Source organism: Cupressus sempervirens, chromosome 11, assembly GCF_028749045.1.
Source record: "Cupressus sempervirens isolate cs-2001-9-10 chromosome 11, ASM2874904v1, whole genome shotgun sequence".
Classification (NCBI taxonomy): Eukaryota; Viridiplantae; Streptophyta; class Pinopsida; order Cupressales; family Cupressaceae; genus Cupressus; species Cupressus sempervirens.
The window spans coordinates 735,876,500-735,948,588 of record NC_143128.1 but is presented as its reverse complement, the minus strand read 5'-3'; the positions used below and the strand labels follow the sequence as shown (position 1 = coordinate 735,948,588).

General features: G+C 37.1%; 1 protein-coding gene across 2 annotated transcripts; it reads right to left on the bottom strand.

Annotated features, from left to right (window-relative positions):
• Nucleotides 1–14,860: 14,860 nt before the first annotated feature.
• LOC149531729 (ubiquitin-ribosomal protein eL40 fusion protein-like) lies at nucleotides 14,861–57,280 on the bottom strand. Of its 2 annotated transcripts, none has more exons than XM_089811640.1 (6): nucleotides 57,120–57,280; nucleotides 49,675–49,810; nucleotides 49,424–49,510; nucleotides 49,182–49,284; nucleotides 15,397–15,463; nucleotides 14,861–15,263 (listed from the first exon to the last, which is right to left on the bottom strand). In XM_089811640.1, exons 2-6 carry the CDS (start codon nucleotides 49,775–49,777, stop codon nucleotides 15,237–15,239), a joined length of 387 nt encoding a protein of 128 aa, XP_089667766.1. In that variant the 5' UTR covers nucleotides 49,778–49,810; nucleotides 57,120–57,280; the 3' UTR covers nucleotides 14,861–15,236. The 2 variants fall into 2 exon arrangements, with proteins under 2 accessions (XP_089667766.1, XP_089667765.1); XM_089811639.1 differs by having other exon boundaries at nucleotides 49,675–49,802.
• Between the last annotated feature and the right edge of the window lie 14,809 nt (nucleotides 57,281–72,089).

The following is a 72,089-nucleotide window of genomic DNA, read 5'->3' as shown; positions in this document are numbered from 1 at the left end:
TTTCATTTATTAAATTAGCTTTATTCCTTTCTTAAGATTTCACTTTATACACTTTGCATTTCCATTTAATAATTAATTAATAATTATTAAATGTCATTTACCTCTTAAGATTTCCTGTTTAGGTTTTCAATCTCCTTCTATAAGGATTTATCTTTTGTAATTATTCATTATCTTTTTCATTTCTAAGAATACAATATGATTAGGGGCATCTAATGACTCATATAGTTTTACACTTTAGTGTTGATGACAAAAGAGAATTTGATAGATCTATGCAAAAGACAACACATTATGCTTACAACAAACATTTGGATAGAAGGACTTGTTAATGGTGCCCTTGGTGATACTGGTGATATCATTTACATAACAACTTATATCTAGAGTGAAATAAGTGGGTGAGTTTTGTATTTGACCCACTTTCACCTTTGACAAACACTCCAAAATGCAAAGTACTCCATATGCAGTTATAACAAAAAAAAGGAAGCTCGCCTAAATCTTATTGCACCTAAAATAAAATATATTGATTCTAACAACACAAATCAGTAATAATGGAAATATTCTATCAAATATGTTACAGGAACTACAAAACTTAACTATAGCTAGAAACATGGTACTGACTTCTCTAGAACATGATCAAAAGTATACAAGACTATCAACTTAACCCTTGCACCCTTCAAGGTGCAAGTGCTAGTATTTATTTTTTCCTCATTGTATAGCATGGTAGACTTGTCTTCTTTTACAACTTGTTATTTTAATTAGTTTGTTTTTCAAATTCTTTTTTTTGTAACTTTTGATGTGTTAATTTTTCCAATGGTCAAGTACTTCTTGGGCTACTCAGGTCAATCTTGAAAGCGATTTACAAATAGTAAATATGTGAATTGTTTCAAAAATAAAACTCATTAATGAGCTTGAAAATAGGATAATATTTCTATGGAAAATGAAATATAAAATAAATAGGAATGAATTTTTAGCCTTCAATTTGAGGGACCGAAATAGGGTGGAGTTGGAAATAGCCCCACCAGCTTAGGGATTTTTTTAGCCACAATCAGTTTATTATTTCTAAAAATGTATTATGAAAGAAATAAATCAATGACACCATAAACTTTAAATTCTCAAGTTTTTTCACTATAAACTTTATGGGACCATTAGCTTCCTTAAATTTAGGAGCTAAAATTTTAATGCTGAAATAAATAGTACATATTGTTGATATTCCTAATGTCAACAATTTTCTTGTATCATTCCAATTGCCATAGTTTTCTCTGCATATTATCAGTGAGTTTATAGACATTCTTGACAACGATCCATTTGACAACTACAAAAGCATGGATCCCAAAAAAACTAGAAGTAAAATATTTAACAAATCAGACCATATTGAAATTCTTATCAAGAATGATGCTTGCATTTACTTTTATTGGCTCACAACATACACATCGACAAGATTTAGAGCAATACTTTCTAGAATAGAAAATGTATTCCTTTGCAACACTAAGGGCCCATTTGGCTATTGGAATTTTTGCAATCCCAACATTGGTCTCACATCCAAAATTTGTCAGATCCTAGATTTGTAATTTGGAATTGAATTTTGAGAAAATAATTGGACTCGTTTGACTCAACCAAAATTTGATAGGGAAGATGTTTTTTCTCTATTTGATTCTACAAAGTTAAATTTAGAATTTCAATTAGAATTGGAACATCTTGAAGACATCAAGATTAGATTAAATTTGTATGAAACTTTGAAGATCTAGCATGGACAACTTCGAGAGATTTGTGATCAGATCAACACTTGGGAACAACTCAATGTGTGAATGGATTTGCGTGGATTGAGTCAGATTCGGTGTAGTGCCTCTCCCATTTGATTTTTGTAAGTCATCCTGATGGGTACAAACCTATTGATCCTTCTTTTTGAAGTGATCGTGAGTGAGACCATGACTCGTCTACACCCTTGAGGTGATTGGATTTATATTATTGTGTCAATTGCTTTGATTATGTTTATGGTTGATTTATGAGATTATGATGTGTTAGATGGTTTCACTAAGGTTTGTGTCAGTGGTTACCAAGATTGATGTGGTATCATGATGATGTTTCCTGATTACCATGATATGTGTGCATATATTGCATTGTGTATTATTATCCAGCTATATTTGACTAGGTTCTTGCAGTAGTGATGAGTCGTGTATTTGACCATGTTCACTTATGTGTTTTAAGTGTCTTCTTATGTTGTTTAAAAAACCATTATTAAATGTTTAAATAATTAGAAATGAATTTTCCTTATTGGATTCATTAGTTATGTGCTACGGCTATTTACCTTGTTCATTTCAATAATTTATGCAAAATGGGTTATTTAAATGGATGATTTTAATGTGATTTAATGCATTTATCGCTTTGGCTGTAATATTATATGCAATTGCACTTGATCATGTTGTTCAATATGTAGGATTTATGTCCTTCGTAGTGGCACATGGAGTTAGTGATTCAGTTGTTCATATTTAGCCAATGTCATCCCTGTATGGTCAATGTATCCCGATTAATTGTTTAAATTAAACCCTTTGGTGATTTAATAAATGTGGACTCATTTGTATTATGTGATTAGACCCATGAGCGTGTCTGTGCATTTTAGAGGTTCGCAATTGTCACGAAAGTTATTAAGGAATTCTATGATTTTTGGTTTAAGGAAATTTTGGACTTTATCTTATTTTATTTAATTCTCGACAGCTTTGTCATAGTTGAATTTCAATTACTTTGAATAGCTTATTTTCGTTTGGGTTGTTTTAGGGTTTAACTAGGTGACCTAGTTAATTACCCTAGTCCTTTATTCACTCGAATAGTGAATATATATCCAAAATGAAATTTCATTCCTCACTTCTCACTTTTTGAAATAGAAATTTGAGAGCAAATTCCAAATCCTCTTCAAGAGGAAATATTGTTATGTTCATTGAGGGAGCTACGGGTGTGGGATCATCGCAAGGTTGGTCTCGTTGGATCCAGCTCAAGAAGATCTTGATTGCCGTGATTTTAGGTAGTTTCTATGGGGTTTTTCTTTTACTACTCAGGTTCTCGTATTTTCCCTTTTGATTGTCAAGTAGGGCTGTCCTGTTTTACTATTTTAGCTTCATTTTTGCTTCTATTTTTGTTAGTAATTTGTTAGGAGGTTGAGAACTAGTGTTCCCCTCCATTTCTGAGTCTTGGCTCTACCCGGTTGGGCAAGTATGAGCATTTCTCTTTTTTTTGGGATGGGGATTTGAGGTTTTGCATCGCTATGCTGGTTGTTTTTGCAGACGGTGTTCAAACGTTATTTTTATTAGATTTCTATGGCTCGTTCATCCAATGATAGAATGGGTTTTATTTTTGTTGATTTTCATCAACATTGGATTTTGAGATTTTTACCTTGATTTGTGTGTCGCCCAATTTTCTTGGGTTTTCTTGGTTGGTTTTGGTCATGGATTTAGATTATCTATAGGATTTCAATCCAACCACTGATGCATCTTTATGTTTGCATTGGGATTCATGTCAAATCTGAACTCTCGACTATGTGTTCAATTGAGTGATTTTGTACCTGGTGTTATTGTTTTTTATCGAACCCTTGTTATTTCACGGATGCATGGATTCATGTAGAACCCATACTCTTGGATTTAGGTCAGTTGAGTGAGTTCATGATGTTAGGTTTGGTTGCATCATTAGGATTCGTGTAGAACCCATACTCCCAGATTTAGGCCAGTGGAGTGAGTCATGATGTTTGGATTTATTGTTCATTGGGATTCGTGTAGGATCTGAGCTCCTGGATATAGGTCAATTAAGTGATTTTGTTATACTTGGTATTTTTGTGTTCTCATCCAACCCTTGTTATTTATGATCTTCATGTTGTTGGGGTGCCCACACACGAGCACATGTTTGTGCATTTGTCGAGTGCTTACGAGGCTCGATCTCTCATTTGTCATCAATGGAGTTATGTTATTGGGGTTGGTTTGAGAATATGCATTGCCTATGGGCACTCATCGTGTGATGAGCATGGGTATGTAGTGTAGACCATGGAGGGGCTTCTTTCATAACCTTGGTGACTATTTCTCAAAGGGTTGACATGAAGAAGTTTCTAAATAAGTGATAACTAAATAAATTACTAAATAATAAATCTAAGATAATTAAAAATGTAAGCACCCGGAGTTGATCCAAGGACACTTAAAAATTAGAGCACCCAAAATTGATACGAGGACACGATGTGATGGCCTCCCTAGGGAATCCCTAGGGAGTTTGATTCCACGCAATATTTAGCTTGGGCTTCTTGATGCCAAGTGACTTACCCTCCATCAAGGCCCTACATAGTTGACCCATAAAGTGTCTAACTAGGACCTGTTGTATTTGTATTGTCTCATGATCTTCATTTCAATCTTCTTTACTGTCTAGCGTGAGTGTTAGCCAGGGACGTATGATTTATGTGTGTTTGTGGTTGGATCATTATCTCCATCAGCATGGTAGGAGTGGGCCTACGAGTTCCATGTGGTTGGGAGGCATAGCTACCTATACCATTGCTGGGGACCGATGTACAAAGATGATTTATTTCCAGTTGAGACCAATGTTTGATGTTTCACTTGGTATCTGTGAATTTATGGAGTAGGTTTCCTTGTGATTTATACTTTAATTGGAATGCTTGGATGTCATGTTTAGATGATGTTAGTTTCATTTGATGCATTCCTTATTATGATGTTTTAGCATATGGTTAGATGATGTGATTCACTGCTAGTTGGAGTATCTATGCTTTGATGGATTAGCATGTTAGATCTTCTTGTTCTTATGATATTATTTATGGTATAGTAGTAACACCCTCATAAGATAGCTATGACTATCTAGTTGGTAGTTTCGGATGTTACGCTCGAGGGATGGCTGGAGCCTTTGAGGTCTCATGATGCTATTATAGTTGGGAGGAACCAAGTATGAGTTTAGTTATGTTGGTGCTTAGATGCTTATTTTTCCTTCATATAATGTTTGGTTTATGAACCATGTATATACATTGTGACGTTACCTTCCGCATGTTCTTTCATATGTTGTTATGGATTGGATAGATAGATGTTTCTCTTTCTCGTTGCATGGTATCTTGTTTTTCATGTGTTCGAGTGTCCAAGCCTCGATTATTGTGGATCTGGTACTCACCGGTGTGGAGGTTCTAACTTTTTTTCCCTTATGTTTGTTTGTTGGGTTATTTCATTTTGATCATTTATTTCTTCATTCTTGCAATCTATTCCATCCTAATTTATTTTTTCAAGTTCTATTATCTCTAGGCATCCTTTATGTTTCTTGTATCCTTTGGTAAGACTTCTTTTTCCCACCTTGTTTAGTTCAGCCTCTATCTTTTGGTAAGTCACTCTTAACAACTTTCTTTGATTTTTCCTCCAAACCCTCTCCTCTGCAGAACCAGAAGTGAAACAAATTTATCAAAAGCGGAACCAATGACAAGGTTTCTAACAGGAGGAGTTGAGCACTTTTTGCCGAGTGTTGTCTTAAGCCGCAATTTCCTTGGCGTGAAGTATAATCTAACCGTCTGAGATGTCCAATATTATCTCGTGACCCCGTGCAGAGGTGACATCCTGACCCCATGCAGAGGCGACATCCTGTGCCGTAACTAGACAAGTTCCATCCCGATTGACTGTTGATGCCCTAATGTTTGAGGCCCTTGACTATAGATGCCCCGCCATGAAGTTATCCATGAAGAAATCATCCCCCTACAGTGAACGTGCAAATAAAGTATGGAGAAGTCGTAATTAGTCCGTACCTACACCACAAGACAGATTATGATCCACAAGACAGTCCGTACATGATTTGTTTGACAGAATGTCTAGTACCGTTTCTAGTTTGTTTTATTCAAATACAACTTAGTATTGGTTATTCATATATTGTTTAGTATTGTTTTGAGTCATGGACCCCCCACCCAATCCAGCAACATTACTGCAGATAATTGACCGCTTGGCATTATTAGAGAAGGATAATGCAGCTCTGAAAGTCACAACTCTTTCTCTCTCAGTAGTTTCCAAGGTCTCTTAGTGCAACTTGAGAAGTTCGAATTAGTGAATCAAACTCTCTAGGATACTATTCACTCCCTATCTCAATCATTAAATGACTTGAACCAACAGGTTGTAGCTAATTCTTCACGCATCCAGGACCTTTCTAAAACTTTTACCACACAAACGAAAGGCATTACAAAAGATATCAGCTCCATTATTGAAGACTTCGGAGACATTGGAAACCTCAAGGATAAGTAGACCGAGCTTGTTAAAAAACAATCATCTCTTTTGACTGAAACAGAGCAGTAAATTAAACTTGGGCCTCTACTTGCAAAAACTCCAGCACTACGCCTCTGCTAGTGGTTGAAAAAATTGTCCAAGAGAAGTAGGCAGAAGATCAAGTTAGGTGCTTCAGGGAACTCAACCTTCGAGTTAGAGGTCTTCCTTCGTCCTCCATTGATCCTCTCCCCACAGGCTACTCATTTCTCAATGAGCAACTGGGTATTTCAGATATTACATTAGACAGAGCATGGTTTGGACACGATGGCACATTTTTTCTTAGGTTTCTCTCACTGGATGATCGACTACAAGCTCTCAGGGCAAAGAAGAAGCTATTCCTTCTTCCCACAAAAATATTTCTTGATGAGGACCTCACAAAATCATAGGTAGCTGAACTAAAGCACTCTAGGAGTCTTGTGGTAGAAGCAAGGAGTAACGGAAAATGGTTAGTAATAAGGAATCTAAAGGCAGTTATTCGTGACTCACCTCCCAAGGGTTGGGATGAGAGACATACCCAAGCCAAATGACACTCTGAGCACCAATAGTTTGGCAAGTCTAAGCCCTTCATTGGCTCTTTGCTTGTCAACTGTTGGAATGGCAATGGTTCCCTATGGTCTTTGCCAAGCTTACTTCATGATGTAGTTGGGGATGCTGATTTGTTAGCTGTTATCGAGACTCATGAGAGTCCTGCTCGACCCCTTCCAGGTTACATAGGGTATCAGTGGCTTTCAGTTTGCAGAGAGGAGGTCCGAGCTTCGGGTGGTGTGCGTTGTTCCGGTGGAGTTGCTTGTTTGATTAGAGATGATCTGTTCAATACTACCGCATTGGTTCTTTCTGACACTTATGCCAAATTTATGTGGATCCGAGTTGGAGGTACCAGTCACCGTCAAAAAGATATCTTCATTGTTGTTTGTTACTTCTCGCCGACTACCTCACCTTACGCAATTCATAGTGTTGAGGATGGGAACCCTTTTTCAGACCTATTTGAGAGAATCTCCAAGTTCGGGGCTATGGGCGACATCATCATCTTAGGAGATTTTAATGCACGAACTAAAGATCTCCAGACCCCCCAATATGACCGTGGGTCCAATTTGATTTGTACTACTAAGAGGGATCTTACTAGTATGGGGCTTCAGTGTTTATCCAAGGATCACAGTGGACCTCTAACTTGTTATGGTCGTCACCTTCTCCAGCTCTGTGAGTCCTCCAACTTGGTGATTCTGAATGGCCTCTCTTGTTTCTCAGGTTCTGAGCTTTTTACGTGTTGGCCTCATTGTGGGGGTGCGAGCATGGTAGATTACATCCTCGTTGTTGCTTCCTTCCTCCCCTCCATCAAAAATTTTACTATCTCTCGTCTTCCCTTGGCTGATCATGCCCTTCTTAGCCTTTCGGTCTGTGTTTCTTCCCACCCTTTACCACCCATCTCTACTCACCCTGCCCGGTTCTGCCCCCACACTCATTTCTGTTTTGAGGATAGTGATCAAGACCTCTTCATTTTCCATCTGAGAAGATTCCTCTGCCTAGCTAGCTTCACGGATCATAGTTAGGTGTCCACCATGTTTCACTCACTAGCCACCGCGATTTGGGAGTTGGCTCTCCTCTCTATCCCTCACTGCTCCATTTCTAGCACTCACAGATCGGCTCAACGAAATACTTGTCCCATGAATCAGTGATTTGATGATGACTGTAAAACTTTCCACCACTCCTTGTGCTTGGCTTTTGATACTCATTCCCCCGCTTTCACCAATTTACGGCTCTCTTACAAACGCTTTCTTTGTCATAAGAAGCAATTATTTATTGCTTCACAAGGCAGATCCCTCCGAGACACGCTTATTCAATATCCCAAGTTGTTTTGGCGCATCATGTTCCCCAGTATCCACCCCCGACCTTCATCTCCTTGCTTCCCATATCTCCACGTTGTATGACATCCCACGTCAGCTCACCCCCCTTCCCAGCCTGCTCCCCCATTGTCACTTATTCTCCACCTACAGCATTTACGAGGCCATTAAACTTATAAGATGCGGTAGGGCAGCTGATGAGGAGGGTTTTCAGGCAGAGCTCTTCAAACTCAGTACCACGATCTTGGACCCTTATCTCTCTACGCTCTTTAATAGAGTGGTTTGTTTTGGTTTTTCGGACTCTTAGTCGAGACACATTATTCACCCGATCCATAAGTCTAGGCTAACCTCTGATCTCGAAAACTATAGGACCATCATGATTGGGCATACATTTGCCAAACTTTATGCTACAACTTTGAATACTATTTTATCCAGTGAGCTTGATAGGAGGAATTGCAGGGCTAAGGGTCAAGTAGGATTCAGGACAGACTACCAGACCATAGATCATATCTTTACACTACGAGCTATTATCGAGGAGGCTCGACATCACTTGAAGAAAGTCTACTATTGTTTTGTGGATTTTCGTCAAGCTTTTGATTCCATCCCCAAAGCAGCCCTTTTTCAAAGACTGAGAGATATTGGTATTTCTGAGATCTTATTGACAGCTATTATGAGGTTATATGAGACTGTGATTGGTAGACTCAAGATCACATAGGGCCTCTCTGATCCTATCCAGAGCACCATTAGGGTGAAGCAGGGTTGCCCTCTCTCGCCCACCTTGTTCAGGATCTGCATTGATGAACTCGAGGCTTTTCTTAGTGACTCCTCGCTTCCAGGTGATGGTTGTCATCTACACTAGGTATTGATCTCCATCCTTCTCTTTGTTGATGATGTGGTTCTTCTTGCTTCCTCTCCTGAGGGTCTTCAGAGGCTTTTAGATAGACTTTCATCTTTTTGTGATATGAGACAGTTGGTTGTGAACCTTGAGAAGACTCGGGTTATGCTCTTCAATGGTCTGAAGACTTCACATCTCCATTTTCACTTCCAAGGTCGAGAAGTTGAGATTACATCATCTTACACATACCTTAGGGTTAAGTTTTTTGGATCTCGTTTCAACTTGAGATCAGCTATTCAGCCTTGGATCAGTAAAGGGTTGGGTTCCCTTTCCATGCTCAAGAGACAGTGCTTCAGACACCACTTTCAGAATACATCGTCTAAGCTATCCCTCCTGGATTCCTTAGTAAGACCAACAGTGCTCTATGGTTCGGTGGTTTGGGGTCCTTCTCTTTTAGACTCGGATTGGGCCAAGATCGAGAGTACCCAGATTATGCTCCTCCATCAGATTATCAGATGTCACTATTCTACCCCCCACAGTATTATTTTGGCCGAGTTTAGTGCTCACCCATTCAGACTTGCAGCCATTTTTTACTTGATCTGGTTTCTCCACTATTTTCGTGGCTTTGCTGACTCGGAGGAAGGCCAACACAGATACCCTAATTTAGCTTACTACTCTTCAGTTGCTATTGCTAACTTTGATCCTACCACTAGAGCCCGCGATTGGTATGCTCAGGCTACTATCCTACTGAGTTCAGTGGGGATCGACATTGATCATCTTCCTCCCTCCCAATTCTCATTGGATGCCCCTGATCATCTACTCCCTTCTCGACAGGAGTTGAATGGGCATGTTAGACCCGACATTTACAGGAAGTATATCACACGGACCTAGGTGGATCCTCTAGGGGGACTACATCCAAGGATGGCTTTCTACGCTAAGCACTTCTTAGTTATCCGAGATGGGATTATTGTACACCCTGAGTACTTACATAGATACTGGACTCACGCCCTGCATATCTCCCTTGGCTCCTTTAGGGTGGGCTCGCACAAACTCCAGGTTCTGGTCGATCACCATATTGCTAGAGAGGATCGGGTGTGTACACTTTGTACCTTAGTAGAGGCAGAATTTGAGATTCATTTTCTTTTCAGATGCCCTATATACTACGAGATTAGAAGGAGATTTTATTGTTTGTTTAGAGATTGCAAATCCCTCTCGAATTTTTTCAAGTACACCGATCAACGATGCATTGCACTCTATCTCCGTGAGTCCTTACAGCTTCGTGACCATACTTTACAGCTTTCATTTCCCAGGAGTCAGACCCAGGCATAGCCTATTACGACCTTCTTCTCGCCCTTAACTCCAGCTCGGGGTGTGAAGCGACCATACAGTTTCCCTAGCACAGGTTGTTCCAGATCAGTGAGACCCCGTAGGGGACCTTTTTGCCAGCGACACTCCTCTTGTAGCACTCAGCTTCATCACAGGGCTTCTGGTAGCCGCATAGATTAGTCATTGTTGAACTTTTTCCCTGTGAAGACAAATACCTAATCTTTTTCGTGATGTTTCCTGGTTTCTTCTTCTTTTGTTGTGCTTGTTCTTTTTTGGACACCGTTTGGTGCTTCGTTTGTCTGCTTTTTCCTTGTTGTAAGCTTCCAATCCCATAGACCCACATTGTGGTCTTTTGTTGGACATTAATAAATTTATCTTATCTTATCTTATCTTACAATCCTAGGTGACAGTGGTTTAGCTTTGGGCAATACTAGAAAAGGATCGCACACCTTAAGGAGAAATATCATATGATATTGGAAAGTATCGCACGTCAATTATAAGTTGTATTGTGTGAGACCGGTAAATTATTGCACAGCAATAGTTAACTTTATTGTGCGGTCCCTAAAAGTGTCACCTAGTAGTAGTAATAAGTATCGCACGATACTAGAAAGGTATCACCCGAAAGACTGTGAAATGTCGCACGACATTGGAAAAGTGTCACCTGATCTCTTGCAAAAACCTGCTCAAGCAAAGAGTAGGTATCTCCAAACTTCTCGATTGAGAGTTGAAGGGTGTTTTGGGTACTCTTTAGGGTTGCACACCTTCCTAGTTGAAGGGTGTTTTGGGTACCCTTTAGGGTTGCACACCTTCCTAGTTGAAATCGGATTTTCTTTGGGGTTTTAAGTATAAGTTGACATGTATTTAATTCTTTATACTAAAGATATATTTTAATAAATGCGACGATTCATTTGAGATAAGTTCTAGACCTCTCTGAGTTAAGATAAAGATTCAAGGAATTTTTGGGCATCAGGATTTCAGACTTAGCCAAATTTCAAGGGTTAGCATTTATCTTTTAACATGGTGTCTAGTAGATGAGCAGTAGTAACTTTGAGCCCTTGTTTTCTACATGATTGTGGTTGGTCTCTACTTGTGATTCTTGATTATGATATGATTAGTGGAAATGGACTTGTATGTCTAACCATGCTACGAGCTTTTACTTTGAGATTGAACGAGAACACCCCATTAGTAAATTCTCATGATTCGTGTGATCTGTGGTTCGTGAGTTGCAATTTTGAGCTTGGAGATCTTTGGAAGTAGTTGTAAGACTTCCGCTAGTGTGGGTAAACATGTGAGTCTTGCCATGTTCCCTATCCTTAACGCTTTTTCAGATGTTTCATTCTTGCACTTGGTTTCTATATGTTGTTGTTGTTAAGGAACTTTATAAATAAATAAATAAAAATCAATGCATATTTTATCCTTGTTCCAAGGATCTTCGGGTGGGGCATTAATTCAGACTATCAATAGATCACTTCTCTATCTACTGCAGTTCATATGTCTTTGTAGATCTGTTGTGTGGGTTGCAAATTAGATCAAAGTCGTCGTTCTTGGATCCATGGTGGCACTCTCAAATTGTGTGCCTCGGGTTTGTAGTCCAGGATCAAATTGAAGCAGAATGCTCTATATCTATTGGAATGGGAGAAATTCAAATTTTAAATTTTAAAAAAAAAATCTAATATTATACACCAGAAGACATGGAGCCTATAAGGATGTCTTGTTTTGAAGATAAAGATATAATAAAGATTTGAATCACACTTGTTATTCCAATGAACTTCAAGTTGCTCGTCTACATGGAAGAAACATGTCTACTCAATTTGGTTTCGACATTGAGCTCTTTAATGTCTGTATTTATGTTCATGTCATGGCTTTTGAAAAAGGTTGCTGACTTTTGTAGAGAGATCAAATCGCTAGGTGCGCTTGCAATTGTATTATCCATTTTGAGCTACCTAGCAATTATGGGCACCAAATTGTGGTTGATTTTGAGGGCTAGTATTTTTTATTGTTCTTATCAATGCTCATAGATGTCATGTCCAACAGTAATGTTTGTCTAGCCTCCAAAAGTATCCATCATCATGTATTATTCAACAAAAATACCATTGCTATGTCTACGACGTGGACCAATTTGAATGAGGAATTCCTTCAGCGGACTCGAAAACTTTATGAATATGAAAATAGGAAATGGAAATTAAAATTACCAATTCCAATTTCACCTCCTGAGATGAAATCAACAAATTCTTATTTTGAGCCAAAATGGGAATACAAAACTCAATTCTCAATTCTCAATTCCAGTTTGTCGCATCCAAACTACGGATTAGAAATTTTAGGAATCAAACAAACAAGACCTAATAGTTGTAATTAAGAATATATAACACTCAATTATATACCTTTCCCTTTATCAGTGGATAGGCTCTTGTATTTTGAAAGAGAAAAATGGGCAACTCACACTTCATTCAACTCCATTGGATGTGGAAAGTCCAAATAGAAATCTTTCCGTCCACAATATAAGGACAAGAATTAAAAAACCAATAGTAGAGAAAAAAGAATAAGTACCTTGCAATTTGGTGATTATGGTTTGAGAATAGTAGTTTCCTATGAACCAACTTTGAGCCCCTTGTACTATTTTAGAGAAAATAATTTAGAAGCTTTAATTTTTAATTCCTATTTGTAAGGAAAGTTATTTTTTCAACTAAGGAATATTTCGAATTTTTTAATTTTATTCTATTTTTCTTCCATTTTCTTACTTTGAGTAAACCTATTTATATATAAATTAATAAGAAAGAGTTTGTTGTCCTTGTTCTTGTTCTTATTCTAATTTTAATTTTTATTGCATGTTTGTTCTTTCTTTACAAATTAGATCTAATAATTGACCAGAACATAAAAATTTATTTTACGTGTAGAAATTAACAATCAGCTTGTATCTATTATTAACAATATTTTTGTAATAAACCATGAGATTGATGAGAATATCAGCCAGCCTCTTGTGTTTCAACAAATTTTATGCCAGTTTTTACGGAGAGGTTTGGAAGACATAGGAAGCCTCAAGTTACAATTTTTGTTTGTTTAAAAAAATTCATTCAGAATTTTGTATTATAAAATGAAGAGAGGAGCTCAAAAAAGTTGTCTAGAGGTTTTGTTAATTAGCTGCATTTTATCAAACATTTTCATGTAGTCTCCACACCCTCTCTTGGTTTGCCAACTTGGCACACTCATCATAGTCCTTCGGCAATCATTAATCAAATTAGATTTTATGATTTAAAACTCACCCCTCAAGAAATTGGATTTTCTGATTCAACTCTCATCCATCAAGAAATCATCTTCGAGTGTGTATATAATCTTCAAAGTCACTAGATCCCAAGAGGACATCTATGTTGTGACTCAAATCTCCAAGAGGTCATCTTTGCAGAATTGTAAGTTGTCACTCAATCTTCCATTAGTTGTATTTGTCTCATTGTAAAACGTAGATTCTAGGTTGTGACTCATGGATTTCTAATTTTTATTTCTAGAGTGATTGCTCATAATAAGGAACTCGAATAAGCTTGTAACAGTAAACTGTTAAAGATATGATTTAATGTTTAATGGTGACTTTGTATGCAATGTCTGTTTTTTATTGATTTAAGAGGGGTCAGAAAATGAGAAATAAAGCCCAAGTTACAAAAGAGTTCATGCAAATAATGATTATGTATATTATAACAGTGTATATTTACTTTTTCATGTGTGCAAATAAGGCTTAGGCACACATTCTAAGTATATATTTATATTCTATTGAAATTTGAATGGCCTTAAAAAATGAAACACAAGTTGTCTACAACTTTAAAATACATTTTACTATTGCATAACCATTGCACCTCCTTTTGATACAAGCTCTAGTTATATTTTCACAGCTCTTTAATACATATCATATGATACAACTCTAGTTATATGTTCACATCTCTTTAATACATTTGAAAACTAAGAGAGGTTGCCCGGCTTTAAAATCCTTCAACATTATTTAACTATTGACTTTAACCTTTATTAGCCTTGAAGTCCAGCCAAACCAATAGATAATATAGCTTATGACTAACTAATAATAACAAAACAAATCATATTTATAAATAAAAGCCTACTCTGTAATTCATGAAAATATGTTATGGAGGCACTTTTGTGGACCGAACTACACCAAACTGAATTGATTAATAAAAGACAGAATTTAGAAAGAAATATTAATTCTAAATGGGATTTCCACATACAACATGAAGCTCAAGACCACAGATTTACATAAATAAGATCACTCATATATGTATACCTTAGATTTATAATAGAGACCGGATATTTATAGCACTACTCAGAAAAGAACGAAAAGTTGCATTATTTGATGTAAGATTTAAACATTTCAAGCCCAAAAAGATATCTCATCACACTAATGAAATTAGACACATTGAATACTAACGATTTTATGTTTGGATTTCAACATCATTCGGATAGAAAATTGGAAGTATTAAGTTTCCAATAGTGGTAGAATCAACCTTCCATTTTCCTGTAATCATCATAAATGCAAACAAAGTTCTAGAGTGGAGTCTCAGAAATCATCTGTATCTCCATTAAAACCATAATCAGAGAGCTTAACTTCAAAGAGCAAAATTCAATTATAAATATAATTAATCAAATATTTAGGTCAACACAAGTTTGATTTGTCTTTAACAATACACCTTTTCCAAAGTGGTAGAATTGGCCTTCCAATTTCCTACAATCATCATAAATGCATACTAAGGTCTAGAGTGGAATCTCAGAAATCATCTGTATCTCCATTAAAACTCCATAATCAGAGGAGCTTAACTTCAAAGAGCAAAATTCAATTATAAATATAATTTATCAAAGACTTAGATCAACACAAGTTTGATTTGTCTTTAACAACACACCCAGCTTCAACTCTAACAGTAAATGCAAACAATATTCTGGACTGGAAATATGATAATGACAATACTCCCCGCTTCGAATCTACTTAATTTTCTTCTTTGGTCGCAGCTGTGCAAACAAGAAGAATTTAAGCAAGCATCACAATATGTAAAATGTTTGAATCCACATAAATATACAAGGCTTCCATGCAACAGAGAGAAATATAAGTTTTCTGATCATAGAGTGGCTTGCTCAATCTCACCTGGTTACTGTGGCCACACTTCTTTTTCCTGCAGTTTATAGCTCTTGGGTGTAGCCGAGCATAGCACCTAAACATAAAATTAAATAGTTACATCAAAGATCAGAACACAAATTCATAAAAAACTTAGAATCTTAAACTAACCAGGAATCCTCCGACAATGTGAGGTTTCAGATACATGCCCCACAAGTACAGGTTACCAAACAATAGTACAGCATATTGCTGGTCAGTCTCAAGTAGAAAACCTTCCAATACAGAAACTGCAGAGGTGAATTTTATATAACAGGCCCCAAAATTCAGATGGATCAATTTGGTAAGATAAAGATTACTAAGGCCACATATTGATGCAGAGCATGCATGCCTAAGAATTAGAAACACATGCAACTAGAATAATCTCTGATTCTATTGCCTACTCAGATTGCAAGGGTAACTTCAGATCTGCTCAGTTCAAGAACTATAACATGACACTGAGACCACAGCCCCCTACCAATGTCAAAGATCCGAGTGCCAAAATTTTTGAAAATTTCCAATTTTGAATGCCTAATATAACAAGCATTGGCTTGTATTTAAAAAGCCCACCTTCTTTGTCTAGCCTATAACATTGGATCATATTATTAACAGCCAAGATAAAACTGATACTTCTTTGGATTATCATCCAATTGGGTGTATAAATGCTAATCTCCACAACAGCATTTCAACAAAGAACAAACATAAACTTTTACCAGCCAATTGAATTTAAACAAAGGTTGTGAACAGGTGGACTCCATGGGAGAAATGGAAAGGTGGGAAGTATCACTTGTCTAATTTCATAGTCTTTGGAATGTTTGCTTATGCACATGTTCTTGATGAGAACAAGAAACTTAATAAGAATACTGATGGACAGTGGAGTGCTACCCAATCACGAAGCATGTTATAGAAGGAAAACAGTAGGATGCAAATATCCTCTAGCAGTTACCCCAAAAAATGAAAAAACACCCAAATGGGTTAGGAAAACCCATTCTGATGATTTAAGGTAGATGTCAGATACAAGGGGAATTTTAGTTTGCGAATAATTCTTTGATGGCTAAGGTACAACACTGAAATATCCCTAGCAGACCAATTCACTGATCTGCTGTAATTTTATTTAAATAAATAGAATTCTCCTGCAATTTTTAAGTGTTCTTACAGAGTAGACAGAAGTGCAGAAGTTTGGTGTTTGATTTTTGATATTTTCTCTTCACAATAGATGTGTTACAATATCTACTAGTAACAGCAATATTTAAACAGCATAGTAATAATCCAAAACCACAGCACTTGAAAGCTGGGAATACCCAAACGAACCCAATAATAACTGTTACAAAAATAAAAGCAACCCAGTACCTTAGCTACAGTCAACGCCAGATATGGATAGGCGACCAGCTACAGGTCTGCAGCAGATCTGTTCTTATTCCAACGCCCGGGTGTGCAGAAAAGGCGGCCCAATGCTGAAGATCAGATCTGAGATGGCGGCTGCTGCTGAAGATCAGATAAGAAGGGTTGTCATTGCTGAAACTGCTTGCTTTCTGCCTGAAAATAGTACTGAAGACTTGCTGAATCACAGCTGCTTGAGGGTTATGTCCCAAACAGTTTACTCTCTCAACCTAGGGCTGGCGTCCTAGTTGGAGGAATGCTCTACCAGAGCCAAGCGCCCAAAATGATGGATGAATAATGTAAAAAATAATCTTTCCTTCCTTTGCTTCTCCTTATAACTCCCTACTAGGCATTCGAACCCTAAAAATGACCTAATATGACTTAAGTGGAAACTTTGGGTTATAATGCTTATTTTCATTATTGGCATCCAACATAGAGAAAAAAACATTATTTCAATCATGGTAAAAGTATCAAGCGTCACCGAAGCTCTTGTAGCTGAAAATCAAATAGTAGAGGTCTGGCACTTTCCAACGGACTATCACACCCCAACACAACAAACCAACTAGAGCCAAAAATCTCCTTATTTCAACCTAGTGGCTAATAAATTAGCCTTATTTAAATATTTAATTACTTAGGGAAATATTTAAATATATTTAAATATTTCCCCAAGAGCCAACTAATAGCTAGATCACCGTCAAAAGGTGAAACTAAACTTGCCACCCCCTGTGACTGATGCCGGATATCAAGAAATAATCGACAGTCTCATCCCTCAAATCTAGGGATAACCCTAAAAAGTAGGAAGACCTCCGAATCTCCCGAAATTGAAACCAAGGGACGATCTTCTATAACCTCAATGCTGGATGATACCTCCACCTCCTAGAAAGTGGGGGTCTCCTCCTATAATTAAGGAACTCCTCTGAATCATGCCCTCACTATCAGAAACTTCAAATTCGAACACTATAACCCTGATTGAGCATCTAAACACTCTTGCCAGCCTACGAGACTCCTTTATAGGCTAACTCGCATATCACTACCAGAAGGAGCTAAAGAGGGGACAAGACAGTCCTCCCCTCTCGAAGATGCTTGCCCACAAGCAACTGCAAACCTGGATGCTGTAAAGTGGACCACTTTCCCATGTGGCATCCTCAATAGGGAGGCCTTTCCAACGGATCAAGTACTCTCGGATCACCCTTCTCTTCAGCTGGCGTTCCCTTTCCTGCAAGATTTGCTCAAGAATCAGAATCAGTTTTCCTTCCTCATCCAAAGGGGGTAGATCAAGGGATGCTACAACTTGCTGCCCTAGTGCCTTTTTCAGGTGAGATACATGGAATACATTATGAACTCTGCTATCTGAAGGTAATTCAAGCTCATATGCAACCTCCCCAACATGCCTGAGGATCCTGTAGGGTCCATAGAAACGCGGCTTGAGCTTTTCAACTCCAACCCTTTTAAGGGTGCTCTGTCGGTAGGGCTGCAATCGTAGAAAGACCAAATCATCCACTTTGAACACCCTCTCCACTCGGTGCCAATCAGCATAATCTTTTGCTGATTCTGTGACTGTTGCAAGTTCTCCCTTAGGGATTTCATAATGTTTTGGTTCTCTTCAACCCAGTCCTGTGCTAGAGGAACTCTACTGTCCTCAATGGCCAAGTCTACGAATGATAAGGCATCATAACCATAAAGGGCTCTAAATGGTGTCATAGAAATAGACATATGATGGGTAGGTATTGCAACAAAACTCGCCCAAGTGTAACCAACGCAACCATGCTCTCTGCTGTCCTGAGACATAGTTGCGTAAATATCCCTCCACCCATTTGTTTACAATCCCAGTCTGTCTGTCTATTTGTGGATGGTAGCTGGTACTAGGTGTCAACTCTGTACCAGTGAGCCTGAAAATTTCTTGCCAGAATGAACTCATGAACCTACTATCTCTATCACTCATTATGGTCTTGGGAAGGCCATGGAGTCTAAACACCTCTCTGAAGAACAACCATGCTATTTGAGATGCGGTGAAGTCAACTATGATAGGAAAGAAATGGGCATATTTGGTCAATCTGTCAACTAGCACATATATACAATCTTTCCCCTGTACTCAAGGAAGACTTGTAATGAAGTCCATGGAGATCCTTGTCCACTTCTATTCCGGTATGGGTAATGGCTGCAATAATCCAGCAGGGAAGGTATGTTCGGACTTATTCTGCTGACATGTCAAACATTCTCAAACATGACATAAAACATCATCCTTGAGTCCTTTCCAAGAGAATCTCTCTCGTAATGCCCTGTAAGTGTTACTGTACCCTGGATGCCCTGCTATAGGGGTGTCGTGGTATGCCTCCAAAATTCGCTCCTTCAATTGAGAACTCGGAATAAGGAACACTTTGCTCTTGTAATAGATGATCTCATCTACTACACTATACCTATCATCTGAAATCAGCCCATCCATGATTTCACAAGCCTGCCGATCTTTGGAGTACTCAACTAAAAGTTGAGCCTTCCAATCTGCTGAAATCTCGCTCAATGAACATATGGCAGCGTTAGATGGTTTTTTGGAAAGTGCATCAACAACCGCATTATTCTTCCCCTTAATGAACTCTATGTCAAAGTTATAGGCTTGGACTTTGCTTACCCATTTCTGCTGTCTACCATTGAGTTCTATCTAATCAAGGAAGTATTTCAGACTGTTGCGGTCCGTCCTCACCACAAATTTGCTGCCAACAATGTACTGCCTGAACTTGGCTAATGCATGCATGATAGCCAACATTCCCTTGTCATTTGTAGAATATAGTCTCTCATTATCCCTCAATTTCCTACTCTCATAGGCAATGGGATGTTTATTCTACATCAATACTACTCCTATGCCCACACCTGAGGCATCACATTCCAGCACAAAAGGCTGTGAAAAATCGAGAAGTGCTAATACTGGACAGGTACTCATAACCTCCTTGAGTCTATCAAAGACTCCCTGTGCCTGCTCTGTCCATTTGAAAGCTCCTTTCTTTGTGAGATCAGTCAATGGTGCTGCTAACTGAGAAAAACCCCTCACAAACCGCCTGTAATAAGCACACAGACCAAGAAACCCACGTAACTCAAAAATGCTCTAGGGGTAGGGCCAATCACGAATAGCCTAAATCTTTTCCTCATGTACTTTAACTCCGTCAGCACTGATCACATGGCCCAAGTACAAAACCTCTCTTAAGTCCAAATTCACATTTGGACAACTTAGCAAATAGAGATTAGTTCTCCATGATGCTAAGTACCTCCTCAACATGCCTAATGTGGTCATCCCAAGTCTAGCTGTAGATCAAGATATCGTCAAAGAACACTAGAACCGATTTCCTCGACTACTTGTTGAAGATGTGGTTCATGCATGACTGGAAAGTAGCCGGTGCATTGGTAAGGCCAAAAGGCATCACCAAGAACTCATAATGTCCATAATGGCAGCAGAAAGTCGTCTTGTGTACATCCTCTGATCGTACACGGATCTAATGATAACCTGAATGAAGATCAATCTTAGAGAAGTAGATAGCTCCATGAAGCTCATCTAGCAACTCATCAATGCGTGGAATAGGGTATCTGTTTTTTATTGTCTTTTTGTTCAGTGTCATGTAATCTATACACATCTGCAAGGTCCCATCCTTCTTCTTGACAAGTACCACAGAAGAAGCAAAGGGGCTAGAGCTGGGGCGTATGAAGCCCATGTCCAACAACTCATGAATAGTCTTCTCAATCTCATCCTTGTATGCCCTAGGGTGACGATATGGAGTGGTGATCACTGGTTTAGCTCCATCTTCCATTTCTATCTCGTGCTCAAACCCTCTATCTGGAGGTACACCAGGAGGCATGTCACCAAAAACTCTCCCATGTCAGTCCATTACTGACTGAATATCAACATGAAATGTTCTGCCATCCCGAGGAGTAGGTATCTTGGACTTCACAAAACAACGTGTTGCCCAAATCATATCATCATGTCTAATAATAGACTCCATCTTGCAAAACGTCACCTCCTTAGGTCCATCGTCTAAAGCTGCTCTCAAGATCACCTTCTTCCCCCCAGACAAAAACTCTAACTGCATGCGGTGGTGATCAATAATATACCCTCTGATTCCTTGTAGCCACTACATACCCAAAATAACATCATAATCCTCCAAGGGTAGAATATAGAAGTCATCTGTCAAAGTGAAATCCCCTATCTAAATACTAAGCTGTGAGATCCTCCTAGTGCAGCCCAAAATTGCACCATCTGCAACCTTTACTCCAAAACCCTCAAATATCTCAAATTGTAACCCACGTTTCTCAACCAATGTTTGATCAATAAAGTTATGTGTAGCTCCTGTATCGACCAAGCTCATGATTCTCTGGCCCTGTAATGTGCCTTTCAGCCGAAAGGCGTGGAATCTGGGATAACCAGATAAGGTAGCCATAGTCACTTTGGCTGCCACCAATGACTCTGGCATGTCCAATTCCAACTGAGATTGCTCCTGATGAGTCTCCTCGGGACTATCCTTAGTGTCAATGTCAGGTATCTCCTCATCAGCAAACTCAAAGGTCACCTCAATCAAATGAACCTTGCCCTTACCCATACAATGGTGCTCGGGCTCCCAAGATTCTTTGCATGAAAAGCAAAGCTTTTTCCTCCTCAAATTATTCCATGTCTCTGGGTCCATCGTAGGGGGTCTAACTAACTGTTCATCCCTATTCTGTGAGGTGTTGGCCTTCTGTGGAGGTCTTGCATCCTTGAATGGTCTCTTATTAGATTGATAAGTAGGAATAATGTCTAGTCTTAGAGTTACATCTATGGCGTCCTTAAGGGTGGCTGGCTGGAATGCTCGAACCAATCCCTTAAGTCTATCCTGCAACCCCTCAATGAATAACATCACACTCCGCTTATGGGGCATATCAGGTACCATCACAGCAATGCGCTGGAATTCATTAATGTAAGTTTCAGCCTGTCCTGTCTGTCTAAGATGAGCCAATTCTCTGTAGTAGAGCTCTGTGTTAAATATCCAATTTGTGCACCCAAGCTCGTGCACTAGTACTACCTGTACCATCATAAGTGACCAGTGAGACTTTCCCAATAGCTCTATTGAGATCATTATTTTGCTGTGGTCTAAAACCCCTGTCACCTCTGAACCTAGTAGTATCCCTATGCTGAGAACAGTACCGGGGAAGAGGAAAAACATCACGGAACTCAGGAGGTAAGGCCCTCCATTCAGCTGCAGCTTCCTTAAACAGATTCCTGAAATTCCACCTCCGATGGATCTGCCTGTGCTCTACGCTCTCCTGGTAAGAATTGTGGATGCAAGGGTCTGTCTCCAGTAGGTGTATGGGGGCGTTCACGCCTATGGGAATGAAGGGAGCTCCTTACAGAAGCATGAGATCTGTGGTTGTGCTGACTCCCTACTACTGACACAGATCTACTGCGTCCTTGTCTACCCCTGTGCCTATCCAACTCCATTCTTTCCAAATTATCCTGTAATCTCTCAAGGGCTTGGACTATCAAGGGCTGTGTTGTGATGAGTGTTTGCATCATTGCTCTTTCCTGTTCTTCTACTTGGTTCTGCCTGGCATTTCTCTATTCATCGGCTATAGTGTTTCAATCCTAGATTGCAATCAACTCACAGGCTGGCAAGATCAAGCTCTGATACCACTGAAATATCCCTAGCAGACCGATTCACTGATCTGCTGTAATTTTATTTAAATAAATAAAATTCTCCTGCAATTTTTAAGTGCTCTTACAGAGTAGACAAAAGTGCAGAAATTTGGTGTTTGATTTTTGATATTTTCTCTTCAAAATAGATGTGTTACAATATCTACTAGTAACAGCAATATTTAAACAGCATAGTAATAATCCAAAACCACAGCACTTGAAAGCTGGGAATACCCAAACGAACCCAATAGTAACTGTTACAAAAATAAAAGCAACCCAGTACCTTAGCTACAGTCAATGCCAGATATGGATAGGCGGCCAGCTATAGGTGTGCAGAAAAGGCGGCCCAATGCTGAAGATCAAATCTGAGATGGCGGCTGCTGCTGAAGATCAAATAAGAAGGGTTGCCATTGCTGAAACTGCTTGCTTTCTGCCTGAAAATAGTACTGAAGATTTGCTGAATCACAGCTGCTTGAGAGTTATGTCCCAAACAGTTTACTCTCTCAACCTAGGGTTGGAGTCCTAGTTGGAGGAATGCTCTACCAGAGCCAAGCGCCCAAAATGATGGATGAATAATGTAAACAATAATCTTTCCTTCCTTTGCTTCTCCTTATAACTCCCTACTAGGCATTCGAACCCTAAAAATGACCTAATATGACTTAAGTGGAAACTTTGGGTTATAATGTTTATTTTCATTATTGACGTCCAACATAGAGGAAAAAACATTATTTCAATCATGATAAAAGTATCAAGGGTCACCAAGGCTCCTGTAGCTGAAAATCAAATAGTAGAGGTCTGGCACTTTCCAACGAACTATCACACCCCAACACAACTGACCAATTGGAGCCAAAAATCTCCTTATTTCAACCTAGTGGCTACTAAATTAGCCTTATTTAAATATTTAATTACTAACTTAGGGAAATATTTAAATATATTTAAATATTTCCCCAAGGGCCAACTAATAGCCAGATCACCATCAGAAGGTGAAACTGAACTTGCCCCTGTGACTGATGCTGGATATCAAGAAATAATCGACAGCCTCATCCCTCAAATCTAGGGATAACCCTAAAAAGTAGGAAGACCTCCGAATCTCCCGAAATTGAAACCAGGGGACAGTCTCCTATAACCTCAATGCTAGATGATACCTCCACCTCCTAGAAAGTAGGGGTCTCCTCCTATAATTAAGGAACTCCTCTAAATCGTGCCCTCACTGTCAGAAACTTCAAATCCGAACACTATAACCCTAATTGAGCCTCTAAACACTCTTGCCCGCCTACGAGACTCCTTGATAGGCTAACTCACATATCACTGCCAGAAGAAGCTAAAGAGGGGACATGACAGTTGTATGATCCAAAATCATACAAGGAAGCCAAGAGTAATCTGCATTGGGAAAAATCAAGGCACTAGGACTCTCATGAAAAATTATACTTGGGAGCTATGTCAAATACCAGGACTCTCATAAAAAATTCTTTGATGGCTAAGGTACAAGAGTTGTATGATCCAAAATCATACAAGGAAGCCAAGAGTAATCTGCATTGGGAAACATCAAGGCACCAGGACTCTCATGAAAAATTAGACTTGGGAGCTGTGTCAAATACTGGAGGAGAAAAAGCTCATTGGATGCAAGTAGATCTAAAATAAGTTTACATCAAAAGAGGCAGCTAAGAAATACAAAGCTAGAGAAGGTATATTTGTTGACCCAAGTTGCCAGTGCAGGTTCAGGTTCAAATATGATTTCAAAGAACTGGTTTGTCGGTACCGCAAAAGTTTGAAATAGGATTGGTGTTTGTCCGTACAAAACATACATGTGTGTGATATGTACATACACACATGTACATATATGTGGGATAATATTTGGATTATTTCTTTTATTATAAAATATTAATTATATGTCAAAAATTTATTACAATTATATTATATCATTATTATGATTATAATATAAAAATCATTTATAAATAAAATAATCATATTATTTTTGACAAATCCCCTTTGATGCCCTTTCTCAACCTACGAACTTTCAAAAAACCCTAGCTGCATTGCCCAGCATTTTTTCCAATGCTTTTAACCCTAATTTTTCTAAAACACAGCACTTAAGACAGTAAATATGTAAGTCAACAATTTACATGGTATACCGTGAAAAAATAATGGCAATCTTAAAGAATTTTTATTTTTAGAAGTAATCAGGATTTTTTTGCAGTTTCTGCTTTTTGACAGAATGGCAGCTAGTATAAATTTGTGAAACCACAAACCACAAACTGAACCGAGACCGGAACCGGACCGGGTACACACCTGACCAGACAAACCGGATAAACTAGGCAAAACCCAATAACATAGTCGTAGACTCAAGGCATTGAGCCATTGACTATAATGAGACCTTTCCTCCAATCCCAAGGTTCACTTCAATAATGGTGGTTGTTGCAATTACAGCAAAATACAATTTGTCAAAGAATCACTTGGATATTAAAAGTGATTTATTTAATAATGACGATTCTTGAAATTGCAGCAAAATATGGGTGCTAAATGCTTTCCTTGGATGTAAAGTGTGTTTTTTATGGTGATTTGAGGGAAGAGTGTTTTTTATGGTGATTTGAGGGAAGAGATCTCCATGCAGGAACCTACTAGACTCATTTAAAGAAAGAGAAAAATATTTCACTTGCAGATTGAAAAATCCATTAAATGTCTTGAAACAGGCACCTTGTGAATGACATCACAAGACTGGCGAATAATCACAATGATTAGCTTACCAAAAGAAAAAAGTTGCTAACCTTACAACTTAGGATGACATATATAAAGTTACTTCATTCTTTAATGTTGACGATATAGCTTCGGGAGATATTTTTCTTCCATATCTGAGATAGTTGTCAATGTAATTTGGTTGCTGTTACTCTTTTCAACATGAAGTGTTTTTCTATTCATACTCTGCTGTTGTCAGTTCATATAAGTAATTATCTATATTTTTATCTGAAGACATTTTACTGTCAGCAATTATCCTTTCATGTGCTCTGTCGGTTCAAGACATTGATGCAGTTTTATTTCTTCATTTACACAATTTCTTTAAGTCAACAAAGAAATGTGTTCAGCACCACTTCTCTTTTAAGTGGAGACCCTTTCATTGTCTGTCTCTTCATGTGCACCCTGACGTTCTTTCTTATTCCTGGCATTCCCCATTTCCAAGCAGGTTAGGTGTATTATGATTACCTCGCACAATTGTATCTACACGGGACTTCTTGTTTTGTAGAGATCATATATGCCATGTTTAATTGTCTCAGAGCATGGTCATGGACTGTGTACAGTGAATTGTTATTGCACTTCATTTGAAGACAGTTCTGCTGATTTATCACTAAAAGGACATTTTTGTGTCTGGATTTTCCCAGGATAGTTTGTTGTGGCTTTTGTTTATTTATTTTGTTTGCTGTTCAGCTTCATTTCTGGTATGAAACTCCAACATGGTATCAGAGTCAGTCTGATTGTGGTGCAGGGGGGCAAAGTAATTATCAGGCAGATTAAATAATTTAAAACTTTTAAGTTTAAATTTGTGTCTCTAAGCTTTCAATAAAAAGTCCATTTTCTATGTGGTGTCAATGCCATGGTGGCATCCCATATAATCCAACCAGACATTAGCCATTTTAGACTTAGGATTTGGCTTTTTACTATGTTTTGAGTGTTTTAATTTTAGTTTTATTTTCCCAAAGTGTGTGTGTGAAAAATTTGAAAGTTTCCAAATAATTATTAGGTAGCGAAAAGATGCCAAAATAACATTAGCAATCTTTGGAAACAGCCAGTATTCAAATGTAACTGCAGGAAGGAATTTGATGGCTTCTTGGAAGTTATGGAACTATGATTCTTCAAAAAGAAGAAGGGATTCATCTTGTAAACAGATGGATAAGAGTTTTCTTGGTTTTTCCTGCAACTTCTTGAGTTTTCAACATTTATACGGTATTTCTTGGTTGTCTTTGTGTAGGGTTTTGCATGCATGTTTTCTATTATGTTTTGAATTCATTTGAGACTTAATGAGTTCCCAATCTCTGTAGCTTAGAGTCATTTTCATTTCCTCTTTAGCGGAAAAAAGCTCTGTGTTATTGTGAGAGTGGTCTTCACGTGGAGGGTTTCTAAAGATTCTCCAATGGTCTCTGTCGGCCGGAGGATCATTAATAATTTTATGTTTTCTTCTAGTGTTGTTTTATTAATTTTGTTGCAAGACAACCAAATGGACATGCAGAATTAATCACGTGACATCTCTATGTGTCTACCCATTTTCATTTAACATTTTTTTGCATTTCATGATATGTTAATCCATTAATATTAATTTGGAATGGAATGGTTATGGTATGTGTGAGAAATTTGATGCCCTTGTCGGTTCAATTGTGAATTTTCTGAGTGTTTTTCGAAATTTTCTGATATATGTTCTTGTAAACCTAATTCTCTAGACTTCCACTGGAGGGATTTTGAAAATATGGTCAGGAACAACGAAAGTTACAGGTGTCTGATTCAAGTACTGTCCAAACTGCCAGAACAGCCATGAGTTGATTTTGCATGTTTTAAGAGTGACTGCAATTGTGGGTTTATTCTACAGATTTATTGATGTTTCTTGGAATATTGAAGGAATGAATTCATTGTTACTAAAGAAGAAAATCAGATCTCAGATCCACAGATGGGGTTGTTAAAGGAAAAATTTTGTTTCGCCAAGGTTCTTGAAGAGTTTGAGGATTGTGCACTTTTGGTTTTGTAGATTTTAAGTATGACCTTTGTTTTGCTGGTTGCATGATAAGTGTTTGTCTTAATTCCTGCTGCTGTGAAGGTAAACCAAGAAGAGTGTTTAATGTTTAATGCTCCTATAGCCAAGTATGTTCTTGTAGCAGAGAGTGTAGTATGGAAAGATAACTGCAAAGAGCCCCAAATTGATGAATGTAAGCCCTTTGATAAGGCCTTTTTGTGTTGAATTTATCCACAAAAGGCATTCCAAAGTGCAGCTCTGCATCAGATTGGGTGAGCAATAAATGAAGCAGGTTGGGGTTTAACTTTCTTATAATCCAATTTCATACTTGATCAAATCCCTGGACATCAAATTTAAGACATATAAGCTGTATGAAGCTCATGATTGAGAAGCATTTTTTGGGCACAACATTCTAAATCTATCAGAGGTGTGGTATGTGGACATCACGGGATTAATGCACAGATGATTGACGCTCTTCTTTGTTTAGAGATTGTTTTCGTCAATGGCATCGGAAATGATAAGGTGGAATTGACCAAGTGCAGGCAGCGCATCATTGCAGCAAGCAATACTCCCGATGGGTTGACTGATGACACGAGAAATCTGACCATCACTCTCATGCTCAATGCCCTTAGCAAGATTTCTGCTGCTGATTATGTTTGCCAGGACCTGTGGCAGAGTAACGGAAACTACAAGTTAACATGCAAGAGGCAGGTTGTCAATCAACAGTGGCTCTCCAATTTGCAGAGGACTGACGAAGGAATAAAAATAAATTTTAGGTCAAGTGATGAGCAGGCGAGCTATCACTCAAGAACAGAAAATGAGTCCCTCGAAATTTTGAGTCAAGTGATGAGCAGGCAAGCTATCACTCAAGAACAGAAAATGAGTCCCTTGTCTCCAGTGCAATTTAACCCCACATAATGGTCTCTGTGAAAATGGGAGAAAAAAGCACAAATTCCTTGGCAAAGTTCAAGGCGTAATACTCACAAAGTGAGGGAAGGGGGAGAAAGAGAAAGAGAGGAATCAATTCCAGACCAGCAACAGTTCATAGGAACCATTCATTCTTTAATCAGAGTTATTTAACCTTATCCCTTGTGTATCTTCAACTCTTCTGCATTAATTTTTTTTTTTAAAACACTTAATTAGTATAAGTATTGCCATGATTAATTTATCCTATTGTTGTCATCACCTTCTTACATTACTTCAAGTCCTTGCATATGTTTGTATTGAGTTTGTTGTGCACACAGCTTCTTCTTATTGCATTTGTTTTTATCATTTAGCAATATGAAACTTAGGAATAGATATTATCCTGTGGTTGTGTCTGCCTACAGTAGTTGGGCATATAGAGGGTCCCAGTTACTCCATAATGACTGGACATTGTTTACAATCTGGTGCACTATAACCTTTTAACAAAGATGACTGGCTTGAGTGCAACATTTTGAAAATCCTTACTCATTACCAGATGCACCTTTGTCAGATTCGATATCCCTAAATTTTGGTTTGCCCAGTTTGTAAGTCTGCACTATGGGGGACTCAGAGTTGGCAGAATATGCATCTGCGTACTTGGTAAATGCTGCTTTGGAATTGCTGAGCCTATCATTGTAGGTTCTTTCAGCATGTTTATCTCTATCCTCAGTATAGAAAGGAAGAAATTATGCTATCTTGGTCATAGAGCTCCTGTCGTCAACTAGTTATGGGAATCAAATTCTTATGCTGCCTTACATTCTACATAAAGTTTCCAAGCTATCTCCTTTGGTGTGAGATCTTTCTCCCGTCAGAAATGCTAGTATGCATTACTCTATTGGAAGTAGAAGTTTAGTCAAAAGTGTTACTTAAATCATCAAACTGTGAGCTTATGATCGACCGGCAGTCACCAAGGTATATGCACATTATGTGGCCAGCTATTACCAAGTTGTCTATGTGTTGTACAACCAACTGTTGGTATTAGCGATCAGCTCTAGATGTAGAGATAAACCCATAGTTACACCGCCATAGGAGACGGGGGGACGGGGGGACGGGGGGACAAGTTTCCGAGACGGGGGGACAGAGGGACCTTGTTTTGGGGACGGCGAGGGGACGGCGGCGGGGGACGGGGGGGTGGCGAAGGGAGCAGGGGTGTATGTACTATACATATGATACTTAAAATGCTAGTTATGAAAAGATGTAGTACAATTATACAATATAAGATACATGATGTAAAAAACATTGAACATTGCACTGAAGTTTTCAACTAGAACGTCATGATTCATGATCAAATAAGTTATAACAAACAAACAATGAACATTGAACATTGAACATCAAAAAATATTCGAAATAATAAATATTAGTCTATATATCAGTCTTCAGATCAATAGTATGAGTATCTAGATTTGTCATGTCCCGCCCCGACCATCATAGCACTATTGACATTTTGTTTCTTTTGGACATTGATAGTTAGACTCTAGATGACACATTATTACCCACTATGGACATTGACATTTTGATCCTTAGACTATTTGATTTCATGTTATGTTATTGGGACATTGATACCTATATCATTAGGCTATATGATGATTCCTTATGATGTTACTAGGACACTAATATTCTAAGTAGTTTTTATGATGTTATTCAGATATGCTTACTTACCTTCTTGATGATCCATATGTCATGATTAAAGCTTATGTTATACTCAAGTGAATGTTTGATTTTTGAATTGTGGTCTCCATATGGTGCTAGATTATCATGTCTTAGCATATTTAGAGTAACATTAAGAATTCATGTATCATTTGAATAAACTAGAATTGTACACTTATATTATATTTGATGCATTGCTTAAGGTAGATTAATTCCATAATTTTCTGTAAGAATAAATGATCATAATGTTTTACTATCTAGATTAGAGAATTGCTACAAATGTGAAGTGTGTAATGTGATATGAATGGAAATACATATTTCATATTAGTTATGTTATTCATTGATGATAGAATCTATGTGATTTATATTTACATTATCATTTTATCACCTTATTCTTGGACTACTGATATTTGCAATAAGTGTGCAGGAAAGAAGCCCATGGATTTATGGAGAACCTTTCTAGGTGTTTGGAAAAACCAAGGTTAACCCTAAGGAGGGTATAACCTTTTTACCCTTGTATTTTATTTGTAAAACCAATTTGTGTGTATTATTGTGATTCTATAAAAGTAAATTTGTTTTTCTTGATGGCTTGCCAAGTGTATTGTGTGTATTGTGGTGTCACTTGACACATGTTCTCCTTTGTAGCATGCTTAGTGGGATGGTAGGTGGTTGAGTGAACCAAGGAGTGGTTTGGTAGGATTTCTTTTCCCTAGGTGTATTTATGGGTCCAAGAGGGATTCTTTTCATGCTAGGTCGAATGCACACCTTTTGTGAATTTCTAGGAGGTTTACACCATCCCTAGGGGTAGTTTGAGGTCTTATTTTAAAGCCCATATGATATACCTAGGGGGTAGGGGCATTTTTAAGTATTATAAGCTTCCCTAGGCATTGAAAAGAGCACCCAAAAATTGTGGATTCCCAAGTTGGCCGAATTTGGAAACTTAAGCATCAAAAGAAAACATTCTTGGGAGAGAGTGGGTTGGAGAGTTCTTGGGGGGAGAATTTTTGGAAAAAGAATCTAAGTGGGGTAAAATTTTGGAAAAAAGGGAAAAACAAGGGGAAGAAGATAGCTTAGGAGGAGGATTGCTGGTAAAAAGAGAGGGAACTCAAATTTGCTTGGAAACCAGGTTGGTAACCTTATGTACCCTTGCTATGAAAGCTTGTTGTCAAGTAGTTTATTTTTATTGTGTTATGCATGTGAGTTTTCTGTAATGTAGTTGTAATATGGTGTGTTGTAATGTTGTGCTGTGTAAGGTTGAGGGATCATGTTTCAGTTTTGGTGTATGTGTGTATTGTGATTTACTTTGTGTTGTGAATTCATATGTTCTTGTTGCAGTTTTCTGTTTTGGGTGTGACAAGGTGAGTCTCATCTCTTGGGAGGGAAAGAGAGCCTTGTGAGGGTAAGGGGTGCATAGGGAATGTGTTGGGTGAGAGTCTCTCCTAGAGTAGGAGAGGGATGCCATATGGGTGTTATGGGCCCCATATGCCACCTTGCTGGAGTTATAGGTATTGTAAAGATGCCATGTGAGGGCATGTATGTGGTATTGGGTTGCCTTGTGAAGGCATGTGTATAAAATGTATAGCCTAATGAAGGCATAGTTGCAGGTGGAGTCTCCCCAACATTCATTTTCCACCCTTACCCCTTGAGATGGATCTACATGTGATCCTAAGTGGTCTACCTTGGTTGGGAATTTTTGTGGTTTTATTTGTCAACTGTAAAATGTGTGAACAATTTTGTAATGTGAGCATTGTGTTGTAAATGGTTGTTAGTAATGTATGTCCACCTAGTCAAGGTTCTCCCTGCTCGGGGGTGGCCTTTAAAAGGCCTAAGGTTGGGAGGAGAGTACCATGGGCTTGTTTGTGTGTGTTGTACTGCAGGTTGTGATCTATGGATTGAAGACTTGAAGAGAAGAAGGATGTTGTCTTATTTTCATGTGCAACAAAAACATACTTCCAAGTGAATTCTTATTGTATTAGGGAGAGTCACCCTTGGGTAACTCCCAATCTTGTGTTTTATGACAGCTTGTAAGCTGAAAAATTGTATAAGTGGACTGTACTTGTTGATATGTTGCTACTTTCAGTGATTATAGAAATTTATATATCATGCACTATCCTATAGTATATAGAAATGAGTAAAGTTGTTATGCTTTTGTTTCTAAAATGATTCTAAGAGAAAATGTGTGTCTCCATTTGAAATTGATACATTTGGTTATAAAGACATTTTGTTAGAACTTCAAATAATGTTCTGGTTGGAAGGAACTAAAGTGGTCAGTGAAGTTAGTTAAAATGTATTGTAAGAATGTACATCAATATTGTAGATCAAGGTAAATAAATATGACAAATAAAATAAAATAAAAATGCTTTCATTGAAAAAGAAAAAATATATTTATATTTGCTGGTTCCTTTGACTGTAATATTGGTGCACTACACTTGGTATCAGAGCCCAGGTTTCCAAAAACTAGGACCTAGGCTCATTATGTTTCCAGTTTGAGTATTTTGTTTGTTGAAAAAGAAAACTTGAAATGTTTTTATTTTTTATTTTTGAGTATTTTTTTGATTTGAAAAGGAAATTTAAGTAGTAGATCTGAAACTCCTTTCAACTATATTCAAATACTAGACATTAGAAATATGAATCTGTGATAACACAAAAAGAAAACAAATATATATTTATATATATATAACCATGAATCCGAAAAACTACAAGTTAAAATACAATAAGGAAGTTGTGTATATATGCATGTTGATATAGACCATGGTATCAAGGGATCAATGCATGGCTGTGCATAGCCCTTGATCTTGCCTTCAAAACCCAGTTTTGAAATGAATAAAGAAAATATGCTATAAACTAAAAAATAAATAAAAATAAAAATGATGCTTTTATTAAAGACTTGTAACTCTGTGTGCGTTCAACTTTTGTGGATTTTGCTCGCGTGAGACCTGAATAGATCCCTTCTGGAAAAAACCCAGAAAGCGTTTGGAAATATTCGATTTCATTTCTCTAAAAATGCAAACGCAATATGACTGACTCTTAAATGACAGAATTTGTTTTTCTCTTGTGTGCTCATCACTAAGTACAGGCAAGGCCAGGGACAACCCCCTCTCACACAAGAAATTAATAATAAAATGCTCATCTTTATATCCATGAAACAAAAACAAAAAAACCTGCAACAAATTATGGGCATAATAATGCCATAGGATATATCAGAGAACTCATGCATGGCTGAACATGGATCCCTCTACAAATATTGAGCTCTATCCATCTCAAACATATATCCACACAAGGATATGTGTGTGTATATCAAAGATAAACATATACACATCATTTATCTTCCATGGAAGCTTGCTTCCATCTCCAATAGCATTCAAGTACCTGTACAAAACAAAAACAAAACAAAAACAGAAACATACACACAATAACAAGAGGGAAAAACAAAAAAATGCATAAGGGTTTGAAACCCTATGGAAGGAATATGAAAAATAACATAAGAAAGAGGAAAAATTTACTTTTATACTTTGTCATAGCCCTAATTTCGAATTAGGGTTAGGGTTGGAAGAGAAAGATAAAGAAATGAATTTCAAATTGATCATAAGTTGACTCTTTGACCCAAATTCAAATGGGATCCCCCTTATTAAAATGTTTTCTATTCCAAAACATAAAGTAAAAGAGGGAAAGTTGGTTAGTGGGGTGGGTGGAAAAGGTGGAATTGAAGAGGTCATGTGTTCAAATCCCACTCCCACCATGCCATCTTCCTCTTTTACACAAATTTAAAATGCACTTATTTTATTTGCCCACATGAGTTTTATTTTTTATTGAAACTACTTAAGAGGTAATTATTTAAATAAGTTTGTGATAATGAAGCAACTAAGTGGTAATGGGTTAGTAATCATGAATAAGTGCTATTATAATTTCATGTCCATGAAGTTACCTATTAATGATAATTTATTATAATAATAATAAATAAATTTAAAAAAATATATTTTAAAAAAATAATAATAATAATAAAATAATTTAAAAAATAATAATAATAATAACAAAATATTTTTAAAAATAATAATAATTAAAAATAATGAATAAATAAATAAATATACATATATGCATATGCAATGGAAGATAACACTTTAATATATCTAACCAATGTGGGACGTTGGCTAAGCAACTATGGTGGCAGGACACCCACCCTAAGTTGACTTTGGCCATGATACCTCACAAAAAAAAAAAAAAAAAAAAAGAGGAATTACCTTGTCTTAGTTGTTTGAGACTCCAATAATGAACTTTAAGGCTTCTTGACCCTGACTCTTAAACTCTTTTTTTTTTTGTAGGATGCCAGTGGTCACTCGTAACGCTCGCAGGCATGGACGAGGTGGTAGACGTGCATGAGATGCACAGGTAGAGCAGGATGCCAATGTAGAGCATGGTGCTAGTATGGCACAAGAAGCTAGGGTTGGGCCAGAGATAGAGATTGGACAAGGGGAATAGCCCCGGAACCCCAACCAGGACATTCTAGATGCTATCCAAAATCTTATTGGTGTGGTACAACAGAGGTTGCCTGCAGCAGCAGCTCACCCTAGTCAGCAAATTTCAGAGGAGCACAGGACTGTTATCAGAGAGAGGACAAGGAGTCCTCCACCTAACCATATTGGGAGTCATGCTGAGCTCGAGGGGGAGTCTGTCCACAGACCTGAATCTCCAGCAGGGGTAGAACTTTGACCTGTATCGAGAGCACCCCGGGATATAGGAGACGAGATTAAAGAATTGCTTCGTCTTCAGCCACCCCCTTTTCATTGATCCACAGATGGTTCAAAGGCAGAATCCTTTTTGTTATGTTTGGAGAGATGTTATGGGTTGCGTCCTTTTGGGAGTAATGTAAGGGCCCGTTTTGCTATACACCTTTTACGAGGACCAGCCTCCAAATGGTGGGATGAGGAGAAGGCTATGGGGGATATTGATATGGACACTCTCACTTGGGATACCTTCCTACAAAGGTTCAAAGAGAGATATTTATCAGAGCATTACAAGCAGCGAAAGATTGATGAGTTCCATGACTTACAGCAAAGGGGATTAACAGTAACACAGTATGAGAATAAGTTTTTAGAGCTCCTCCCTTATGTTGACTATATGAGAGATGAGAAGCTTTGGATTAACCGTTTCATTAGAGGTCTTAATCCCTGGATTGCAGGATAGGTTCGCATGGCAGCACCAGTAGGCTTCAGAGCTACCGTGGAGAGGGCTCTTATTGCAGAGGATATACGCAATAAGGCTCAGGATACTCGTGATAGATCTCAGCGTCGGGGTACTACCCCCTTTCCACCTAGGTCACAGTGGAAGGGAAATCAGCGACACTCTTCAGGATCTTTTAGAGGCCCCCAGTCACAGTAGGATCAGAGGCAGAAGCCTCCACAGGGATACCAAGGCACTAAGCCCAAGCAGATGCAGGCACAGGGTTCTCGTCAGGATCATAGATCACAAGCTTCTCATGCACCTCTAGCATGGACTCAACAGCCCACTAGAGGTGGTTTTAGTGGATCTACTCAGACAGGGGGACACCAGCAGCCCCGATCTACAGGATTACAAACTCAGACCCGCGGACCTTGTTATTCTTGTGGTGGCATGGGTCACATTGCTAGGGATTGTCCACATAGACAGAGGGTAGCTGCATCTGAACCCACAGTGGGTGACATGGGACGTTCTCATAGGGTATTTGCAGCAATAGATGACAGACAGGCTGAGCATCAAGCTACCGTGATAGAGGCTACAGGTATTATTGGTGGTAGTAGTATATCTATATTGTTTGATCCAGGAGCTACTGATTCTTTTGTATCACCCTTAGTTGTGGAGCATTGTAGGCTGGTGGCAGTTAAGCAAGATGTTAGCTGGGATGTAGAGTTAGCCTCAGGTGCTAAGGTATTGGTTAGATCCATGGTCAGGAATTGCCCTATTCAAATTGGGGATATCACTACTTGTGCAGATCTACGTATCACCCCCTTAGGATCATATGATGTAGTCCTTGGTATGGATTGGCTATGTGCTCACCATGCCAAGGTGGATTGTAGGAAGAAGGAGGTGGATTGTAATGATGATCATGGTACACCTATAGTGATTTCAGGTGTTCAGAGACCTGTGTCCCTCCGCATGATCTCCGCTATGCAACTTAAGCGATGTATGAGAAAAGGGTGTCAGTTATATGCTATTACCATTAATGATCTTGAGGGAGAGGAGAATGGGCCATGTCTCAAGGATTACCCAGTGTTACAAGAGTTTAGAGATGTATTTCCTTCTAAATTAGCGGGTATGCCTCTACTCAGGACAGTGGATTTCCATATTGATTTGGTTCCAGGGGCCCAACCAGTATCTAGAGCTCCATACAGGATGACTACTAATGAGCTCAATGAGCTCAAGATTCAGCTAGAAGAACTCTTGGAGAAGGGGCACATTCGTCCTAGTGTCTCACCATGGGGAGCACCAGTTGTCTTTGTCAAGAAGAAGGATGGATCCTTGAGGTTGTGCATAGACTACTGCCAACTTAATAAGCTAACCATTAAGAACCGTTATCCACTTCCTAGAATTGATGACTTATTTGACCAGCTTCAAGGTGCTCGAGTGTTTTCAAAGATTGATCTGAAGTCAGGATATCACCAGTTGAGGATTGTGGAGAGTGACATCCATAAGACTGCCTTTCGCATGAGATATGGGCATTATGAGTTTACAGTGGTTCCTTTCGGTCTCACTAATGCCCCATTTGTATTCATGAGCCTTATGAATGGAGTATTTCGTACATTCTTGGATAGATTTGTGGTGATATTCCTGGATGATATATTGGTCTATTCACGGAATGAACAGGAGCATGAAGAAAATTTGAGACAAGTCCTTCAATGCTTGAGAGATAATCAATTATACGCCAATTTGCCGAAGTGTTCTTTCTTCTGCACAGAGATCAGCTACCTAGGTCATGTGATATCAGGTGATGGGATCTCAGTTGACCCATCAAAGATTAGAGCCATTATAGACTGGCCAGCACCGACGACAGTTACAGAAGTCAGGAGCTTTATGGGGTTGGCTGGTTACTACAGGCGTTTTGTGGAGGGTTTCTCAAGGATAGCACATCCTATCACTTCTCTCCAAAGAAAAGGGAAGAAATTTGAGTGGACAGAAAAATGTGAGAGATCTTTTCAAGAGTTGAAGAAGGCCCTCACTAGTGCTCCTATTCTTGTAGTACCTAATCCCTCTACAAACTTTGTAGTGTGTACTGATGCGTCATTGGATGGGTTAGGGGCAGTACTCATGCAGAATGGGCGAGTTATAGCCTATGAGTCTAGGAAACTTAAGACTCATGAACTCAATTATCCTACCCATGATCTTGAGCTTGCAGCAGTAGTACATGCCTTGGTTAGATGGCGGCATTTCCTTTTGGGACACCATTTTGAACTCCACTCAGATCATCACAGCCTTCAGTATATTTTCTCTCAACCAAACCTTAATGCTCGGCAAAGGAGATGGATGGACTTTTTATGTGAGTATGACTTTGATGTACACTACATCAAGGGGAAGGAGAATGTGGTTGCAGATGCCTTAAGTCGGAGACGCCATAAGTTGTCATCCATGGTCACCAGCACAGATTTGAGGGGGAGAATAATGCAACACTTACCAGAGGATGATTTTTATAAGGATGTGTGTCAGATGATTAGATCTCAGAGGCCTCTTCAGGGGAGGTTCTCCAACTATGTGTTAGAGTCTGATGGACTTCTACGTCACCGAGGGTGCATTTATGTACCTTCTACTGGAGGATTGCGTGATTTTATTGTTCTTGAGGCTCATAGGGCACCTTATGCAGCACATCCAGGGGTTAGGAAGTTGCATGCAGACTTGAAACGACTCTTTCATTGGCCCGGCATGAGGATGCATATTGCAGGGATAGTTGCTAGATGCCTAGAGTGCCAGAGAGTTAAGGCAGAACATGGACATCCTGGTGGGTTACTTTATCCTCATGAGATTCCAGAGTGGAAGTGGGATGTTATTTCTATAGATTTTGTTGTGGGTCTTCCTATGTCTTCTCATCGTCACGATGCCATCATGGTGACAGTTGACACATTGACCAAGGTGGCCCACTTCTCACCTATACGTACCACTTTCACTGCTCCTACAGTAGCACAAGTATTCATGCGAGACATTGTGAGACTCCATGGCATTCCTCGCAAGATTATTTCTGATAGAGACTCTATATTTACCTCCTCCTTTTGGAGAGAGTTACAGGGAGCCCTAGGGACTAAGCTTAACTTGAGCACAGCATACCACCCTCAGACAGATGGGCAGACTGAGAGAGTTAACCAGGTATTAGAGGACATGTTGCGCATGTATGTGATGGATAATCAAGTTAAATGGGAGGATTATTTGCATCTAGTAGAGTTTGCCTATAATAATGGGCACCATTCTTCTTTGGGCATGCCACCTTATCAGGCCCTATATGGCAGACCTTGCAGGACACCATTAAGTTGGGATAGGATTGAGGACAGGGTAACAGTTGGACCACAGATTGTCAAGGAGATGGAGCAGCAAGTCTTGTTGATTAGGCAACATCTCAAGGAAGCTCAAGACCGACAAAAGAAGTATGCTAATGCCCATAGGACAGATCGAGCCTTTATGGTGGGAGATAGAGTATTTCTGAGAGTGCGTCCGCACAAGAGTCCAATCCATTTTGGAAAGGGCTCTAAGCTTGCTCCTCGATTTGTTGGGCCATTTGAGATTTTGGAGAGGATAGGACCAGTTGCCTATCGCTTAGCCTTGCCACCTAGCCTATCACGCATCCACGATGTTTTTCATGTCTCTTCCTTGAGGAAGTATATTTATGATGCATCTCATGTTATAGATTGGGATTTTATGCAGGTAGCACCAGATGGCCAGCTGTCCCTAGAGCCCATTCGCATATTGGCCCGCAGGACCCTTCAACTTCGAGGCAGAGAAGTGGACCAGGTTAAGGTCCAATGGGATTGCTATGATGAGGTCACAGCCACATGGGAGGACACGATGCAGATGAGACGTGACTACCCCTATCTATTTGATGAACTCCAGGAGGAAGTTCATGCCTAGAGGGGGAGGATGTCATGTCCCGCCCCGACCATCATAGCACTATTGACATTTTGTTTCTTTTGGACATTGATAGTTAGACTCTAGATGACACATTATTACCCACTATGGACATTGACATTTTGATCCTTAGACTATTTGATTTCATGTTATGTTATTGGGACATTGATACCTATATCATTAGGCTATATGATGATTCCTTATGATGTTACTAGGACACTAATATTCTAAGTAGTTTTTATGATGTTATTCAGATATGCTTACTTACCTTCTTGATGATCCATATGTCATGATTAAAGCTTATGTTATACTCAAGTGAATGTTTGATTTTTGAATTGTGGTCTCCATATGGTGCTAGATTATCATGTCTTAGCATATTTAGAGTAACATTAAGAATTCATGTATCATTTGAATAAACTAGAATTGTACACTTATATTATATTTGATGCATTGCTTAAGGTAGATTAATTCCATAATTTTCTGTAAGAATAAATGATCATAATGTTTTACTATCTAGATTAGAGAATTGCTACAAATGTGAAGTGTGTAATGTGATATGAATGGAAATACATATTTCATATTAGTTATGTTATTCATTGATGATAGAATCTATGTGATTTATATTTACATTATCATTTTATCACCTTATTCTTGGACTACTGATATTTGCAATAAGTGTGCAGGAAAGAAGCCCATGGATTTATGGAGAACCTTTCTAGGTGTTTGGAAAAACCAAGGTTAACCCTAAGGAGGGTATAACCTTTTTACCCTTGTATTTTATTTGTAAAACCAATTTGTGTGTATTATTGTGATTCTATAAAAGTAAATTTGTTTTTCTTGATGGCTTGCCAAGTGTATTGTGTGTATTGTGGTGTCACTTGACACATGTTCTCCTTTGTAGCATGCTTAGTGGGATGGTAGGTGGTTGAGTGAACCAAGGAGTGGTTTGGTAGGATTTCTTTTCCCTAGGTGTATTTATGGGTCCAAGAGGGATTCTTTTCATGCTAGGTCGAATGCACACCTTTTGTGAATTTCTAGGAGGTTTACACCATCCCTAGGGGTAGTTTGAGGTCTTATTTTAAAGCCCATATGATATACCTAGGGGGTAGGGGCATTTTTAAGTATTATAAGCTTCCCTAGGCATTGAAAAGAGCACCCAAAAATTGTGGATTCCCAAGTTGGCCGAATTTGGAAACTTAAGCATCAAAAGAAAACATTCTTGGGAGAGAGTGGGTTGGAGAGTTCTTGGGGGGAGAATTTTTGGAAAAAGAATCTAAGTGGGGTAAAATTTTGGAAAAAAGGGAAAAACAAGGGGAAGAAGATAGCTTAGGAGGAGGATTGCTGGTAAAAAGAGAGGGAACTCAAATTTGCTTGGAAACCAGGTTGGTAACCTTATGTACCCTTGCTATGAAAGCTTGTTGTCAAGTAGTTTATTTTTATTGTGTTATGCATGTGAGTTTTCTGTAATGTAGTTGTAATATGGTGTGTTGTAATGTTGTGCTGTGTAAGGTTGAGGGATCATGTTTCAGTTTTGGTGTATGTGTGTATTGTGATTTACTTTGTGTTGTGAATTCATATGTTCTTGTTGCAGTTTTCTGTTTTGGGTGTGACAAGGTGAGTCTCATCTCTTGGGAGGGAAAGAGAGCCTTGTGAGGGTAAGGGGTGCATAGGGAATGTGTTGGGTGAGAGTCTCTCCTAGAGTAGGAGAGGGATGCCATATGGGTGTTATGGGCCCCATATGCCACCTTGCTGGAGTTATAGGTATTGTAAAGATGCCATGTGAGGGCATGTATGTGGTATTGGGTTGCCTTGTGAAGGCATGTGTATAAAATGTATAGCCTAATGAAGGCATAGTTGCAGGTGGAGTCTCCCCAACATTCATTTTCCACCCTTACCCCTTGAGATGGATCTACATGTGATCCTAAGTGGTCTACCTTGGTTGGGAATTTTTGTGGTTTTATTTGTCAACTGTAAAATGTGTGAACAATTTTGTAATGTGAGCATTGTGTTGTAAATGGTTGTTAGTAATGTATGTCCACCTAGTCAAGGTTCTCCCTGCTCGGGGGTGGCCTTTAAAAGGCCTAAGGTTGGGAGGAGAGTACCATGGGCTTGTTTGTGTGTGTTGTACTGCAGGTTGTGATCTATGGATTGAAGACTTGAAGAGAAGAAGGATGTTGTCTTATTTTCATGTGCAACAAAAACATACTTCCAAGTGAATTCTTATTGTATTAGGGAGAGTCACCCTTGGGTAACTCCCAATCTTGTGTTTTATGACAGCTTGTAAGCTGAAAAATTGTATAAGTGGACTGTACTTGTTGATATGTTGCTACTTTCAGTGATTATAGAAATTTATATATCATGCACTATCCTATAGTATATAGAAATGAGTAAAGTTGTTATGCTTTTGTTTCTAAAATGATTCTAAGAGAAAATGTGTGTCTCCATTTGAAATTGATACATTTGGTTATAAAGACATTTTGTTAGAACTTCAAATAATGTTCTGGTTGGAAGGAACTAAAGTGGTCAGTGAAGTTAGTTAAAATGTATTGTAAGAATGTACATCAATATTGTAGATCAAGGTAAATAAATATGACAAATAAAATAAAATAAAAATGCTTTCATTGAAAAAGAAAAAATATATTTATATTTGCTGGTTCCTTTGACTGTAATATTGGTGCACTACAAGATTCTACTATCTAATAGTAATCAATGATCATATGAGTCATGACTCATGACATAAAGATGATTACAATTAAGTATCATGTACCATGAACCATGATATCAAAATAAGTATATAATGCAAACAAAAACTACAAGTCTCCAAGAGTCCAAATCAATGATCATCCCCTGGAGGTTGAAACTCATCACCACTGGAACTATCAGACTCTCCAAGATCAAGAGCTGAAAAGGGAACACCAACTAGCCCTGTGGTTGGATCTAAAGCATCCTCCTCATCAATCTGCGATGGCTCCTCAAGCTCTACATCCCATCGTGATGCTGGGCTTTCCTTGTACACACTTGTGGTGCGGTCATTGATACGCAACACACTGTGTACAGCCACTAGCTTCTCTGCTCTTTGAGAGGTAAGTCTATTCCTCTTAAATGAGTGGATGAAGCTATATGTAGACCAATTCCTCTCAGAAGCTGAGGAACTAGAAACCTGAGATGAAAAATAATTGGCTAATGTAAGACTCGGGAATTAGAAGTTGAACAATGATCATTGAACAATAAACAATGAAAAGTTAAAAGTTGAGGAACTAAGTACCTGGGACAGCAAACGAATAGCTAGTGTGGTGGTTGTAGATTTTGGTCCATACGCTGACCACCACAAAATGGGATCCTCTTGTGCCATAGTCTTGATATCCACCTTTGTCGCTTGTCTGTAACCCCTAAGAGTAGCAAATTTGGTCCACTCAATGCGAACCTTAGCTGCTGTCTCAGGGTCATACATCCTGTCTATGCACTTGAAGAACCCTTCCTTCACCTGAAAAAATTTAAAAAGTACAAATTATTAGCAAATAGAAGAATCAAGATACTAGTAATGTAAATGATTTTAATTTATAAAATGATAAGAATCTAAGTCTTAAAGTGTTATATAATAATAATAATATAAATCACCTCATCATCGTAAAGTGGTGTAACTCTACCAGGCCTAGTCATGTACCACCTCGGATTCAATGCATATGCAGCCATGTGTAAGGGTGTGTTAAGTTTGTCCCATCTACGCTGAATAATAGGCCGAATGTGATCATTGTAGAAGGCTAATGTGAGGTCCTTCTCTCGCACAACTACCCTCATTTGCCCAAGCATAGAATCAATGCACTCAATACACCTCTCCAAGTGTGGGTGCATCCCCATCTCCATACCTGATCACCTCAAAGACTGGCCTAATAATAGAAACAATGTATTTTGCATCGCTCCAAAATACATCACTCTTAACTATATCCTTCACCCTTATCCCCTGCTCTGACCTGGAACCATTCCACCTATTCCATTCATTTGTCATAACCATTAGTTGCAGTGGCTCCTGCAAATCAAGCATTCTCTCCAAGAGAATGAAATAGGATGCATATCGTGTCTCAACTGTCTTCAAGAACTCCTTGTTGGCGAAGCTCCTAAATAGTGCATGTGAGGTGTGGTGGTTGCAGATATACATCTGCACATCTCTAGCATCACTCACCACTCCCTTTATCCAACTAATCTTTCCCATGTCCTTTAGAGCATTGTTCATAGCATGCACACAACAAGGAGTCCACCAAATATGCCGATATGTGGCCTCAATAAGCCTCCCTGCAACTCTGCACACATGAGTTGCATCTGTCACTACTTGGACCACATTTTGTGGCCCAATCTCCTCAATGGCCTCCCGAAGAATCTGAAACTGAAAATCAGAATCTTTTCGATGCCCAGAACAATCAACCGCCCTAAGAAAGAATGGGCCCTCTGTACATGTGACTATGACATTGATGAGTGGGCAATGTCTAATGTCCGTCCACCCATCCATGACAACGCTACACCCCGATTCCTCCCAAACAGCCCTCATGGTCTCCATGGACTCACCAATCTTGGCATACTCATCATCCAAGATTTTAGTCCTCAATTTGTGCTCACCTGTTGGCACATATGATGGTAATCCCGCCTTCGCTACTTTCTGAAATGCCTCCTTAAAATAAGGAGACCGAGCAATGTGAAGTGGAACGCCATTGGCAAATAACATTCTCCCAATGTATGCATCTAACTTCTCTCTCATCTAGGCTGCAAACAATTCTGCTATAGGGTTGTTGTCACTAGACTGTGCCCTGCATTTCCCCTTGCTCGTCTCAGCTGCTGCTACACCTATAGAGCTATAAGTAGAGGAAGGTACGGATGCTACCCCTAGCAATGAAGTAGATGAAGCTCTATGCTGTGGTCTAGAAGAAGACATGCGTTGGTGTTGTCGCCCCTGTATTTGTTGCTCATGCACCTCCTGTATAGTCTGAATCTATTGCCTACCAGCCAAAGTAGTAGGCACTGGAAGGCCCAAGTCCTCTAGAACTCCCCAAAGCTTGTTGAATTCAATTCTAATCTTCAAGTTTGTGGATTCACCCAAAAACTTACATGGTTGGACAACTTTACCTGTCCAAAAGAGGAAATGTGCATTCACTCTAGTGATGCTACCATACCAATCTTCACCACAAATATTGCATCTCCACTTTCTTGTGCCACCTGTTCCTTGTCCGCTTGTTATTCTAGTGACAAATTGTTTTAAAGGAGATTTTGGATCAAACTTACCCCTAGCCCACTATGCCAAAGCTGGGGAGGGGCAATCAGTAGATGGAGTACCAGATAGTATAAAACCAGTACCCATGGAAGTGGAACTAGTTTGGGCCCCTTGCTGATTTGGCCCAACCGGAATCGCAATGTCACTCTCATGGTCACCCCTCTCAACAGTGTTATCATCATCCTCAACCCCAACCTCAGGCTCAGGCTCATATTTTGATTCACTACCACTATTTGAATGAAATTCCATCTCATCATCACTATGAGTATTCATTGTGACACTGCATTTCACAAAATGAAAAAACAAAAATTAATAAAGCTAAATTATTGAAATTTATAATTTATAAATGATAATCATAACCGATGACTTCCACTCTCTTAGAACTATATTGGAAAAAATTTATTAAAAAAATATTTTAAAAAAAAAACAAAACCAAAAAAAAAAAAAAAAAATTAAAAACGAAAATTGACTTCCAATGGTTCCGTAGGATTTGGGCTTTTCTGAGCCGATTTCAGTATGTAAGAATTAACAAAAAAAGTTAAATAACTTTTTTTGTTAATTCTTACATTAACTTTTTTTGTTAATTCTTACATATTGAAATCGGCTCAGAAAAGCCCAAATCCTACGGAACCATTGGAGTCAATTTTCGTTTTTTTTTTTTTTTTTTTTGTGTTTTTATTGTTTTTGTTAATTTTCTTTTAATATAATTCGAACAGAGTGGAAGTCGTCTGTTTAAACAATCGGAAATAGATATTTCAAAGAGTCCAATGATCATAGAGGTCGTCTAAACAAACAAAAACATTCATAAACATGCATTTCAAAATCATACAAATTCGTTAGAAAGTTAGAAACCCTACCTTTTGCTTTAAAAACTTCAACAAGATTCGGTGAACCGAAACTTAGAACCACCCTCCTCTTCTTCTGCTTGCTCCTAAGCTCTCCTTTTTCACTTGCAAACACTCTCTTCACTCTTGCACAAACCCTTATCTCAACTCTTCACTCTTCTTCTTCTTGCTGTTGCAAACAATGAGAAATGCAAATGTGAATCAAAATGAAGAATAGAAGGGTTTTAAACAAAGGAGGAGGAATGGATGGGCCCCACAATCCAATACAATAAATAAAAAACATTAAAACATTTTAAAAATACATTCAACTTTTTGTTTTTTTATGTGTCTTTTTTGCTTGCCGCGGGAGACGTCCAAGCGTCCCCCCACAACGAAGGAGACTCCTTGCCGTCCCCCCGCACCCGTCTCGAAGACGTCTCGCCGTCTCCGGCAGCGGTGGCGCTTTGAGAGGCGCCGCTCGAAACGCCGAGACACCGTCCCCCCATCCCGGGGACGTCCCCGTCTCTGAGACGGCCCAGATTTTGGGGGGGGACGCGTCCCCGTGTTACACTGGTCATAAACCACTTGCTAGGGTGGCTCTTGCAACTGCAGTGTTGGGCACCATGCCTCCTCTGTTCCCGATACTTATATCACATGTAACACCAATATTCTGATGACTCTTTTTATATGTAATAGCAAGCATTGTTGGAAAATTCACTAAAGCCAAAAACTCACCAAGGCCTAAAAAATAAATTCGGGGAAAATCCAGCCAGTTTTCAGCAAAAGCTCAGGAACTTAAAATATTGCCCAGGTTTAATTAGACATGCATTTCTTTTTGCAAAATTCAATGTGAAGACGCAGCCAATGAATCAATAAATAGGAACACAAAACAAACAAGCTTAATCTAGACTATGTCATGCCCAGGTTTAATTAGACATGCATTTCTTTTTGCAAAATTCAATGTGAAGACGCAGCCAATGAATCAATAAATAGGAACACAAAACAAACAAGCTTAATCTAGACTATGTCACACAGTTCACCGAATTTCTTGCATGAAATTTGAATTTGGGTGAACTTCAAACATTTTTATAAAATTTGTTGAAATTCGACTTTATATTCGCATGGACATACAGAGTAGTTTTTTTTTTTTTAAATCATAAACATTTGTTCAGAGTTTTGAAACACAAATTTTGAAGGTTTTCGACTATTTCATTGTATAAAATCAAAATGTTGTTCAACTTCATCGCAAAAACATTTTAATGGGTTTTGCTGCTAAAATATGTGGGAGTTGATTGTTCAAGGAGGCACAAAAGAAGCTGAGGCAGGTCACACAACTTTTCCTTTCCGTCACGCCCCATGACTTCATAATTTAGGCACACGACTCCAATTCTTTTGCCTTTTTGCAATCTTCTTTTCTGCACACAACTCTACATTTGCATTATTAGGTTCTGTTTTAGGTTTTCTTTCGTATCATTCCCATTTCATATCTGTATTATTATTATGTTTTTTTGTTTATTTTATATTTAATATTAAATAAATATTATTAAATAATTAAATATCATTCCCATTTCATATCTGTATTATTATTATGTTTTTTTGTTTATTTTATGTTTAATATTAAATAAATATTATTAAATAATTAAATATATTTTTTTTGTGTTGTTCGATTTTACTTCACATTTTTTCCTTGTATCATTTTCATGTATGTATTATTATTTTTCTGGTTTATTTTTAATTTTCAGAATATTTAAACTGTCAAAAATCTTATATTAATAATATTTAACAATATTATTAAAAAATTAATCATTTATTTAGATATAGTTTACATTTAATAAATAATTCAATCTTTTTATAATTATTTCAAATCTATTTAGCAATGTAAAATTACTTTCCTAATTTATTGGATACATTATTTATTTATTTATAGAAAATAAACATATAAGACGAACTTAGTGTTGAATTTCTTTCTGAACTTTAATACTTGTCGAACTTCATCCGAATTTTATGGATGACGAACTCGAATTCAAATTCGAACCTTGTAACATAGAATCTAGATATATTTAAACACAAAATGGGTACAAAATTGCATTCTCATGAGGACCGGTGATGGCTGGAAGCAAAATAGACTATAGTAAATAATTTATGTAAAACTTAAAAAACTACATCATTCCAATTACATCTTCTTAGCTCTAGGGAGAGGTAAAGCTAGAAGGCCCGATCCTAGAAGTCTCTACTAGGCATGACTATGCCTCCTTGCTCAATATGGCACAATCTGTGACTCGCCCTCCATCTTGGATATAGCTTTGCCTCTAGCTTCTCCTGGCATAAGCAATGACTACTCATTCAACTTAATGTCATCTTCAATGAAACCAAATCGACCCTCCTCCTCCATAGCCTGCTCTTACAAGTTACAAATCATTATTGTAATCCTCTTCAAAAACTCCACTTCAAATTTGCTTTAAATTGATAGAATTCAATTTCTAAGAGCCCGGAAGACTATTTCCCCCCTTTGCCAAATACAAGTGAAGAAATGAGAAATGAAATTAATTTGGACAATTTTTTTCATTTAAGAGTTGTTATAAAAATATGACCAAGTTTTTAACAAAAGCTCGCCAAGCTATTGGCAAAAACCCAACAAGTACTTGGTGAGTTTTGGCCAAAACGATGGCAAGTTTTTGGCGCCAGAAGTCATAAAAACTCGCCATGCCAAAAAAATTGCCAGTTTTTGCAGCTCAGAGTACTCTGCCAGTAGTACATCTAAGATAGCAAGTTTATCAATACGAATCTCACTCAGACTCTCTTTGCTGTTATGAGATTGCATTACTGAGTTATTAGTTTGGAGATTCAGAGAGAGTTTGATGTCCCACTCAAGTCTGCTGCCCTTGTGCTGAGACGGAAACTCAGCATCAGTGATCCTTACCATGTGCTAAAATAAATATTTCTCTGAAAGAGAAATATGAGGTGAAGCACTTGAGAGATGTTGCTCTTTAATGAATATTTCTCTGAGATGGGGAAATATGAGTTGAAAACCCTTGATAGATGTCGCTCTTACCCAGCATGGAAGTAGCCATGGTGGACGTCCTGTTGAGAGATTCCATGACACAGTCACATTGCATGATTCCATCATTGGCAACTTGTGTATATGTCTCTTTCCACACATGGAAGTGGCCATGGTGGACATCGTGTTGAGAGAGTCTTTTGTTAATTTACATTATCTGCTGTTTAGCTTTATTCCTGGCATGAAACTCCAATATTTAGGACTTCAAAAGATTGGCAAGAGCAATACATATGTTTTAAGTAATCAAAGAAAATAAAACATTTATTGACAAAATAATAGATGGGGGATATGAAAGTCGGCAAAACTACATGATATTCTGATAAAGTTAACAAGACATACAGGGTACTCCAAGTTTTCATTTAAGGGAGCAGTAGAACCCTAGCTAATTTCAGTAACACTGTTGTATAAATCATGACAAAAATGTTGCAGATATCTCTGCCATAAGTTCATTTACTGTGAGAAGATCTGTGGCACGAGAAGTTACATAACTTTCTGCCATGAAAATATTGCAAAACAGTTCCAAAACATTGTAGAGAAACTGACAAAATATCAGTGTTAACTTGATGTTTTATCACAATAAGCTAGAAACTTACAGTGGACGGACACATATACACAGCGACAGCCCAAAAAAGGGCAGAACATAATCTTTTTTTATTGCAAAAACAGATTTGGAGAGAAGATAAAACTTAGGAAATTTTGATGTTGTACTTGTACTTGCTTATAGTTTTACAAAGAGAATTTCCTATTTTTTCGCTTCGCAGTTCAGACTATCAGACTATAGCTTGTTTGGTTTATCCACCATTTACTGACTCATTAGATGCATCTCCTTATTGAATTTTGGAAAGAAAATGCATTTCTAATTAAATTTAAGCAATTTGTTAAGTACACAATATTTTCCAAATAAGTTTCTTACTTATCTCCAATAAGTCCCAGTATCTTTTCTTGGCTCACCACAAAAAAGTTGCTGATAACAATATTTCGAACTATGGTATAAATAGACCCGCAAGTTTAATTTTTTTATTTTAAAGTAGGATAATTTATCAACATGCAGCTAGATGGATGGGACAAGAATGCTAAAAGTTGAGGTTGGGATTGGGTAAAACTAGAATCATCTTAAGAAATATTCTTGACCCATAGAAAGAGAATTTTCAAAATAAGAATTTTGATGATTGAATTCCTTGCGAGATCACATGAATTGAACAACTTACTTCCGACAAATCATCTTATCTTGGTTATATTTTCTCGCTAATGCCATTAGAGAAGGCTCAATAATTCCCCCTCGCAAACGCAACACTAGGTGCAATGTAGATTCTGCAAAAACAAATCACTCATCAGCCCAATAAAAGCATCCCATAAAATATAGCAACCTAATGAAAGAAAGATTCAAATTAAAGAGCAAATTTTATGTGACCTCTTATTTAACAACCCTGACACAAGATACTATACCAACCTTTCTGGATGTTGTAGTCAGCCAGTGTACGGCCATCTTCTAGCTGCTTTCCTGCAAATATTAACCTTTGTTGATCTGGTGGGATGCCTGCAACAATATACATATATCTTAAAAAATGAGTGTACAGCATTAATTATAAATATGGAGAATTAAGCTGTAACTCTGTGCCGTATGTTGTAGCATGAACAAATGCATAACATGGGACCTTAAAATGTAAAAAAAAAGATTATTGAATTGCATTATTTTTTAACCTTCTTTGTCCTGGATCTTAGCCTTAACATTGTCAATTGTGTCACTGCTTTCAACCTCTAGCGTGATTGTCTTGCCCGTAAGGGTCTTCACAAATATCTGCATCTTTGTTACCTCTTGAATTTCTTTCCTGCAAAACTTCAGCTTTCAAAAATTGGACATAGTGATAGAAGTTTAAAACCATGTTTTCAAGCTTTCAGTACACTATTTAGACCAACTCAAAAATCTATCCATGATTTGCAAGACTTTTTTGGTTTGCCAAAATGATTTATGCTTCATGGACTTACAAAAATTACTCTTTACTAAATAAGAGGAAAGATGTTAACATTAATTTCATTATTGAATCACTCATATCTGATAGGGAAATCAAAAAAGTGATTGACTTATAAACTATAAGAAAAAATTACATAGACTGCAAAAAAATTATGATAAACAATGTAGTACCATCCTTAAAGAAACTAAATATACATAAATTGTTTGTTAGTTTTCTAGACATGACTACCATTTATGCATTGGCATCATTAATGCTAACTGCTGCCATAGGAAATTTTATATAATTGATACAAGTGAAGTGCACCAAATCCAAATATTCCCTAAAATATCATACTTCTGAATAATTAAATAGCTTCTGAACAAGAGCAAAGCATATCTCTATCAATAAGACTTCCATATTGGCGAGAGGATATATCAGAAGATGGCAATACATTGAGCCTGATTGGATGGCAATCAGCTGTTTCAGAGAACAAATGTAGCAGTCATAGTGGAAGAAGCAGGAATTTTCAACTAGGTATTGTGAAGGCTGACTTGGAGGGTATTACGAGGTAGTTGGTAAATACTTGCATGTTAATAACAGAGACCGAAAGGTCAATTATACAAAAGAATGAGACGATGTTTCCTTAGGAAACAATCGTAAAGAATAGAAACATTCTATTCCAGAGAAAGCAAAAAACGAAAGCATACTAAAGCTAAAGATATTTACAAGATAACCATTAACTAATAATAGACGTCTTATCTATTATTGTAATACCCTCCCTTAATGGTTAATCTATCTAACACACCAAGTTGTCCTCTGAATTTGACAAACTTATCAAGACCAAGAGGCTTGGTGAGAATGTCTGCAGTCTGATCTGTGGTAGGAACATACTGCAGATCTATAGTCCCGTCTTCAACCAACTGTCGTATGTAATGACAATGAACATCCACATGCTTGGTTCGTTCATGGAAGACTGGATTCCGTGCTAACTTGATAACGCCTTCATTATCAACAAACAGAGTAGTCGGTCCTGCTGGTGACATCTGCATATCCCCAAGCATCCGACGAAGCCAAACAGCTTCACATCCTGCCTTACCAGTCCCTTTGTATTCAGCCTCTATAGAAGAGAGAGAAACTGCCTGCTGCTTCTTGCTGGTCCATGTGACTGCACCGGATCCCAAACTGAACACATATCCAGATGTTGACTTTTTATCATCAACAGAGCCTGCCCAATCTGAATCTATGAACCCACTGAGTTTAGGATTAGAACTCCTAGAATACAGAAGTCCATAATCAGAAGTGCCCTTCACATAACGAAGTACACGCTTTGCTGCCATCCAATGATTAGCCTTAGGAACTGTCATAAAGCGTGAAATATAGCTGACTGCGAAGCTAATATCAGGCCTAGTAGCAGATAGGTAGATGAGGCTGCCTACTAGTTGCCTATACGTAGTATCGTCAACGGAAGGAGAATCAGACTTGGCTGATAACTTGAGACCTTTCTCCATAGGTGTAGATGCAGGTTTGCAATCCTGCATTCGGAATTTGTCTAACAAGGCCCTGGCATATTTGGACTGAGAGATGAATATACCAGAAGACTGTTGCCAAACTTCAACACCTAAGCAATAATGCATGAGCCCAAGGTCAGTCATATCAAAAGACTGGCATAAGTGTTGTTTGATTCCCTGAATCAAAGATGCCGAACTGCCAGTGATGATCAGATCATCCACATAGATAACCAGAAGGGTGATGTCACTGTCAGTAGTCTTGATGTACAGATTTGAGTCTGAAGAACTCCTCTTGAAGCCTTGATCACTGAGGTACGTATCAATCTTGATGTACCATGCCCGAGGGGCTTGCTTCAAACCATAGAGAGCTTTTACCAATCTGAGAACCTGATGGTCTTTAGCAGCAACCTTGAAACCAAGAGGCTGCGTCATGTAGACCTCTTCATGGAGATCACCATTCAAGAAAGCACTCTTTACGTCCATCTGATGGACCTTCCAGCCAAACTGTGTTGCCATGGCTAGGACTAATCTGATGGTGCTCATCTTTGCAGTAGGAGCAAAGGTCTCCTCATAATCAATGCCCTAACGTTGAGAAAAGCCCTTTGCCACTAAACGAGCTTTGTATTTATCCAAAATACCATCTGATTTGTATTTGATTTTGTAGACCCATTTGCAGCTAATGGGTTTCTTCCCTGGGGGAAGATCAGAAAGGACCCAAGTGTTGTTCTTCAGCAGGCTCTGGTGTTCAGATTGCATGGCCTGTTCCCACTCTGGAATTCCTTTAGCCTCGGAATATGTTTGAGCTTCAAACACACTGTGAATGTTGGCCATAAGAGCAAAGTTAACAGAATCTGTAGTTTTGCTCTTTTTCCGAGCAGTTCTCCCATCAATGAGCTCATCATCATGAAGATCAGCAAGTGTCTTAGCCCACCACTTAGGCCGGAGAGGAGAATGACCAACAGTAGTACTAGGAGATGCTTGATCAGCACGATCCTCATCAGAAGAATCTAGATCAAACGCAGGTGAAGCATCTTCAAAACGAGGTGATCCTGCAGGAGAAGCCGGAGGTGTCTGTACAGGTATCACTCGCATGACTGGAGCTACAGGAGCTACTGGAGCCCTCCCATCAGGTGGACCTAATGGAAGCCGAACTCCCAAATCATGAGCCTGCATAGGTTGGTCGGCTGGATCAGGAACAGGAGAAACAGGCATGAATGGTCCTCGTTGCTCATCAAAGACTACATCGCGGCTGTATATGAGACGAGATGTCTCAACATCAATAAGGCGGTAGGCTTTGTGAAGACTGCTATATCCAGCAAGCATTAGTTTCCGACTTTTGGCATCCAACTTGGTGCGTGAAGCATCAGGGATCCAAACAAAAGCAAGAGAGCCAAAAACCTTCAGGTGACTGATTCTGGGCTTACGACCTGACCAGGCCTCTTCCAGAGTTTTACCTTTGACCGCCACTATGGGTGACCGGTTCAACAGATAAACTGCAGTGTTAATTGCTTCTGCCCAAAAACGCTTCGAAACATGTCTGTGTTCGAGCATGGAACAAGCCATCTTGGTGATTGTCCTGTTCCAACGTTCAACTACACTGTTATGTTGTGGCATGTGGGGTGTGGTGAATTGGCGATGGATGCCATGTGTATCCAAGAAGCTGGAGAAAACATTAGAACAAAATTCTCCCCCATCGTCTGATCTAAGAGTAATAATAGATTTCCCAAACTCTTTTTCAACCAAGGGTTTAAACTTCTGAAATACAGTAAATGCATCGGATTTCTTTTTAAGAAAATACACCCGCATTTTTCTACTGAAATCGTCTACAAACAACAGAAAATCCCTGTACCCAAGAACAGAAGGAGTGGCCATAGGGCCGCAAATATCAGCATGAACAAGCTGAAGTACTTGAGAAGCTCGCCAAGAATCGCCACTGGGGAAAGGTGTGCGATGTTGCTTCCCAGCCTGACATGCGTCACAAACTCCAAGGTGTTGGGTTTGAATCTCTGGCAAACCAAGAACAAGCTCATCCTGAGAAAGTTGTGAGAGATAATGCACATTTAAGTGCCCATATCGCTGATGCCAAAGTGTGCTGATGGAAGATCGCCTAGCAGCCATAGCTAAGTCCTGAGAATCACCAGAATCAATAAGTCTGAAAAGACCATGATCCTCAAGACCAACTGCAACAGTAGACTTAGTCGCCCGATCAGTGATGGTGCACTGATGTGAACTGAAGGTGACTGCCAAGTGTGGAGAATGTCGCAGCAATTGACTGACCGAGAGTAGATTTAGTTCCATCCCTGGAACGTAGTACACATCAAGGAATATGAGCTTCCTCCCAACAGACTGAATTTGAATGTTACCTTTACCAACAACCGTGTACTCTTCTCCGCCACCAAAGATAACAGAATCTGAATAAGGCTGGTAGTCAGTAAACCAATCTCTGCGGTGAGTGAAATGTCGAGAGGCACCTGAATCAATGTACCAGGCAAATGACTGCACATGATCTGCAGGTCTTTTAGCCATGAAGGCGTAAAAGGCAAATTCCGCCTGCTCAGTGTGCTCTGTACTGTTCGCTTTGGGTTGCGAACCTGATTGCTTAGACTGGGCAGCTAAGCGTTTCAGACATGCAACCTTCATGTGACCATACTTGTGGCAGTAGTTGCATTGAATGTTCTTCTTTTTGGTACCATCGGATGCTGGAGCAAAAGACTTCTGCTGAGATGGTTACTGAAACTTGCCCTTGTCCTTCTGAAAGGATTTCGCAACAAAGGCTTGCTCAGTGGAGGTGGAACTGGAGCTGCTACCGAACTGTTGTTTCCACCGATCTTGCTGAAGCAGCATGGTGCAGAGATCAGTGAACTTTAGATCAACACTAGTAGATGTGATGTTGAGAGTCTCGATAAAATGCTCATAGGAATTTGGTAAACTCCGAAGAGTGACTACCACAATATCCTCTTCCTCCATCTTGCGACCGATGGCAAGTAACTGATCACGAATTTCCTGAATCCAATTCAGGTGTGCCTGGAGCGAGGTGCGCTCATCCATGACAATAGAAAACAGAGTGCTTTTCAGAAAGAAGGCTCTGCTCTTGTCAGAAGTCTCATGAAGACCTTTGAGATGTGTCCAGATTTCGGCAGCTGTCTTGCCAGATGGAATCTAAGAAAGCTAGTCATCAGCTACGGATAGTTTGAGAAGCATTACTGCCTCTCGATTATTCAAATCCCATGTATCTTGATCAGGACCCAGAGAAGTCGGACGCTACCTAACACCCAGAACAAGTTGATCGATGTTTCGATATTCGAAGATTGCGATGATGCGCTGCTTCCAGGTTCCATAATTGCGACCATTGAATTTGGAATTATGCTCGAGCAGAATATTTGTAAGAGATGCCATGGCACATTTTTCAATGAAAACTGTGAAAATCTGTGAAGGCACGTTCTTCGAGGCAAAAATACGGAAGGCCCAGAAGAATCAAAGAATGACCCAGAAGAGAGCTCGAAAAACCCAGAAGGAATCTGCTGTCATTTTTTAAATCCGCTGGCTCGAAAATCAAGGCACAAAAATCGAGGCACCCAGAAAAAATGGATGACAACCCAGTTGAGCTCTCGAAAAACCCACCAAGAATCTACAAACAAAATATTTTCTCGACCCCAAAAATTAGGGTTTCAAAAAAAAAAGGCCGGCGGCCAGGGAGGTCGGATTTGCAGAAAAAATGTTGATTTTTGTGAAAAAAGGACAAATTTGTTTCCCAGATTGTGACTTCAGGCTGAGACGATGCTAGACACAGAGTGTGACCTCCAAATGATGCCGGATTTGCGAAGGTTTGTGAAAAAAACGCAGAGCCGCGATTGATACCACGTGAGCTTGCTGAAGAGAGAAGCCACGATTTTCACCAAACACAGAGCCGTGAGTCTGAAGGACCAGACAATCCGTGGTAAAAATACCAATAAAAAAACGCGAATTGCATAAGATGTTAGGCAAAAGAAATCGCGATTTTCAGATACCAACTGAGAATGGTACAAAACGACCACGATTTTCATGCAATTTGTAGACCCGAGTTCAAAATTTCTCTAGACAGGGAAACCTAGGCGGGTTTTTGGAGAAAATAGCTGAAATAATTTTGGAAAAATTTAAACAAATAATTTCAAGAAGAAATTATAAATTTTAACAAAAAAAATTAAGTATTTAGCTCTGATACCATATTACGAGATAATTGGTAAATACTTGCATGTTAATAACAGAGACCGAAAGGTCAATTTATACAAAAGAATGAGACGATGTTTCCTTAGGAAACGATCGTAAAGAATAGAAACACTCTATTCTAGAGAAAGCAAAAAACGAAAGCAAACTAAAGCTAAAGATATTTACAAGATAACCATTAACTAATAATAGATGTCTTATCTATTATTGTAATAGAGGGAATATGTAAGCAGGAAAACACACAGATATTCACATATGAAGGAATAGCTTGTAAGAAAGTGCAATTTAGATTAATACAAGAATTAAATCAATGGGAGGCCATATTAAATTGACATAAAAAACACAAAATCAACACCTTCAATCAATAAATAACAACAGATATGTTTTAGCAATATCCGACCAGCCACATACATATACCCGACAAAAAAATCCCTGAAACCATAGACTTGTCTAAGATTTTGCCTGAGTTGAAGAAAAATGGGCAGAATTTACAGGAAACATATATTACACAATTCTAACAAAGCAAAACTTTTGTAAAACCAAAGCAAACCAAAACCAATCTTTCAACAGCTGCTGCTTCAATTTATTCACAATAAACAAATAGTGAAACCAAAATCAGCAGGGTTTGAGGTCTTTCAGGCTCAATAATCCCCCATCCATTTAAAAAATCTCACTTTTTTCACATCAACATACCTATCAGAACCTCAAGCAAAACAAATAGGTCGCAGAGACATGTACACTTTTCAGAGCCACCTCACGCTGCCCCATTATAAAGGAAGCAAAGCTTACACAAATGAAAAGTGAACAAAAAGAAAACCATTGTACCAGTACCAATCTAGACCTCAAAAATAAAAACAATGTGCTTAAGAACTCATTTATGAAAACCAAGTTATCTGTCCAGCCCTCAGAATGACCACTTAGTTTATAATATTCAATACTTAAAAAAAACTAAGTCACAAGGTTCGAATTCGAATTCGAGTTCACTGATCATAAAATTCGTATGAAGTTCGGAAAGGGAAAAGATTCGCTGAAGTTTGAAGTTCGGCCTATCCTACGACTTAGCTTAAAAATACCAGGTGTTCTCTCATTTCATTGAAAATTTGGACTGTCAAGACGAAGGGCTCAAAATAAAAAAGCAAAAAAATCGTTTAAGTACCAGTCATGGCAGACAATTACGCAAACAATATAACAAAGAATCCCACACATTTAACGTCAGAAAATCTACCGAGGCCTTCCACCATATAAACACTCAACCGAACTATGTACTTAAAAATTGCGTCATGCTCTCATATTTCAAAACAAATTTATTGCTACCCAGGTGGAAGAGGTTAAAAGTGAACAGGTATCTTGATTCAATCCACTTCCGAGTAAAAAACAGAATCTCCTACGAGTGGCGAATAGACGCTAAAACACAGCCAAAAAATTATCCGAGCGCTTACAGATTCCAAAAATAAACTCACTGAGCACAAGATAAGCGACTTACCTCCGGTTTCTGCACAAATTGTCTCGTGCTGTCGACGATGCCGATGATACGCAGGGAAAAATTACCAAACCCTACCCTAAGCGAAAACGGTTTTAAGAATGATACGTACCGAGGTTTTAGCGCTATGAAAAGTGGGTCGAAAAAATAGGGGTTTTAGCATTGGTAAGGGGAGGTTCCCATGCGGCTTTTATCCTAGAAGTACTGTTCCATTTTGTTAGCAAAAAATTGTGCTGGAAGCAAAATAGCATCTTATTAGTGCAAACATGCACGTGCTTTTAGTTTTGTTAATTTTACCATTCATATCAAATTATTTTTTCTATCCTTAAACCCGTTTAAATGTTTATTTTGAAAAAGCTATTTTTAAATATTAAAAATATTGTTTACTTGATAGCTTATTGGGTGTGCTCAGTTTAGGCAAGGAGAAAATTAATTTTTCGAGACAAAAAAATTAGGTAGAAAGTAAATGACTTAACTATTCCCAACAAAATTACAGCTTTACATTTAAAGTGCATATATGTCCCATTTAAATATCTACATTTGTCTCTAGTTGTTCACAATTAATTGAACTTTCATAAATGCATCTTTATCTGTACTACTTTTCGAGGCAAAAATATATGCATTCGTGTTCGGTTATTTCTATTTTGAAGAAGGAAAAAGAATAGTTAGGAATTTGTGATTTTCTTGCCTATAAGTTTTATTACTTCTCTTGACCTAGACACTTGTGTTTCCCTATTTGTCAATAGTTCTAGAACATTTTGGCGTAGGTAGTGGAAAAGATTTCAAACAAGCAAAAAGATTGTCAAGGAGTAGTTTTTCTCATTTTTCCCCTGTAAGTTATACTTTCTTTTTTTTAAATTATAAAAATCAGCGGCCAAACATGACGTAGGCAAGGAAGAATAACTAGGGCCAAAGGCTCACCCAACTATCCAAACCATCCTACAAGAGTTAACATGACGGAAGCAAACACAAGGAACAACAACCAAAGGAGGAAGAAGAGAGAAATACTTTTATTGATTCGTCAAAAAATCTTCATACATGCCCAGCTATAAGGCCTTCTAGGTTATGGCCAATTACAAATAGATTCAAATCCAGACCAACCAACTTCAAGTCCGCATCTTCTATCGAATCCTCCCAGTTCTATCCTCCTTTCTCGCTCACTCCTCTCTAAACTCAAACCTAGACCTCTTTAAATACTAGCCAAAATGGCTTACAGAAGATTCTAGAACAAGGGAAAGCCACAAGTCAGCCCATAACAGATATTAACTACCTATACCAAAATTAAATGCAAGCAAAGTTAGCCCAAATTGGAACCAGACATAGATAACTCGGCAAATGAAGGTTGGCACTCGTCACCCACACGAGCTTGGCATCCAAAGGATTCACTCAGCAGCAACTACGAACTCGGCGCCCAAAGGAATCACTCGGCACCAATAAGGACTCGACACCCAAAGGAAATCACTTGGCACCAACAGGAACTCGACACCCAAATGAAATCACTTGGCACCAACAGGAACTCAACACCCAAAGGAAATCACTTGGCACCCCAAAGGAAATCACTCTGCACCAATACGCAGAAAGAACAAAAGTGCAAGATTACAAGCAAACCCAGGATGCTCCTACATCAGACAACCAGGGTTGGAGAAATGATTCTCCTTAATCATGTAAGTGTCACAACATGTGCTAAATCCAACTCAAATTGAGAAATCCATGTAGCATCTTCAATTGGTCTATTCTTCCATTTCACCAAATACTCATAGTAATATTTTCCTCTATACTCTTGCCAACTCTTTGATCCAAAATCTGTTCAACTTCTTCAATCTGTTTCTTAGGATAATCATCAAGTATAGCCATTTCATCATCAGACTCATGATGCTTATATAAATTAGCAACATTGAATGTAGAAGATATATCCATGTCATCAGGTAACTCAACTTCATATGCATTACCACTATCAAATTTCTTCAGGATCTTATAAGGTCCAAATTTCTTCATCTTCAACTTACTGTATGTTCCAATAAGAAATCTTCCTTTCTTCAAATGAACCATCACTTCATCACCAATTTCAAAAACATGATGTCTTCTAGACTTATCAGCATTCTCCTTATACTTTTGATTACTTTGTTCCAACCTCAACTTCACTTCCTTACGCAAAGACTCCATAAAATTATCAAATTCTTCTCCTACAACACTTCTCTTCTCTTCACCAACAACACCTCTCAAATCTGATATACTTCTAGGATGCATTCCAGTAACAATCTCAAAAGGTGTCTTCCCTGTACTCCTATTCACAAAATTGTTATATGCAAACTCAGCTTGTGCCAATACCATCTCCCAATTATTTGGCTTATTCCCAACTAAACATCTCAACAAATTACCCAAGCTTCTATTCACAACCTTTGTCTGTCCATTTGTCTGTGGATGGAATGTAGAACAAAACTTCAGCTCAATACCCATCTTCTTCCACAAAGTCTTCCAAAAATAACTAACAAACTTACTCTCTATCAAAAAAAATACATTTTGGTAATCCATGCAATCTCACAATCTCTTTAAAGAAAAGTTCAGCAACATGCTTAGTATCTAATGTCTTCTTCCATGGTATGAAATGAGCCATCTTAGAAAATCTATCCACTACAACAAATATGGAATCATACCCTTTCACTATCTTAGGTAATCCAAGAACAAAATCCATACTGATATCAGTCCAAGGTTTCTCAGGAACAACAATAGGTGCATACAAACCAATATTTGACTCACTTCTTTTGTAACTTAACAAACTTCACAACTCTTTACAAATTTATAAACATCCTTATACATTTGTGGCCAATAATACTTCTCTTTCAGCAAACTCAATGTCTTATCAATTCCAAAATGTCCAGTTAATCCACCATTATGCTTTTCCTTAATCATAGTCAACGTCATAGAACTTCTAGGAATACACAATTGAATACATTTGAACAACATACCTTCTTGAATGAAATATTCATCATACTTACTTATGTGATCTATCAGATTTGGTGCTCTGTACTCTTTCCACATCTCAGAAAAATCAAGATCAGCATCATACAACTCCTTCATTTTATCAAAACCAAGAACTTCAATCTTCATTTCAGACAACAAAGAACGTCTTCTACTCAAAGCATTAGCAACTCCGTTAGTAAGTCCACTCTTATGATTAATAACAAATGTAAAACTCTACAAATACTCAACCCATTTCATATGTCTCTGATTCAATTTATGTTGACTTCCCAAGTATTGTAAAGCTTTATGATCAGTATACAACATAAACTCTTTAGGAATCAAATAATGTTTCCACTTCTTCAATGCTTGAACAATGGCATAAAATTTTTGATCATACATAGAATATTTTCTTTTAGCATCATTCAACTTTTTCACTAAAGAAAGCAACAGGTTTACCTTCTTGACTTAATACAACTCCTATTGCATTACCGCTTGCATCACACTCAACTTGAAATACTTTGTTGAAATCAGGCAAAGCTAATATAGGTTATTCAGCAACCTTTTGTTTCAAAGTCTCAAAACTCTTATCAGCTCCATAAATCCACTTGAATTCATTTTTATCTCCCCTCATTGTCTCAGTCGTAGCATTACAAACAACATTGAAATTCTTTATAAACTTTTTTGTAAAAACTAGCCAAACCATGAAATGATCTTACCTCACCCACATTCTTAGGTGTAGGCCATTCCAAAATTGCTTTAACCTTCTCAGGATCCATCTTCAATCCATTAGTTGAAATCACAAATCCCAAATACACAATCTTCTCTTGCATAAAATAACACTTTTTCAGATTAATCAGCAACTTTTCCTCTTTCAACCTCTGCAATACTTGTCTAATATGATCAAGATGTTCTTCCTTAGTCTTACTGAATATCATAATATCATCCAGATAAACAATCACAAACTTACCCAAAAATCATTTCAAAACTTCATTCATCAACCTCATGAAAGTACTAGGTGCATTAGTCAAACCAAAAGGCATAACCAACAATTCATACAAACCATCTTTTGTCTTGAAAGTAGTCTTCCATTCATCACCTTCTTTGATTTTGATATGATGATAGCCACTCTTCAAATCAATCTTGGTAAAATACTTTGCTCCACTCAAACAATCTATTATGTCATCCATCCTGTAACGCCCCGCCAAGGGATCCAAAAGAATTAACCTAGAGTTTCACTAAGTTTGCTAAACATTTTTTATTTTTTTTAAAGTAAGAATGTATAACATACACATCAAACACATAGTAGCGGAAGCAATAACATGTAATCATCAACAAACATACATCACAAGTTACATTCCTTAAGGATCCCAAGACGTTGAGTCACATTTAAATTTAATTAATTCTAAGTCTAACAACTACCACATACATATGAAAGAATAATCAGAAAGTCCAATGTCCATAATATACATTTGCTCTGAATGCCTCTTGGCAAATTAATTCGGAATGCTCAATCATTCACTGTACATGTCACAAGGTATGAAAGGCTTAAAAGAATATACATATGTAAAGATAAAGATACATCATCCTCAAATCCATGATACAAAGTACAGTAGAATAAATGAAACTAATAACATACCTGATACATCCATACATCCATAATGATAAAACATCTATCATAAAATCTAACCATCCATCCTAATAATCCAAGAACATAGTGAAGGTAAATGCCAATCATGACAACTCCAGCCACGATGACCATGGAACGGATCTCAATGGTAAGAGTAAAAGCACTACCACCCGACCGCGTGGAACCTAAATGGTCCACTCCCACCGCGCTGAGGAGATAGTCTCAAGTCCCAAACAAGGTATCAAAACACAAAACACATGTACTCTCTAAGTATGGAAAATCTTAAAAGTACACTAACGCAAAGGTTCCAACATAGAACGACATCTAGACCCAGAGGCACCACAAAGACACGTAGGAAACCTGCTATGCAAGCGGGAAAGTGTCATCGCAAAAGTCACGTAGAAGTTACCCGAGCAATCCCTTAGGAATCTTGGGTCCCTAGTGATCCCTGCGGCCACTAGTATCCTCTCGTACTGACGAAGCATACTACGGAATGCAAGGTCGCAACCAAGCGTTCTCTCTACCCCATCCTAGCCTAACTAGCACTCAAGGCATGGGAGAGAACATACAATTATCTTATTAGGTTCATTTAAGTTAGTATTTAGGTGAGATGTTTTCACTTGTTAAAACAACTTACAATGGGTTACTCCAGGCAGCCTCTTAGGGCCCCGATCCCCATTGCAAGCCACTTCCCGACACTACACATAGATAACCTACCCTAGGCTCATGAAATCACGAATTAAAGAATCATAATAAAATCACCTCAGTCCTATACAAGCGACTGAAAAACATCATAAAAGATAAGCCACAAAAATTACATCAGTTCTTCATGAGCAACAGATAAGCATCAAATAATAATCATATGATCACAATAGTTCTCTATCAGCAACTGAAGGCATCAATGATAAATCACAAAATCCAATGGTTCTCCAATGAGCAACCAAAAAGTATCCCAATAATAAATCACAATACTGATCAAAGACTCCAAAATGGTCAAGTCAACACATGACATCATCAAGAACATAACAAACACTTCAGTCCTCTCAAGCGACCGAAAAGAAATCCAAGTATCACTGATCGAGACTCAAAAATGGTTATCAAATATAACTGATCGAGACTCAAAAATGGTTAAGTTAGATATCTCAAATACATACACTTCAGCTTCACGCAAGGAAACTAGAAAGCAATAACAATAGTAAATACATCTCATCATAGAGCATAGCAACACATTACCAAGGTCGGGTATAAAAGATCGAGACTGATATTAGCATGACATCACAAACACATAACCCCCGAGCCTCTGGTAGCAACCTAAGATTGGTCAACTAAACAACCCCCAAACTCCTAAAGCACAGACAGAACATAGAAAATATCATAATCTCACAGTTCATAGTAAAGTTCCAACTTTCATTTTAGTGTAAGTTTTTGAATTTAAAGGGGGTACATCTTAATCCCTATAGTTTAACCCATGTCCCATATCTAAATAGAAGTCCAATTATCCAACTTGGTTTAAATCAATTTTCTAAAATGATCTAAAGGCAAGTTATTTATTTAACTTATTGAAATAAATAAATACTTCTGATCTAAACAATATTCTTATATATATATATATATATATATATATATATATATATATATATATATATATATATATATATATATATATATATATATATATATATTACAATAGATCTACAATTTTCATTTAAAATAAATTCATCATTAATTTAATTAAACTAATTTTTAATTAAATTAATTATTGATTAACAACCTAAGTACTTATATTAATATCCCAGCAATTATTAGATATCAATAATTAATAAAAATATCAATAATTTTATTAATTAAAAATAAACTATATTTAAATGCTTCAATAATTAAATCGATAAATAATAATAAAACTCACATTATTAAATAATAGAAAAGTAATGTTATAATAAAATAATTATAATTTATAACATTACAAACTAATTATTAATATTGTTACTAACTACTAATTAAATTTTTATAAAACTAAACTAAACTTTTATTAAAATCATTAATTATTAATTAGAAGTTTTATTAAAATTATTAATAATTAACAAAAACTTTATTTAAAATTATTAATAACTAATATTAAAAATATACTTTACACATTCAAAATTTATCATACATATACCAATTGCAAAGTACGATTTAAATAAATCGCAGGCTGTATGACTGCAATGCTAATGCAGACGTACTGCGACCACAGTCGCAAGTACGGCTGCAACAGCCACCGTCGGCTCAAAAGCCGCTAACCTATGGTAAGGGGGGGTAGGTTTTAAATTATTATTATTTTATTTTTTTATAAACTTTTTTTTTCTTTTTTTATTATTATAATTTTTTTTTTTAATAATTTTTTTTTAAAGATTTTATTTGTATAAACAAACTCACTTTCATTTGATAATATTTTTTTTTAATAAAAACTTTTAAATTAAATTAAAATCGCCTCTACTAAAAATAGTTTTGTTTAAAAGACAACCCTTCTCATTTAAGTTCAATAATATATGTTTTATTATTACATATATTTTATAATTAATTAATTCTAAATTTTAAATTTATTTATTTTTTTTTAAATTTTAATTTTATTTTTTTTTAATAAACATTCACAAATATAATCTAATAGAGAAAATAATATTAACCATTCGAATTTTCAACTACAATTTTCATTTCCAAAGATTCAAACTCCTGCCAAATTTTAAATTCTTTAAGTCTATTAATTAAACACAAATCCCAATTTGATCCAAATTCCCTTTTTACCTACGAACGAGGTTTTCTAAATAGTTTTCCAATCTAGATTTACAGATGAAATCGAATAGCAAAAGATCCAGAATGAAGAATTCACACATTTGAGAAAATAAGTTCTCATAATCACAAAGTAGACAAGAATATCAAATCACATAATTCAATTAGTGATCACAAAACAAGATCGTACCTGAACCTGATGCTAACACACAACCAACTGAGAATTGTGAGACGATTCGCTTCCAAAATTTGCATCCAAATTCTCCTCTAAAAATTTGTCTCCTAATTTGTGCCTCCCAAAATTCATCCCCCCCATCAAAATGAACCTTCCATTGATAATAAAGGGTTCTCTCTCCTTGGATCGGGGAACTAACTTACATTCACCCTAGGAGAACTCTGTGCTTACAACCCTTAACTCCGTATTAACTTTTTATTAATCTTTGTTTTTATCTTTTAATGCATGTTAAATGAATTAATAAATAACTTTATTTAATTTTCCACTTGACTTCTATTTTAAATTAATTTATTACTTTAATCTCATGTGCACTTTATGAAATTAAAATAACATTATTATTTTCTATTATATTATCTTTTTTAATTAATTTCTTTATTTTCAACACATGCTCGCATCATGCAATCTTACAACTTTTAATAATTAATATATTTTCACTTTTTAATTTATTTTAGAAACTTAATTGATAAAATATTTAATTAACTTAAATAACAATAATATTTAGCATTTATTTAAAAATGAACTCTAAATATATTATTATTAAATTAAATAAATATTATAATGTTCTAAATTATCCTTAAACTTTTATCTCCAAATTTAATTCTTTTTATTTAATTAATTTCTCAATTAATTAAATATAATTAAATATTAAAATATCATAATAATCTTCTATTAAATTAAATCATTAATTAATCGTTTTAATTAATTTCTTTTATATTTAAACACATGCTTAGATCATGCGATCTAGAAACCTTTAATAATTTAATATCTTTTCCACTTTTAATTTATTTAAGAAACTTTAATTGATAAAATATTTATTAATTCAATTAATAATAATATTTAGCATTTATTTAAAAATGAACTCTAAATATATATTATTATTAAATTAAATAAATATTATCACATTCTAAAATTATACTTAAAATTTTTATTTCCAAATTTAATTCTTTTTATTTAATTAATTTCTCAATTAATTAAATATAATTAAATATTAAAATATCATAATAATTTTCTATTAAATTAAATCATTAATTAATCCTTTTAATTAAACTTAATTAATAGAAAATACATCAAGGACTCATAAAGCAACATACGAAAACCCATCATAGAAAAATACATACTAAATCAAACAAAAAGGGTTATAATCATGAAATAACATCATTTGATGCATTCGGAGGGTACTTAACTCAGATACTTGCCCTAATTATGAATTAGGACAATTGGCTAAAGGGTTTAGGAATTGGACTTAAGAGTTTATCTCCCCTCTCTCACCATTGAGATATTGCGATAGGGTATGCTCATCCTGGCAATTCAGGAAAGTCGATACCCGGTACCTGCAACCTACATAAAATCTACGCATGTACAGACACAATATTCTAAGCTAAACAGACAATGGCAGGAAGTGGTGCATCGTGTAGATCCCGACTAGCAGGTGACTACGACTCCCTTCCTTAACCACATCAGAAACACCATACATAAAGAAAACAAACACACACACCATACACATGCAGTATGGGGTAAGTATCCATAAGGAAGCACATGTGATAATAAACCATCTAACTAATCATCATCGATAATTGAAAACATTGAATAATCATCATACATGCATGAAATATAGAGTACCAAGTCATCTCATCATATAATAAATTGAGTGTAAAACAACATCTGATAATCTGAAAGTAATGCTACTAAACATCAAGTATAAAACTGGCCTAAAAGAGTTTGGCAATGATGGCAAAAATGCGAACTAAGGGCAGGCACTACACATCCTCAGCATGGGGAATCTATATTTCACTATTATCTTGTTAATGACTATGGAATCAGTACACATTCTCCATTCTTTTTAAGTGCTAATATAGCAGGTACAACACATGGACTCAAGCTTTCTCTGATCAAACATTTCTGCAACAACTCATGCACTTGTCTGTTAAGTTCTTCATTCTCTGTAGGTGTCAATCTATATGGTGCTTTGTTTGGCAAATTAGCTCTAGGAATCATATCCATACAATGACTTATACTTCTTATTGGAGGTAAACCATCAGGAATATCATCGACAATAATGTATTTATACTCATTCAGCAATTCTGTAATTCCTACTGGTACTCGGCTATCACTATCTGTTGTCACTCGATCATTACTAGCTTCTATTGCTCAGTCATTACTACCAACACTCAGTCTGCTAGGGATTATGGAAAAATAGACTTGATTCTTTTTCATTTCTTTTTCAAATTGTTTCCCATTAACCATGCAAATTTTTTACAATAGTACAATTAACCTCATCTGGACTTTCAATCAAAGGCAACAATGTTTGTTTCTTCCCATTCACGCAAAGAGTATATTGATTCAATCTTCCATCATGTATAGCATATCTATCATATTACCAAGGTCTACCCAACAAAATATGACAACAATCCATGGGCATAATATCACACAAAACTTCATCAAAGTAATGTCCTATTTTAAACTTCACAAGGCATTGCTCACTTACCAATATCTTATGTTCATCTTTGACCCATGAAACATGATAAGGTTTGGGATGTTTCAGCCTCTGCAATTGCAACTTGGTAACTAGCTCTTCTGATGCCAGATTTGTATAACTTCCATTGTCAATGATCACTTTGTAGCATTTTCTAGCCATCTTACATCTTGTCTTGAAAAGACTTCTCCTTAAAATAGGTTCCTCGTCACTTCCATTATTACATAAGGTTCTTCTCACCATCAGATTTTCTCTAGTCTCAGGTCCACTTGGTGAACCTTCATCTTCTTCTTGAATTACAACATTTCTATTATTCTACCCACTTTCAGAAGATCTACATTCAAAAGATCTATGTTCATCTTTACCACATCTGAAACAATTACCATGAAATCCACATCTAGAATAAGAATTACCTCTTCCTCAGTAAAAATTAGTGCCTCCTCAGTATGAATTACCATTTTTCCATTTGGTCTTGCCTTTGTCATCATTCTTCCATTTAGATTTTCCTTTATCTTGCACGAAATTGCCACTTTCTCCATAAGATCTACCTCTGCCTCTCTAGAATCTACCACCTCTACCTCTTTGTCTTTGTTTATGCTTCTTTGTCAAGATCTCCTCAGCCTTCAAGGCATATTGATATGCTTCTTCAACACTTTCCAACTCCACAAAACTTATTTCATCTTGAATTCCAAATCTCAATCTATTAATGTACCTTGCAATTTTCTCAACATCATCATCCACATGTCTTGATTTGATGTCCAATCTATAGAATTCCTCGGTATATTCTTTCACAGTCATGTCCTTTTGTTTCAAATTTTGCATCTTTAGCTTGGTAATCAACAAGAAGGAATTTGTTCTTTACCTTGTTCACCATCTTTGGCCAAGTTTTGATCTTCTCCTTTCCTCTCCTTTGTCTATCAGTTTGCAAGTGCTCCCACCATAGCGATGCATGACCTCTCAACCTAGTACCTACAATCTTCATTTTTCTATTATCAGGAGTGTTTTCATACTCAAAGAACTTCTCCATATCAGAGATCCAATCCAACACGGCATTGGTATCCAATTTTCCATCATAAGGAACAACTTCCAGAACAGGCTTTGAATTTTCTCTAGACAATACTCTCAACAATCTAGCTTCATCTTGGTCTTCTTCAAGTTCTTGATTAGGGTTTGGTGCTACTGCTTCATCATCACTTACATCATCAAGATGTGCTCCTCTCCTCTGAGCTGTCTGCACAACATCTAATCTGGCTGCAATTTGTCTTAACCGATCCAATATTGCATTATCAACATTATTTCCTCTACCACGAACCATCTTTACAAACTAGGTTCCTGCAAGATCGTAACCCTCTGCAAGTTATAGGTCAAATCTGCAGATCTGCCACCCTACAACCAAATCCAAATTAGGGTTCTACATGATCCAATCTTCACAAGGATGAACCTCAAGCTCTGATACCAGCTGACGTAGGCAAGGAAGAATAACTAGGGCCAAGAGCTCACCCAGCTATCCAAACCATCCTGCAAGAGTTAACACGATAGAAACAAACACAAGGAACAACAACCAAAGGAGGAAGAAGAGAGAAATGCTTTTATTGATTCATCAAAACATCTTCATACATGACCAGCTGTAAGGCCTTCTAGTTTACGGCCAATTACAAATAGATTCAAATCTAGACTAACCAACTTCAAGTTCGCATCTTCTATCTGATCCTCCCAGTTCTATCCTCCTCTCTCGCTCACTCCTCTCTAAACTCAAACCTAGACCTCTTTAAATACTAGCTAAAATGGCTTACAGAAGATTCTAGAATAAGGGAAAGCCACAAGTCACCCCATAACAGATATTAACTACCTATACCAAAATTAAATGCAAGCAAAGTCAGCCCAAACTAGAACTAGACACAGATAACTCGGCAAATGAAGGCTGGCACTCGTCACCCACACGAGCTCGATATCCAAAGGATTCACTTGGCAGTAACTACGAACTCAGCGCCCAAAGGAATCACTTGACACCCAAAGGAAATCACTCGGTACCAACAAGAACTGGGCACCCAAAGGAAATCACCCAGCACCAATAGGAACTCGGCACCCCAAAGGAAATCACTCGGCACCAACAGGCAGAAAGAACAAAAGTGCAAGATTACAAGGAAACCCAGGATGCTCCTGCATCAAAACAACTAGTGGGTGAAATATTCCATATCTTGTAATTATTTTTAGCGTAGATGGTTTCATGAGACGATGGCTAGGGAAATTTTCCATTCTTCCTATGTGACTCAAACATCTTTTCTTTTGGGTGTTGTTAGGGTTATTATCATGCTGCTTAGAATAGGATCTTTGAAAGAGTACAACTAGCACAATGCTCCTGATTGGCAGGAGAGGATTTTTCTGTGAATCCTTACTTAGGTTATGAAGTTTGACATTATCTAAATAAATTCATCTCCTTTTCCATTCATAATTTGTATTATGCATTAATCCTATTTATTTTCTCAATATAGTTCATGACTTTAATTTTTCTATACTTGATTTCAAAATAAGTTAAAATGGTGAAACAAACGAAATTTCTTTTAGCCATGGCTTTGAAGTCACCTCCTTTTTCATTTTATGAATCATTTTCTAACAACTCACCAATTGGATTGAAGCTAGCTAGTGAGTAGTCTATTCATCTTCCTACTGCATAGAAGTCTAGCAGAACGTTGTTGCTAAAGTTTGAAAAGTAGCAGATTCAAGTTTTTATTAGCAGTTCCAAAGCTTTGTAGTCATCAAGTAATATTCAGACTTTCAAATTTCTGAAATGGGTATATAAGCGTTGCTTTCCATGGCCACGTGGTCTTCTGAGACCCCAGTTTGTCATTTTTTCCTTGCCTCTCAAGATTTTGAACATCCCAATTTTGCAGTGATTCTATTTTGGAGTTTTTTAGATAGAATTGGAATTGATACTTTTGTATCCCATTTGGTGCAATGGACTATGAATCTACACAAATTGTATCCGCTATGATCTCGCTGTTAGGGAAAAACATGGGTAGCTTTTTCTTTCTCCCTGTTTCTGGAAATCCACTTTACATCATCTTGCAAGGGCAGTTTTGATTATATGTCATTGTAATTGCATCTCGAATGCCCCAAATTCTTTGAGCATGATCGGTGAATGGGAGTCATCTTCGTGCCTCCCCTTTTCTTCTTCTTCTGAACCCATTCTATGCTTTAAGGTTTTTATTTTAAACAGTTCCTTTTAATTTATTTTTTAAATAACTAGAACCCTCAGATTGTTCTGATGATGGATCATAGTGAACAGGTCTACAGACCTGATTTTGAAATCCATATATGGTTGTCATGTGTGTTTAGAAAGGAAAATACTCTGTTAGTCTCATAACAGAGGCAAGTTGAGGAGCCAACTAAATTGTTGTTGGAGACTAAAATATGATCTGTGTTCTTGGGTTCTAGTTGGAATGTTTTCTATTTAAGTCCATGTGTTGCTTTTTGAACACACAGAATTAGAATATGTGAAAATGAGATCCAGGACACACAATTTCAAACTTTAATATTGATGTTACTCCTATCACATTGCTTAATAACATCCTTCATGGCAAGAAACCAGAAATGGCATCACTTTTTTTAATAATCTTTTAATAGTAACTATCACATTCTTATATTTCTCACACTAGTGCAAACAACTTTCTATCACTACGCAACAATCGTAACCTCTGGCCTGAATACAAATTTTAACTGACATCTATATTTTCATTAAGAGCCTACAAAAAATATTTCTTGAGCTCAAAAATCTAGTACATACATATTTTTAATCAATTATTTTTAAATTGGTTTTATATATATGTATATATATATATGTACATATACATATATATGTACACATATGTATATATATATATATATATATATATATATATATATATATGTACATATATATGTACATATATATATATATATATATATATATATACATATAGATATATATATATATGTACATATAGATATATATATATGTACATATAGATATATATATATGTACATATAGATATATCTATATGTACATATAGATATATATATATGTACATATAGATATATATATATGTACATATAGATATATATATATGTACATATAGATATATATATATATGTACATATAGATATATATATATGTACATATATATATATGTATGTAGATGTATATATATATGTACATATACATATATATGTATGTAGATATATATATATATATATGTATGTAGATATATGTATGTACATATATATATATATCTACATACATATATATATACGTACATATACATGTATATGTACATATATATATATATATGTATATGTATATATATGTACATATATACATATATATATGTATATATATATGTATATACATATGTATGTATATATATACATGTGTATGTATATACATATATATGTATATATATACATATACATATATATATACGTATATATATATATATATGTATATATACATATACATATGTATATGTACATATATATATATATATACGTATATATATGTATATGTATATATATACGTATATATATGTCTATGTATATATATACATCTGTATATATATGTATATGTATATGTATACATCTGTATATATATACATATGTATATATATATACATATACATATATATATGTATATATATGTGTATATGTATATATATATATATGTATATATACATATATATATACATATATATATACATATACACATATATATACGTATATATATATGTATATATACATATATATATACATATACACATATATATACGTATATATATATGTATACGTATATGTATATGTATATATATATATATATATAATTAGACACTGTTTGTAATCTTGTACACACGCACACACGGAAATATGGCTTTTACGATG

What these genes read in the sequence shown, in the direction of transcription:
- LOC149531729 (XM_089811640.1), bottom strand. Translation starts at nt 49,777, where the DNA reads ATGCAGATATTTGTGAAGACCCTTACGGGCAAGACAATCACGCTAGAG. An exon ending in TAAGATCCAGGACAAAGAAG is followed by an intron (nt 49,511 to 49,674) that starts GTTAAAAAATAA and finishes ATATTGTTGCAG; the next exon opens with GCATCCCACCAGATCAACAA. An exon ending in TGACTACAACATCCAGAAAG is followed by an intron (nt 49,285 to 49,423) that starts GTTGGTATAGTA and finishes TTGTTTTTGCAG; the next exon opens with AATCTACATTGCACCTAGTG.